This window comes from Nerophis ophidion, linkage group LG01, assembly GCF_033978795.1.
Source record: "Nerophis ophidion isolate RoL-2023_Sa linkage group LG01, RoL_Noph_v1.0, whole genome shotgun sequence".
Taxonomy (NCBI): domain Eukaryota; kingdom Metazoa; phylum Chordata; class Actinopteri; order Syngnathiformes; family Syngnathidae; genus Nerophis; species Nerophis ophidion.
Genome location: NC_084611.1, coordinates 14,196,358 through 14,257,305, shown reverse-complemented (window position 1 = coordinate 14,257,305; position 60,948 = coordinate 14,196,358). Strand labels below are relative to the sequence as shown.

General features: G+C 38.6%; 2 protein-coding genes across 4 annotated transcripts in view; both read right to left on the bottom strand.

Annotated features, from left to right (window-relative positions):
* Positions 1-424: 424 nt before the first annotated feature.
* Positions 425-40,808, bottom strand: ube2l3b (ubiquitin-conjugating enzyme E2L 3b). Its single transcript, XM_061896623.1, has 4 exons — positions 40,738-40,808; positions 22,008-22,103; positions 9,603-9,789; positions 425-1,175 (listed from the first exon to the last, which is right to left on the bottom strand). The coding sequence occupies exons 1-4, from the start codon at positions 40,762-40,764 to the stop codon at positions 1,021-1,023; spliced, it is 465 nt and encodes a 154-aa protein (XP_061752607.1). The 5' UTR covers positions 40,765-40,808; the 3' UTR covers positions 425-1,020.
* A 6,290-nt stretch (positions 40,809-47,098) lies between these two features.
* Positions 47,099-60,948, bottom strand: part of ydjc (YdjC chitooligosaccharide deacetylase homolog) — a 28,376-nt gene continuing 14,526 nt past the window's right edge. For 2 of the 3 annotated variants that reach the window (XM_061896591.1, XM_061896610.1), the window contains exons 5-8: positions 60,188-60,287; positions 50,155-50,332; positions 48,855-49,153; positions 47,099-47,361 (exon numbers count right to left, since the gene is read on the bottom strand). In XM_061896591.1, coding sequence (XP_061752575.1) covers positions 48,859-49,153; positions 50,155-50,332; positions 60,188-60,287 — 573 coding nt within the window. In that variant the 3' untranslated portion in view covers positions 47,099-47,361; positions 48,855-48,858. Of the gene's footprint in view, positions 47,362-48,850; positions 49,154-50,154; positions 50,333-60,187; positions 60,288-60,948 lie in introns of all 3 variants that reach the window. The other variant, XM_061896601.1, reaches the window with a different exon arrangement.

Sequence of the window (60,948 nt, the reverse complement as noted above, 5' to 3'; positions counted from 1 at the left end):
TACAACTTTCTCCGACCATGCTACAGAAAGACGTGTTCCATGCCAGTCCTCCTTTGTTTCATTTTGTCCACCAAACATTTTATACTGTGCGTGAATGAACAAAGGTGAGTTTATCTAAGTATTTTAATGTTTTGCGGCTCCGGACAGATTAATTTTTTGTATTTGTGGTCTAATGTGGCTCTTACAACATTTCGGGTTGCCGACCCCTGCATTATGGTCTCGTGGTCATCACAAGCTGAAGTGCGTGGCGGGAGTGAACTGGCAAGCAGACAGTTTGGCCATCTTTATTCGGATCGGTTACACGCTTCCCTCTCTCTCCGGTCGGAGGTTCCGAGGCCGTCTCCCGGTGAGTCAACGGGCCAGACCGTCCTAACGTGGTCCGTGTTTGTCAAAGAGAGCACTCCCAATTAAACAAGCAGGCAGCTCCTACTTTGTCACTTTTATATATCCAAATGCAAATTAAAAGAGCTCAGGTCTTTCTGAGCAACGTTTGGGTACAACTACTCAAAAGGCATAAAAACAGGGCTCCCCTGCCCTGGAGACTTGGTCTGTGACGAGTACAGAAGAAGGGTTCTATTCACACACGTGTGGTTACAAAGTGGCCGAGGAGCCGTGAGGGAGCGTTCTATGAGTACAGTGCAGGTCTACAAGCAGGAGGGGAACATCTTCAGTCTGCGAAAAAAACAAAAAACAAAGAGCACGATCGCTTCTTTGCCAAGGTGGCAAAGGAAACCAATAATCCACATTAGAAAAAAATGCATTTACTTTATGGAGGGGGAAAGCGAAGAGAAAGGACGACTTCTATCCGACTCTTCATGTGAGCATCTTGTTACCCTAACTTTATTTTCCATTTGGACTGACAGCAGAAAGAAAGTGAGGCTGTGGAGACGGAGGAGGAGGACCACCAGCGCGTGTCAGCCACGGGGATTAGGAGAGCGAGACGGGAGGTGATACAGGAGAGGAGGTAGGAGAGGAAGTAAGGGGGAGAAAGAGACGGAGGGCTAAACGCTCGTCAGGTGATCAGTCCATTGGCCGCTTTTCACCGTGTTTCTTTGTAAACTCTTCAGCATTCTTCAAGAATTTTTTACGGTCCTTTGAGTATTCTTCTGCTAGGTCTGCCCTCAGAGGATGTTCTGGCTGAGGATCATTGACCAGTGCGATGAGGGATTGAATAACTGCAAGACAAAACACACACAGTCATTGACCTTCTGGAAGACCACTTTTCTTTCAATAAAACTACACTCATTTAATTTATTTCAATATATTCTCTACTTCAATATAACTACACTCATTTATTTTATGTCAGTATATCCTCTACTTCTGTATAACTACACATTTATTTTATGTCAACATATTCTCTACTTCAATATAACTACACCAATTTGGGGATTATTAAAGTATTTCTGACGATGTCAATATATTCTCTATTTCAATATAACTACACATTTATTTTGTCAGTATATTCTCTACTTCAATATAACTACACACATTTATTTTATGTTAACATATTTTCTACTGCAATATAAATACACTCCTTTTGTGTCAATATATTCTCTCCTTCAATGTAACTACACCAATTTGTTTTGTCAATATATTCCCTACTTCAATACAATAGATTTTATTTGTAAAAAGCACTTTACATTGAGCAAACAACCTCTAAGTGAGAGTGTATTAAACAATAATAATATTAATAATAATAAAAAGATAAAAATAAAAACTTGAACAGCCTAATAGCGAGAACTAGTATGCATATATCTATAAAGAGGGTTTTATTTTTTTAAAAGAAGGGTTTTTAAGCTTTATCTCTTTATTTTTATTTTTATAAAAGGTTTACACCTCACACTCATTTAATGTCAATATTTATGGCGTCACATTAGTGCCAAAAATCCAAGCGCATAAACGCTGTTATCGCACGCTGATTCTCCAATTCGTACGCGCGCGCGACACTGTTTTGCGCGCGTGTGGTGCCTTTGTGCGCGCGCGCCGTCTTCATTTTGGCACTTTGTGGGCGGTTATTCTTACACGGCCCCTTCTTTCTGATTAGTGAGGCGAAAATAGCTGAGGGCCAATCAGAAGTATAGCAGGGCGGGTCATCGTCAATATATATCAAGATGATACAGCTCTTGTCGACAAACAAATTCTAAAAAGTCCAAATTTGGTGGAGTTGTGGGAAATGCCAATTGAATTTTATCTAAAAGTCTTTGAAGACGGTCATGTCTCATCTGTTTAGAGAACATCACATAGTTAATGAAGTGTCAAGATCAATATCTCTCTTTTCATACAACCAGTCCACAGATGTCAGTAAATGATGGAAATTATACTTTAAAATATGTTTTCTTTACTCACTTGTCTGTTTTAAAAAATATTTTTATTTATTTAATATTTGTATATGTAAATATTGAAAGTATGCCACTAAAGGGTGTCGCGCGCGCGCACGAAGTGGAGAATCAGCGCGAGATTAACAGTTTTTATCCGCTTGGATTTTTGGCACTAATGTGACGCCATAAATATATTCTCTACTTCAATACAATTACACTCATTTATTTTATGGCAATATCTTCTGTACTTCAATATAATTACACTCATTTATTTTATGTCAATATATTCTTTACTTCAATACAACTGCACTCTTAATTTACGTCAATATATTCTCTACTTCAATACAACTACACTCATTTATTTTATGGCAATATCTTCTGTACGGTACTTCAATATAACTACACTCTTTTAATTCATGTCAAAATATTCTCTACTGCAATACAACTGCACTCATTTATTTTACGTCAATATATTCTCTACAATATAACTGCACTCATTTATTTTATGTTAACATAAAATAAATACACTCATTTTATGTCAATACATTCTCTACTTCAATATAATTACACCAATTTGTTTTATGTGAACATATTCTCTACTTCAATATAATAATAGATTTTATTTGTAAAAAGCACTTTACATTGAGCAAACAACCTCAAAGTGCTAGTGTATTAAAAAATAATAAAACAATAAAAAGTAAAATGATAAAAAGACAATAAAAAAATAAAAAATAGAACAGCCTAATAGCTAGAACTAGTATGCATATATGTATAAAAAGCCTTTAAAAAAAAAAAAAAAAAGGTTTACACCTCACTAGTTTTATGTCAATATATTCTCAACTTCAATAAAAATACATTCATTTTATGTCATATGAATACAATATAAATACACATTTTATGTCAATATATTCTCTACTTCAATACAACTACACATTTATTTGATGGCAAAATCTTCTGTAATTTAATATAGTTACACTCGTTTATTTTATGTCAATATATTCTCTACTTCAATAAAACTACACTCATTTATTTTATGTTAACATATTTTCTACTTCAATATAAATAAACTCATTTTATGTCAATACATTCTCTCCAAAATAATTACACCAATTTGTTTTATGTCAATATATTCTCAACTTCAATATCAATCAATCAATCAATATTTACTTATATAGCCCTACATCACTGGTGTCTCAAAGGGCTGCACAAACCACAACACAAACCACTACGACATCCTCGTTAGGCCCACATAAGGGCAAGGAGAATTCACACCCAGTGGGACGTCGGTGACAATGATGACTATGAGAACCTTGGAGAAGACGAAAGCAATGGATGTCGAGCGGGTCTAACATGATACTGTGAAAGTTCAAAATACAAATACACTAATTTTATGTCAATATATTCTCTACTTCAATACAAATACACTTATTTATTTTATGGCAATATCTTCTGTACTTCAATATAATTACACTCGTTTATTTTATGTCAATATATTCTCTACTTCAATACAAATACACTCATTTATTTTACGGCAATATCTTCTGTACTTCAATTTAATTACACTCGTTTATTTTATGTCAATATATTCTCTACTTCAATACAACTACACTCATTTATTTTACGGCAATATCTTCTGTACTTCAATTTAATTACACTCGTTTATTTTATGTCAATATATTCTCTACTTCAATACAACTACACTCATTTATTTTACGGCAATATCTTCTGTACTTCAATATAATTACACTCGTTTATTTTATGTCAATATATTCTCTACTTCAATACAACTGCACTTATTTATTCTGCGTCAATATATTCTCTACTTCAATACAACTACACTTATTTTATGTGAATATATTGTCTACTTAAACATAACTACACATTTTTATTTCAATATATTCTCTAACTCAATATAACTACACTCATTTATTTTCTGTCAATATATTCACTATTTCAGTACAACTACACTCATTTATTTCATGTCAGTATATTCTCTACTTCAATACAACTACACTCATTTATTTTACCAAAGTTGACTTATCTAGCTCTTAATCACAAATGTCTCTAAGGGCTGCACAAGCCACAACGTGTTTTATGTTTGTTATGTAATTTATCCTCTGCTTCAACAGGACTGAAGGTGGAAAAGTGTTCTACAAGTATCATGTATTTGTATGTATTTGACACCAGTGTCTGTATATTTAAGATGCAGATGCATAGGGGGCGCTTACACTCATTTTTTGTAAGCTGAGACCACTTCCATTTTTTTTGCATGAAATTGCGTGCAAATATTCACATGTATTAGCTTCACGTGTGGTCAGGTAATGATAGCACTTTAGCTATCAGTGACAGTAAATTTCAATCACAACAACATCACTAACAATTGGACCGCTCGTGTATGTGCATGCAAAGTAAGTCAGTAATCTATTTATTTATATCTGCACCTTATTGCTTTTTTTTATCCTGCACTACCAAGAGCTAATGCACGGAAATTACGTTCTTATTTGTACTATAAAGTTCAATTTTGAATGACAAGAAAAAGGAAGTCTAAAGTCTCTAAGTCTAAGAACAGGGGTGAGGGACAAGTCTGAAGGCCAGACAAACTCCTCAGACCATTGTAATTGTGACAAATACACATGAGAAATAAATGTTGTGTTAAAGCAATAATGGTTAGTAAGATAAGCTAGCTGGTTGTGTTCTCTGTTGTAGTTTGTCATAAAAATGCAACTTTGAGCACACACACACATACATACATACATACATATATATATATATGTAGGTGTGGGAAAAATCACAAGACTACTTTATCTCTACAGAACTGTTTCATGAGGGGTCCCCTCAATCATCAGGAGATTTTATATATATATATATATATATACATACAAAGTACATATTTTGTATGTATATTTATTTGTATATGTAAGACTAACAATCTGTGAGAACTGTAGTAGCCTGCCAAGTGATCAAATAACTGTCCCAAATTGCTGAGCAGGCATTCTTCATTTAACGTCTGTGCCTTCTAAAATCACACATTGCTCACACACTTTGGTCGCCGTAAACTTGATAGGCGTTGTCTACCTACTCGTATCAATGGCTGACCGTGTTGCCGTACTTTAAAAATCCATCCATCCATCCATTTTCTACCGCTTATTCCCTTTTGGGGTGGCGGGGGGCGCTGGCGCCTATCTCAGCTACAATCGGGCGGAAGGCGGGGTACACCCTGGACAAGTCGCCACCTCACCGCAGGGCCAACACAGATAGACAGACAACATTCACACTCACATTCACACACTAAAGCCAATTTAGTGTTGCCAATCAACCTATCCCCAGGTGCATGTCTTTGGAAGTGGGAGGAAGCCGGAGTACCCGGAGGGAACCCACGCATTCACGGGGAGAACATGCAAACTCCACACAGAAAGATCCCGAGCCTGGATTTGAACCCAGGACTGCAGGACCTTCGTATTGTGAGGCAGACGCACTAACCCCTCTTCCACCGTGAAGCCCTACTTTAAAAATATCCTGATTTATTCCTCTACTTCCGGCCTGGGCAAATTAAGGCCCAGGGGCCACATGCGGCCCGTTAAGCTTTTCAATCTGGCCCGCCGGACATTCCAAAATAATTTATTAGAACTTTAAGGTGGAAACTGCAGCTGCCGTTATGATGTGCAGTGATGTTTTCAAATTACGGGAAGTCTTGAACTATACAAAGTATTTCAATGGTTGGAATCTGCACTTTTCCATGATATACCAGTTATTATGGTTTGATTGATTGATTGAGAAGTTTATTGACATCTTAAAGAATTGAATCCGTTTATTCCATCGATCCATCCATCTTCTTCCGCTTATCCGAGGTCGGGTCGCGGGGGTAGCAGCCTAAGCAGGGAAGCCCAGACTTCCCTCTCCCCAGCCACTTCGTCTAGCTCTTCCCGGGGGATCCCGAGGCGTTCCCAGGCCAGCCGGGAGACATAGTCTTCCCAACGTGTCCTGGGTCTTCCCCATGCAGTCCTCCCGGTTGGACGTGCCCTAAACACCTTCCTCGGGAGGCGTTCGGGTGGCATCCTGACCAGATGCCCGAACCACCTCATCCGGCTCCTCTCGATGTGGAGGAGCAGTGGCTTTACTTTGAGCTCCTCCCGGATGACAGAGCTTCTCACCCTATCTCTAAGGGAGAGCCCCGCCACCCGGCGGAGGAAACTCATTTCGGCCGTTTGTACCCATGATCTTGTCCTTTCGGTCATAACCCAAAGCTCATGACCATAGGTGAGGATGGGAACGTAGATCGACCGGTAAATTGAGAGCTCTGCCTTCCGGCTCAGCTCCTTCTTTACCACAACGGATCGATACAACGTCCGCATTACTGAAAGCGCCGCACCGATCCGCCTGTCGATCTCACGATCCACTCTTCCCCCACTCGTGAACAAGACTCCTAGGTACTTGAACTCCTCCACTTGAGGCAGGGTCTCCTCCCCAACCTGGAGATGGCACTCCACCCTTTTCCGGGAGAGAACCATGGACTCGGATTTGGAGGTGCTGATTCTCATTCCGGCCGCTTCACACTCGGCTGCGAACCGATCCAGTGAGAGCTGAAGATCCCGGCCAGATGAAGCCATCTGGCCATCCGTTTAATGCTTTAAAAAGGCAAATGGATGGCACCAAAAGCCAAAAGGCTTGTTTCCAATGTGGTCCAATCTAAGTCACAGCAGCTCAGACATGGCACCAAGCAGTGTGGGTGGGGAGCGTTTCCACAGAGTTTCCAGAGCGTTTCCAGAGCGGCCAGCCTGAAATGCGGGTGTCAGGGACAGACGCGGAAGGAGATTTTTACAACAAAGTTCTAAAACTGATATATATCAGATACCATATACCAGATTTTAGGTGGTGGTTTTTTACCCTTCGCATTCATATCTCGCTGTGTTTGCTTGATTATAAATAATGACGATCGAGTGGGGGTGGGACGTTCATACGTTGTCAATATTCAGTGTTTTATCATGCATAGCTAATATTGTAAATCCCACATTCTTTATTTTCATTTACATTCTAGGTGTTTCCATCCATCCATTTTCTACCGCTTATTCCCTTTGGGGTCGCTGGTGCCTATCTCAGCTACAATCGGGCAGAAGGCGGCGTACACCCTGGACAAGTCACCACCTCATCGCAGGGCCAACACAGATAGACAGACAACATTCACACTCACGTTCACACACTAGGGCCAATTTAATGTTGCCAATCAACCTATCCCCAGGTGCATGTCTTTGGAAGTGGGAGGAAGCCGGAGTACCCGGAGGGAACCAACGTATTCACGGGGAGGACATGCAAAGTCCACACAAAGATCCCGAGCCCGGAATTGAACCCCAGACTACTAAGGACCTTTGTATTGTGAGGCAGACGCACCTACCCCTCTGCCACCGTGAAGCCCACAATTCTTCCATATGAATTTAAACCATAACCATTCTCTCGTCTCAAAGTAGACCTACAACGAGTATTACATGGTCACTCGGCCAATCTCTAGACACTCAACAATGGCACATTGTTTGCGGGTTGTAGCTATTGGTTTCAACTTCCACCCAAAAGGAAGACACAAGATGACAATACCAAAAGAAATGCAGGGTGGATTCAGACTCCTGACAACAAAATCGGCAATCATCCGACTCTGTCACATTCCATAGTTTTAACATTTTTCCCCGTGGGTAGCAAGTCATAAATAATTTTATTTTGAAAATAACGATTTTGAACATTGATAGTAGCTTTGTAGATTAATTTGAATATTATATCCCACGACAACGGGCAGTCAAAAAAGGTCCTCCCATTTTCCGTATGTGTTATACAGGGCAGCCTCAAAGATTTCTTTATTAAATAAAAATTTGGTATTTTTGTATTTATTTTAGTTCCTTTTCATCTACTAGAATTTCCTATTAGAGGTTTACAAACTAATAATTTAGTAGTTCCGTAAGTAATTATTTGTTTCCATTAGAGATGTCCGATAGTATGACACTGCCAATATTATCGGCCGATAAATGCTTTAAAATGTAATATCGGAAAGTATCGGTTTCAAAAAGCAAAATTTATGACTTTTTAAAACGCTGCTGAACGGAGTGGCACACGGACGTAGAGAGAAGTACAGAGTGCCAATAAATCTTAAATAATATCTACGGCTTTTAACATACACAAGTGAATGCAATGCATACTTGGTCAACAGCCATACAGGTCACACTGAGGTTGGCCGTATAAACAACTTTAACACTGTTACAAATATGCGCCACACTGTGAACCCACACCAAACAAGAATGACAAACACATTTCGGGAGTACACCCGCACCGTAACACAACAGAACAAATACCCAGAACCCCTTGCAGCACTGACTCTTCCGGGAAGCTACAATATACTCCCCCCACTACCCCAACCCCCCCTAACTCCACCCACCTCAACCTCTTCATGCTCTCTCAGGGAGAGCATGTCCCAAATTTAAAGCTGCTGTTTTAAGGCATGGTAAAAAAAAAAATGCACTTTGTGATTTAATAATAAATATGGCAGTGCCATGTTGGCATTTCTTTCCATAACTTGAATTGATTTATTTCGGGAACCTTGTTATATTGTTTAATGCATCCAGCTGGCCATCACAACAAAATAAGGCAGAATAATGTGTTAATTCCAGGACAGTATATATTGGTATCTGTTGATATCGGAATCAGTAATTAAGAGCAAAACAATATCGGACATCTCTAGTTTCCATCTTTTCCCTAATTACTCCAGTTAGTTGATTATATGAAAAGCTTGAACAAGCATCACCATACACAGTTGTAAATTCATCATACTCCATACTCTTACCATTCTTATTGATGTCATTGACAAAAATGATTCCTCTTTCAAACATAGTTTTCCAAAATAAAGGCTTTCCGTCTATTACAATATTAGAGTTCATCCATATTATCTGCTGCAAAATGTCATCTCTTTTTGTTCTGGCACATCAAATTAAAAACACCACCATGAGTGGATTGTTTCCTTTATGAACCCTCCATGTTTCCCAGCAGACTCTCTACATCGGGAAAATGGGAGGGGATCACTTGTAAAAACGGATACAATATTAATAATAATAATCAATGTTTGGACATTTGTCCATCAATCCACAAACCCATCACTCAATTGTGATGCATCTGAGAATCCATCATTTCCCCCCACCTCTAGAACTTAACTCACATGGGTAAATATGAAAATATTCTCAAATTGTCAATTATAACTCAATTGAGTCATTTCTGTCCTCCAGGGGCTAGACGGCGGAATCAAATGCATACCTTGGTCAGTTTTGGTGGCTGGTTTCCAGTTCTCTGCACTGATCACGGGCAAACACACCTGGCCCTTCTCGTCGATGTTGGGGTGATAGATCTTTGTTTTAAATGTGATCTTGGGAGGCTTGAAAGGATACTCGGTGGGGAAAATGATCTCAATCCTGAATGCGCCTTTGTCGTAAGGAGGGTTGTCCTAGTCGCAGAAGGAGAGGATTAGCGGAAGGAAAGTGACGCCACGGGGATGTCAGAGCAGGAATAAAAGAGCTGTGTTTCATTCAGGGTCTGCATACTTCTCCACACCGTTGGTGTCACATGTTCACATCTACAATAATGTTGCAACGTCGACCGTCCAGGACCGTGAGATTACCATCCTGTAGAGCAGGGGTGTCAGACACGCAGCCCGCGGGCCGCAATATTTTGCAGCCCCCACCTAAAAGGGGAACATTATCACCAAACCTATGCAAGCGTCAATATATACCTTGATGTTGTAGAAAAAAGACCATGTATTTTTTTAACCGATTTCCGAACTCTAAATGGGTGAATTTTGGCAAATTAAACGCCTTTCTGTTTATCGGTCTTTTAGCGATGACGTCAGAACGTGACGTCACCGAGGTAACACACCCGCCATTTTCATTTTCACATTACAAACACTGGGTCTCAGCTCTGTTATTTTCCGTTTTTTCGACTATTTTTTGGAACCTTGGAGACATCATGCCTCGTTGGTGTGTTGTCGGAGGGTGTAACAACACTAACAGGGAGGGATTCAAGTTGCACCACTGGCAAGAAATCTGCCGCCAGACCCCCATTGAATTTGCCAGAGTGTCTGCCGGCCATGCTAAGACAGACATGGCACAGAGATGTATGGATAACCTGCAGATGCATTTGCAATGATTAAGTCAACAAAATCACAAAGGAGAGTTTTGTTGATGTTGTTGACTTATGTGCTAATCAGACATATTTGGTCACGGCATGACTGCCAGCTAATCGATGCTAACATGCTATTTACGCTAGCTGTATGTACATTTGAAACTATCCATTTTCTACCGCTTATTCCCTTTTGGGGTCGCTGGCGCCTATCTCAGCTACAATCGGGCGGAAGGCGGGGTACACCCTGGACAAGTCGCCACCTCATCGCAGGGCCAACACAGATAGACAGACAACATTCACACTCACATTCACACACTAGGGCCAATTTAGTGTTGCCAATCAACCTATCCCCAGGTGCATGTCTTTGGAAGTGGGAGGAAGCCGGAGTACCCGGAGGGAACCCACGCATTCACGGGGAGAACATGCAAACTCCACACAGGAAGCTCGCGAGCCTGGATTTGAACCCAGGACTGCAGGAACTTCGTATTGTGAGGCAGACGCACTAACCCCTCTGCCACCGTGAAGCCCCATTTGAAACTAGATACCCACATTTAATGCGAAACAAACACTTACCAATCGACGGATTAAGTTGCTTCAGTGTCTCAAGATGCGAAAGTCCTGATCGTTTGGTCCGCACATTTTACCGGCGATGCTAATAAGGCAGCCATGCTATGGGCCAATTCATTAGGTAAACCCATGCTATGGCCGAATAGCGTCAATAGCTCTTCGCTCAATAGCTTCAATTTCTTCTTCAATTTCGTTTTCGCTATCTGCCTCCATACTCCGACCATCTGTTTCAATACATGCGTAATCTGTTGAATCGCTTAAACCGCTGAAATCCGAGTCTGATTCCGAGCTAATGTCGCTATATCTTGCTGTGGTAACCGCCATGTTGTTTGTATTGACAGCCCTGTATGACGTCACAGGGAAATGGACGAGTGGATATAGCGATGGTGAAAATCAGGCACTTTGAAGCAGTTTTTCGGGATATTCCGGGAGGTGTAAAATTTTGAAAAAAACTTCGAAAAATAAAAGAAGCCACTGGGAACTGATTTTTATTGTTTTTAACCCTTTTCAAATTGTGATAATGTTCCCCTTTAATAGGAAAGTTTAATGTTAGTGCGGCCCGCGAGTTTAATATGAATGGCGTTTGACAGCGTTGTGGTATTTGGGTCCAAAATGGCTCTTTCCACATTCTGGGTTGCCTACCCCTGCGTTAGTGGAAAAGCGGCAAATGAGTGAAAGCGACCGAGATGTTGCCATGGAAGCGAGGGTTTTCTTACATGCCTAACTGCAGTCACACCGCGACACCTGTCCGTCAGTAATAACAGTCCCCGATAACCTCGACCAATTCAAACCGTTATTTTTTTTTTTTTTTATTGTTTAATTTGCATTGCCTCACACGATGAACACTACATATATTTCTATATGACGCAAGATAACACTCCGGGAGCCGTCACTTTTTTTGCGCTCGCTATCACGGTAATTTCCCGGTCATTATCCGCCGACCGCCGTGTTGCTGTAGGGAGGAAAAGCGGAACGACACACATTGCGGAAATAACATTATTCTCCGTGCGTGGGCTAAATACAAATATATTCCACAACCCCAAACATGTCCTTTTCAAAGCCTGCAGTGAAGAGAAAATTTTGTGGTGAGCAAAGACAATTCCAGGAAAAGTAGGGGATGCAATATTTCTTTGTTGAGCACAGGGGCATCCCGACATGTCTTATTTGAACAGAGAAAGTTGCGGTGTACAAAAAATACCATTTGAAACATCATTATACAATTAAACATGCTAAAGAGTATGCAACATTTTTTTTATGAATTTTTTTCTCGCGGCCCAGCCTCACCCAGATTTTTTGCCAGTGGCCACCACGTAAATTGAGTTTGAGACTCCTGCTGTAGAGGATCTACCTAATGACTAGAGATGAGGTTGCAGGTTTGAAAGCCCTCAGTCATGTTACTACAGGAGATCCATTTCACTCATGCAAACATTCATCTAGATCGTTTTGTGCTTTCCTGAAAATGTTCACGTACATGGTCCATCAGGAAATCAGATAGGGGTGATGGAAGGATGGTCAGCGACTGAGAGCTGCGACCTGCCACCATGACCCCGCACTCCCTTACCTCTGTTGCTAGCTATTTCGAGATGTACGTTGTAATATGTGTACCGTATTTCTCGGACTATAAGTCGCATTTTTTTTTCATAGTTTGGCCGGGGGTGCGACATATACTCCGGAGCGATTTATGTGTGAAATTATTAACAGATTACCGTAAAACTTCAAATAATATTATTTATCTCATTCGAGGAAGAGATGAAGAAAATGTCAGCTATCGTCACACACACGTCTACCAATAAGAATTCGGCGGGGGAGGATCATGGCAAAAGTGCATTGTGGGTCATGGAATGCTAACTGCTATATGCAATATGCTACTGCCGCAGCTATTGAAATGGATCATTTCATTGTTGGTGGTAACTCATAAAAACTGAGAAGGGCTGAACAGAAATTGGACCGTAAAGGAAATCATGTACTGCAGATTACAAGCTGGACGTATGCAGCAGAAAACGACATGAGGAAGCGGCGCATGCCTTTGGAGTTGGCAGAGTTGTTTAGAAGAGACATCGAGGAAGAAGATTTCCTCGGATTCATCGATTAGGAGTGACAGATTGTTCGGTAAACGTATAGTATGTTCTATATGGTATAGTTATCTGAATGACTCTTAAGATAATATGTTACGTTAACATAGCAGGCACGTCCTCAGTTGCTTATTTATGCGTCATATAACGTACACTTATTCAGCCTGTTGTTCACTATTCTTTATTTTAAATTGCCTTTCAAATGTCTGTTCTTGGTGTTGGATTTTATCAATTAAATGTCCCCCAAAAATGCGACTTATACTTCAGTGCGACGTATAATATGTTTTTTTCCTTCTTTATTATGCATTTTCGGCCGGTGCGATTTATACTCTGGAGCGATTTATAATCCGAAAAATACGGTATGTGTTTTGCTATGCCACATCAATGTGGAATGCACTCCCAACAGGTGTAAAAGTAAGTGCATCTCTATATTCCTTCAAAACCGCTCTAAAACAACACCTCCAGGCAACTTCAACACTTTACTAATACCCTCCTCCATTCACATCCCATCTCCCCGGATTATAAACAACTCAAATGTACTTCTAATGTATATACTTGTTCTTATGCTATCTGAACTCACTATGTTCTCTGCTGGCTGTACATATCCTACTAAATAAGACCTACACTGTTTCAATGTCCACATTTCTCTGTTGATGCAATTGTTGATGACTGAAGTTTTGATATCAACCAAAGCTCCTCATCCCACCCCCCGGATTGTAAATAATGTAAATAATTCAATGTACATACTATGATGATTAACTTGTGTGATGACTGTATTATGTTGATAGTATATATTTGTACCATGAATTGATTAACGTGGACCCCGACTTAAACAAGTTGAAAAACTTATTCGGGTGTTACCATTTAGTGGTCAATTGTACGGAATATGTACTGTACTGTGCAATCTACTAATAAAAGTATCAATCAATCAATCAATCAATGGAGTTTTTTTTCCCACTCCAGCCTAGGCCCCTTTAGGACCCCAGTCTAGATTGTAATTTTTTACTCATCCTTCCCCAGCATTTTACCTTTTTCCCCATCTTTTACGGGGCGCCTTGTGGCGACCCATTAGTGTTCCTGTTCTGTAACCCTGTACACTGTTTGTTTGTCTAATCTTGAACGGGTTTGTGCTGAAAACAAAGTTTTGTTGTACTTGTGCAATGACAATAAATACCTATCTATCTATCTATCTATTTAGGCTGGGTGGAGGGTTGAGACGCGCACCTGTACAGATCGTGTCCCTCCGATTCACTCCAGAAGTCGACATTAGCGGTAATAACGTTAGGCATGGACCGGTTACCGGTTTTTACGTCGCCGTAGAATGGAAAAACCAGCTGACTTTACATGTTTGATTGGGTTTCATTGTCAAGCATGTGAGCATAAGAGGGACATTCCTATCGGTAGAAAGTGCTGCCACGCAATATTTTGAAAATCAAGACTACATTTTTCTGCTATTGGGTGAATTTCGACACTATTTTTGACTTTAAATGTATAATCCACCAACCGTTCGGACAATGTAGCACACAATCTTTACCGGATCATTTTCTAACATTATTAGCATTAAAAATATCAAATTCTTGAACATGTATGCCAAGAAGTCAGGAATTGTTGGCGATATTGAAAGGGTAAAATAAACCTGATTTTTGGGGGTATTAATAGATAAAATGAACTAAAAATCTCATATACAAAACATACAACATACGGGTGGCAAAAAACACTTCAATAATGAATAAAGTGAAATACGTTTATGGCCAAAAATCACTTCATATTCTCTACTAGTGTTACCTTATCTGAGTTATTGTGCAGAAATATGGGGAAATAACTACAAATGTGCGCTACATTCGTTAACCGTATTACAAAAAAGATCAATTAGACTGATACATAATGTTGGATATAGAGAACATACAAAGCCTTTATTTATTGAGTCCAAAATAATAAAGTTCGATGATTTGGTAAAATTGCAAAGCAAACTATAACCTGCTACCAAAGAATGTACAACAATTCATCTCAACTAAAAAGGAACAATATAACCTTAGAGGAAAATGTAATTTAAAACATTTGTATGCGCGTCCAACACTTGGAACCTTTAGCATATCAGTATGTGGAATTAAATTATGGAATGGATTAAGTAATGAAGTTAAACATTGTACTAGTATAAGAGTTTGTTTATATAAATAGTGCTTACAAAGTACAAAGAAGAAGAATTAAGAGAAATACTTTCAACATTATTGAAAATAAGATATTCTTCATCTCTGTACACGTTAACAATGACTGATTTAATTAAATACATACTACAAAACTATTGTATATACTAATTCACAGATGTCATTGTATTATAAAAAGCTCTGTAAATGATGTATACATTTATAAACGCTCTGAAGTGGGAAAGGGGTAGGATTAAATAAGCTTTGCTTCTTCCTACTCCTTTCCGGACATAATGTAAGTAAAGTGAATGATGTGAAATTCTGTGATGTATCATGCTGTAAGAGTGTTCATGTGCGAAATAAACTAAAGAAAGAAAAAAAAATAAGTTTTCAATTTGGCAACTCTATCCTGTAGCCACACCCCCTCGGGTAATATACTTCCTGTGTTTTGGCCTGTTTATATAAAAAAATATACCTTCTGGCTGGCAACTAATAAATACTCTACAACTACAATAGTGTTGGGATTGTAATCATCCAAATATGACGTTCAACGCATTTTGTTCAGATCCCATTTTTTGATATGTAATAAAAAAAAAACTGGTATTTTGACTGATTGATTGAAACTTTTTAGTAAATTGCACAGTAGTTTACTGTAGTGGGGGCATGGCCTGCGGGCCTGCAGTGAAGCAGGATGTGCCAGGACCGGCTTCGAGATCAGCGACAGGTGCGTGGATGGCCTGGTTATATAATCACCTGTCGCTCTTTTAAAAAGGTAGCAGCCGGGAGGAGAGAGGTGTTGGAATGGGAGTTGGAGCGAGAACCAGAGACAAAGACAATTGCTGAAAAGCCACAAAAAGACTATATTTGGAAAAATAAACATCATTGTGAATCTAAACTGGACTCTCATGTCAATGCTTGGTGGTCTGAAGAACCCACTAGAAAGCAACCTCCACAGGAACATATTCCGTACAATTGACCACCAAATGGTAACACCCGAAGACGTTTTTCAACTACTTTGAGTCGGGGTCTACGACAATGGTAAATGGGTTATACTTGTATAGCGCTTTTCTACCGTCAAGGTCAGGGGCGCTCACACTTTTTCTGCAGGCGAGCTACTTTTCAATTGACCAAGTCGAGGAGATCTACCTCATTCCTATTTATAATTCATATTTATTTATGAAAGAGACATTTTTGTTAACAAGTTAATGGTGTTTAATGATAATACAAGCATGTTTAACACACATAGATTCCTTTCTTTCATGAAGACAAGAATATAAGTTGGTGTATTTGATTCTGATGACTTGCATTGATTGGAATTCGACAGTGGTGCTGATAACGTCCGCATTTTCAAATGGAGGAAAAAAAAAAGTCCTCCTTTCTGTCCAATACCACATGAAAGTGGTTGGATTTGGCATCTCATTTGTCCAACTTGCATACTCGTTTTTAAACACTTTGTTATGAGAGTAGCATATGTGTGTGTGGCCCTTTAATGTCTAGGAGCAGGTGAGTGACGTCAGTGAGAGTGCGGGTGGGCAAGCAAGTGAGAAAGCGGTCGCTGAGGGCGGGGGAGAAATACGTTGGCATCAAACTCCGTAGCTTGCTAGCTTGTGCACGCTAGCTTTCTGAGACTCTTATTTTGTTAGCACAGGCAGGATGAAACAGGTCTTTTATGGTGAAGACAGGAACTGTGCTGTCGGTCTTTGGAGTTTTGACAGTAGGTACCGAGTCTCTAGAAATAAAATGTGTTTCTCTGCGTCCGCCCTGTTAGTGATTTTTTTCTTAAATAAGAGCTTACAGCAGCCAGCGTCATCTCACAAGATCCTCGGGTGCCGAGAATGTCAAACAACTGACGAAAGTGAAGTCTTGGTATGATTGATGATTGCTCATTTTTATGTCTATTTTTTAATGCCTGGCTTGAGATCGACTGACACACCCTCCGAGATCGACCAGTCGATCGCGATCGACGTAATGGGCACCCCTGGTCAAGGTACTCAAAGCGCTTTGACACTATTTCCACATTCACACACTGATGGCGGGAGCTGCCATGCAAGACCCTAACCACGATCCATCAGGAGCAAGGGTGAAGTGTCTTGCTCAAGGACAAAATGGACATTGAGTAGGTTGGTAGAAGCTGGGGATCGAACCAGGAACCCTCAGGTTACTGGCACGGCCACTCTACCAACCGCGCCACGCCGTCCGCGACAAGAAAATGAATTTCCCATGCCTCCATTGTATCCAGCATCCAACTGTATTTACAATCTGCAAAGTCTGTGAAAATACCGTCTAAATGCCACAGTTTCGGACGGCCATTTTGAATATTCCGCTCCGGATGACGTCACGATGGGAGCGCCTCTCCACCCTGACCATATCAGCAGATCAGTCATTCTGTAAATGTGCAACCACTATAAAGGAGATGTGCTGCTTATCATTCACAATCCTCATGTAAAACATTAACACGTGTTTTTTTTGGTATACATTCCAACGCCTCAATAAATAAATACAATTTATCCCAACAATGGAGTCAATGAAGACGCTATCCTGCCCACAAAATCTGCCGACAATACTCTATTTATATATCATAACCTGACTTTATACCAAATATTAGTGATGTTGTTTTTATAAGCGCTGACTCAGACAAACAATTTATACGGTGCATTGATAACAGACAGCAAACTAGCCCTCTGCTGCTGTACTGAGAGCTAGCCCATGTCCTGCTGCTGCATCACGTCAAGGTTATTCCATCCATCCATTTTCTACTGCTTGTCCCTTTGTAGTCGCCGGGGGTGCTGGAGCCTATCTCAGCTGCATTTGAGCGGAAGGCATTATACACCATGGACAAGTCGCCACCTCATCACAGGGCCGACACAGATTGACAACATTCACATTCACACACTAGGGCCAATTTAGTGTTGCCAATCAACCTATCCCCAGGTGCATGTTTTTGTAAGTGGGAGGAAGACGGAGTACCCGGAGGGAACCCACGCAGTCACGGGAAGAACATGCAAACTCCACACAGAAAGATCCCGAGCCCGGGATTGAACTCAGGACTAGTCAGGACCTTTGTATTGTGAGGCACATGCACTAACCCCTGTACCACAGTGCTGCATCAAGGTTATTCTAGACCAGACATGGCCACATGCGGCCCGTTGTGCTTTTCAATCTGGCCCACCGGACATTCCCAAATATTTTTTTTTAGATCTTTAAGATGGAAAGTGTAGCTACCATTATGATGTGCAGTGATGTTTTCTAATAACCGTAAGTCTTCAACTATATAAAGCATTTCAATGGTTGGAATCTGCGCTTATGGATGATATACTAGCTACTAGGGGTGTAACGGTACGTGTATTTGTATTGAACTGTTTCGGTACGGGGGTTTCGGTTCGGTACGAGGGTGTATCGAACGAGTTTGTAGTCTAAAGTCTTAACAAGCTGCTCTGCTTTCTGCCTCTGTCTGAGCAGTGAGCACCCAGCATTGTCCCGCCCACACAGCCATCTGATTGGTTACATACAAAGCCAATCAGCAGTGCATATTCAGAGCGATGTAACAGCCAATCAGCAGTGCGTATTCAGAAAGCATGGAGTTAGTGCTTCGGCGTCGAGATGAGCAGATATGTGTCTAGCAGGTGAGCAACTGACATCGTACACTCCCCAAAATATAAAAAACACTTCCCAGTCACAACTATTACAAACATCACTATGAGCCCCTTGACCTTCTAGAAACTTAAACTGCAGCTCAGCTCGCTCATAGTTGAGGTGAGGGCTAATTAGCTTTTAGCGTTACGTTAGCTCATTTTGTTGTGTGTGTGTGCGCCTGTGTATAATAATAGTCAACTACAGACTTCCCAAATGCTGTAATAAATTAAGCATGATGAGTTGACTTCAAACTGTTTAATGTTGAACTTTTTATATGTAGAAGAAAGGTATTGTCATTTTATTTAATCAAAGCAACAACTCGAGGCAGTTTAATGTGGATTAACGTGGGCAGAATTATTATAATGTTCCCAATGTTAAAAGAATAAAGCCATTGTTTACAAATTTGGTAAATAAATAACCCCCAAAATTTATATTTTGTTGTTTTCTTACTGTACCGAAAATGAACCGAACCTTGACTTCTAAACCGAGGTACGTACCGAACCGAAATTTTTGTGTACCGTTACACCCCTACCAGTTACTATGGTAATCTAATTATTTACTTTGGTAATCTACGTAACAGCAGCTCAGACGAGGTACCAAGCAGTGGGCGGGAAGCGTTTCCACAAACGCGGAAGGAGTTTTTCACAACAAAGTTCTAAAGATTAGTGATATATCAGATTGTAGGTGAGATTTTTTTGTACCCTTTGTTCATTTTTTAGTGTTTGTTGAATTTTTGTTCTGTTTTACTTGATTGTAAAATATGTCAATTGAAAGGGGCTGTGACATTCATATTTGGTCAATATTCAGTGTTTTATCAATCGTAGAAAAATTTTAAATTCCAGTACGTTTTTAAGGCGGTCTGTCATAACGTTTTTAGCATTCAATCAGACATTATTGTGAAGTTTTGTATTAGTGTCCCTAAAAATAGATAAACCGTCCCCCAGACACATTTTTTTCTCTAACCAGATGCCCGAACCACCTCATCTGGCTCCTCTCGATGAGGAGGAGCAGCGGCTTTACGTTGAGCTCCTCCCGGATGGCAGAGCTTCTCACCCTATCTCTAAGGGAGAGCCCCGCCACCCGGCGGAGGAAACTCATTTCAACAGGAGGATATAAAAATCCCATCAGTCTTCATCCCAGTGAAAGCAGACATTGTACAGTAGGAGATTGTTTTATTATGTTTGTATGTCTTGTTTAGAACTTAGCAATACTGCTGCACACCCTATGGTCGAGAAAAAACGCTTCGATAACAGGAACCGGCTCTCAAAAAGGGATTTGAATCCATGGAATCAGTTGTTTTCTTATCGAAGCATCAGAAAAACATGTTTTCGAACATCCTCCCTAATACTTAGTGTTTAGCACAGAGCTTCTAAAGACAGGGGTCACCAACCTTTTTGAAACCAAGAGCTACTTCTTGGGTACTGATTAATGCAAAGGGCTACCAGTTTGATACACAATTAAATGAATTGCCAGAAATAGCCAATTTGCTTATCCATCCATCCATTTTCTACCGCTTATTCCCTTTTGGGGTCGCGGGGGGCGCTGGCGCCTATCTCAGCTACAATCGGGCGGAAAGTGGCGTACACCCTGGACAAGTCGCCACCTCATCGCAGGGCCAACACAGATAGTCAGACAACATTAACACTCACATTCACACACTCAATTTACCTTTAATAAATAAATCTATATAAATATATAAATATATATAAATGGGTATTTCCGTCTGTCATTCTAAGTAACATTTTTTTTCCTTTTACAGAAGTTATTTGTAGAGAATAAATGATGAAAAAAACACTTAATTGACGGTTTAAAAGAGGAGAAAACAGGAAAAAAAATTTAAATTATCTTCAATTTTGACTCTTTAAAATTCAGAATTCAGCCGAAAAAAAGAATAGAAGAACTAGCTCATTCGAATCTTTTGGAAAAAATTTTTAAAATAATTTATGGAACATCATTAGTCATTTTTCCTGATTAAGATTAATTTTAGAATTTTGATGACATGTTTTAAATAGGTTAAAATCCAATCTGCAATTTGTTAGAATATATACCAAATTGGACCAAGCTATATTTCTAACAAAGACAAATCATTATTTCTTCTAGATTTTCCAGAACAAAAATGTTAAAAGAAATTCAAAAGACTTTGAAATAAGATTTAAATTTGATTCTAAAGATTTTCTAGATTTGCCAGAATATTTTTTTTTAATTTTAATCATAATAAGTTTGAAGAAATATTTCACAAATATTCTTTATCGAAAAAAACAGAAGCTAAAATGAAGAATTAAATTAAAATGTATTTATTATTCTTTACAATAAAAAAAATTTATTTACTTGAACATTGATTTAAATTGTCAGGAAAGAGGAGGAAGGAATTTATAAGGTTAAAAGGTATATGTGTTTAAAAATCCTAAAATCATTTTTAAGGGTATATTTTTTTCTCAAAAATTGTCCTCCTGAAAGTTATAAGAAGCAAAGTAAAAAAAATAAATGAATTTATTTGAACAAAGGAAGACCAAGTCTTTAAAACATTTTCTTGGATTTTCAAATTCTATTTGAGTTTTGTCTCTCTTAGAATTAAAAATGTTGAGCAAAACGAGACCAGCTTGCTAGTAAATGAATACAATTTTAATAATAGAGGCAGCTCACTGGTAAGTGCTTTCTATTTGAGCTATTTTTAGAACAGGCCAGCGGGCGACTCATCTGGTCCTTGCGGGCACCACGTTGGTGACCCCTGTTCTAAAGCTTTTAGATCCTCCTCATATTCAGGATCAAAAGTACAAGTTTATGGATCATCAGTTTTCGCAAAGTAATCGTCTTTCATGAAGTTTGCATGACTAGTATTGAAGGTATAATAGGGAAGGCATCTGTGGTCTCTATTGCTACGTCACGTGACGGGCTTGCTCATTATTTACCAAAATGGCCGGGATATCTCCGTGAGATTGATACTATCGTGATCATATGGGGTTGGCAAGAATGATGTTGGGTTGTGTAACCCTACGAACGAAGGGCATTCAATGGAGGAGGACTTATAAATTTGAAGAACAATCAAAGGTGAGGACAGCAGCTGCCAAATGCACACTGCGAAGGATGCAGACCCTGAATCTAGACACAGCCTAAGGACGGTTGCTTACAGGAACAATGAGACCTTGCCATGACAATAGGTTGGAGTCATCAACTTGAATGTTTCTGAAGTTTTTCATTCCAGATTTGCGAATCTCATCAAGTTCCTGCAAAACAAAGAATGTTGTGAGTGCGCGCACGCATAGAAGAAGTCAAAGGTACATTGTGGACAAGCTACTAAGTCAGCCCCCCAACATTTGTCTGGTCACCTTCCACAACAGGTTAGAGGTCAGAGTTCATGTATCAGGACTAGAAGTAAGGGTTTCTCCAGATTGGTGGTGGGGAGCGTGGTCAATGTGACATCATCATAAATTAGCATAACAGGCACTGGTGCATATACTTACTTAAAAAAAAGGAAAAACAAATGTAAACCAAATCAGTTTTTTTTTTTGCCCTGGAGTGACACAAATAGTACTTTTTTGCCAGTGGAAACGCTCCAAAGTGCTTCAAATCGGATCTTTTTGTGTACGTACGACTTACACGCAGTGTCGGCCTAAAAAAATAATTTTTTAAGATTTGTTTTTAAAATGTTAGTCACAAAAATCACAGTCATTTTAACAAAAGGGACGGAATGGCTCGGTTGGTAGGGTGGCCGTGCCAGCAACTTGAGGGTACCAGGTTCGATCCCCGTCACTAGTCACTGCCGTTGTGTCCTTGGGCAAGACATTTTACCCACTTGCTCCTAGTGTCAGCCACACTGGTTTAAAATTGTTTTTAACTTAGATATTGAGTTTCACAATGTAAAGCGATCTGAGTCACTAGAGAAAAGCGCTATATAAATATAATTCACTTCACTTCAAAAGCAACCCAAACTTCAACCCAATCCAAGCTTTACAATACTGGAAAAAAGCAATAGAAATTGCATTTTTTTTTAAATGGACAAACAATAATTATCAATGATAGTTCTTTGATGTCTTTAATCCTTTTAAAACAATAATTATGACTTATTTTACACTCAGAATAAATACAAATATAAATTAGGATGTGAATGGCATTCTTTGAGCACCCCGACAGATGAGTGGATTCAATTTAGGACCTTAGAGGTGTACCGTGATAGACGCACTGGCCTACTTGTGCCATCACATCCATATACTGTATGACTGCCATTTCTTTGACTCTGTGGATTACTTCCAGTCTATTTCAAGTTCTTCCCATTATTGCTAATGTACAAATTGGAGGCTCCCGTTAATTAGTGATGAGGGGAGAAGTCATTTAATATTTAGATGACGAAGAATCGCCAAACATGCTACACTACACACCAATGCTGGGGAAATCATACATTTTTACATGCATCGCATTTCAGACATGGACTGCTATAGAATCGATGAGTAAACGTCAATAATCGATGTATTTATTGTAAGTAAAGTAATGCCTTGCATCATGTTGCAGTTTTGCACCCATTCATTTAATAAATGTGACAGGAATAATTTTACTCTTTGTTAATACAAATGCACTTTTGAAAAGTTGTCTTGTGAAAAGTACTCAGTGAAATGTAAAACTGCATGAATATGCAGAAATTTAAGATGCATCAATAATGCATTTTTAATCGAAATGTAGCTCCTGGACCGCAATCGAATGGTACACACTGTTGGAGGATATGCTATCCGCAAGATGGGAGCTCTTGAATGTAAACAAAGGTAGACGGATCGATATATATATATATTTTTTTTCTTTACTGGCCAAAAGTTTGGACACCTTCTCATTTCAATGCGTTTTCTTTTTTTTCATGACTGTTTAAATTTAAGATTGTCACTTCATGGGTGATATGACACCTATGAAATTAAAACCCTTTCAGGTGACTACCTCTTGAAGCTCATCCAGAGAATGCCAAGAATGTGCAAAACAGTAATCAGAGCAAAGGGTGGCTATTTTGAAGAAAGTAGAATATATTTTCAGTTATTTCACCTTTTTTTTTGCACATAACTTCACATGTTCATTTTATAGTTTTGATGCCTTCAGTGACAATCTACAATGTAAATAGTCATGACAATAAGAAAACCCATTGAATGAGAAGGTGTGTCCTGTGTTGTTATCAATATTAACGATAGGTCAATTATAAGTATATGGTCGACACTAGTGTGTAGTTCAGGGGTGCCCACACTTTTTCTGCAGGCGAGCTACTTTTCAATTGACCAACTCGAGGGGATCTACCTCATTTATATATATCATTTATATTTATTTATTTATGAAAGAGACATTTTTGTAAACAAGTTAAATGTGTTTAATGATAATACAAGCATGTGTAACACATAGATGTCTTTCTTTCACAAAGACAAGTATATAATTTGGTGTATTACCTGATTCTGATGACTTGCATTGATTGGAATCAGACAGTAATGATGATAACGCCCACATTTTCAAATGGAGGAGAAAAAAAGTTGTCCTTTTTGTACAATACCACATGAAAGTGGTTGGTTTTTGGCATCTAATTCATCCAGCTTCCATACACTTTACAAGAAAAAAATTGGCGGCAAATTCCGTAGCTTGCTTGATTGACATTCACGGCACCCGAGGGTCTTGTGAGATGACGCTGGCTGCTGCCAGTTCATTATTATGAAAAAATGACGGAGAGGAAGGCGAGAAACACTTTTTATTTCAACAGACTTTCGCGCCGTCCCTTCCGTCAAAACTCTGAAGGCTGACTGCACATTTCCTATCTTCACAATAAAAGCCCTGCTTCATGCTGCCTGCGCTAACAAAATAAGAGTCTCGGAAAGCTGGCTTGCACAAGTGATGTGCACGCCAGCTTTCTGAGGGATCGATTGTGCACGCCAGTTTTCCGAGACTCTGTATTTAGTTAGCGCAGGCAGCATGAAGCAGCGCTTTTATTGTGAAGATAGGAAATGTGCAGTCGGCCTTTAGAGTTTTGCCGGAAGGTACGGCGCAAGAGTCTGTTGAAATAAAAAGTGTTTCTCGCCTTCCTCTCGGTCATATTTTAATAATAATGATCTTGCAGCAGCCAGCGTCATCTCACAAGACCCTCCGGTACCGTGAATGTCATTTAAGTGACGTCTTGGTGAAGATTGATGATCACTAATTTTTAGGTCTATTTTTTTTAAAAGCCAGGCTGGAGATCGACTGACACACCCCCCGCGGTCGACTGGTAGCTCGCGATCGACGTAATGGGCACCCCTGGTGTAGTTAAATAAACATTTTTTTGTCATCCAGAAATATATTTTCTTTTTTTTGTTGACGAATTTAGGGATCAGGTGCCTGGGGACAGGAGGACTTTAAAGCGCACCGATGATACAAAGCCTAGTTTTGTGTTTTGGGTATCTGTCCCAAAAGTGTAAAGTCAAAGCCTGGAAGTATGGTGGAGATATTTATGAAACTATCTTGCCTCCCTTCGCACTTCCTCCAAACGAGCCGAATGGAATTTGAGTAGTTGGCGACCTGTTTGTCACCAGTAACCCATATATGGTAGAAATGTACCCAAGGTGCCTTGCGCGGGTCCGCCATTGTTGTCAGTACGCTCCTTTCTTGTATCTATCCTCTTGTTGTGGGGCAGACTGGCTCATGCATGCACATGCATCCTGCACTGTTGCCATTTCTAATGCAAAGTAGCGTATACTTTTCTAATGTATATCTGTCAGTTGCCTCCATATTAAAGATAACTACAGCTGTGGAAAAGGGTGTGGCTTGGAGGAACTTTGGCATCTTTTTGTGGGTGCCCTTAAAATGAGACGGTCAGATACTAAATACTATTGTTTTAGTCTGATTACGATTGTGATTTTATAATTGAATTATTTAGTGATCTTCAAAATGTGAAGTATCAGCATTGGTATGACCGATACTGCCACAGTAACTACTGGTACTCTGTACGCACATTTGTAGTATCGCCACAAAACAATGTTAAGTATGAAAACACAAGAATAGGTGATTATTATATTTTATCCAAAGTCTAGATGGAACCATGTCACAACAGGAAGTAAGCACGTATTAAAAAGTAGATTGATAATAGTTTATCATTTAATAAAATCATACAACAGGAAATTACACAATATATTACCTCATACATCACCAGCAAAATTAGGATCAGCTTTAACACGTTTTGAAATAATTCTATTATCATTTACAAACCAAATATATTGATATGCATCATTATTCCCACACAAACACGTGTGTATATATATATATATATACATATATATATATATATATATATATATATATATATATATATATATATATATATATATCACAAAAAACATCCAAAATGTGCCATTTATATTTCATGACCTGCATATTATCAAGTATTAGTCATATAGCTATTATAAGCGCTAACGCAGAGGAACTACTTTTAGCGGTGCCGTGATCACAGAGAGCTAACTAGCTTATAAAAATAATAATAGATTGTATTTGTAAAAAGCCCTTTACATTGAGCAAACAACCTCAAAGTGCTACAGCGTATTAAAAAATTTGAATTAAAAGATAATAAAAATGCAAGTAGAACAGCCTAATAGCTAGAACTAGTATGCATATATCTAAAAAGAGGCTTTTTTCAAAAGAAGGGTTTTTAAGCATTTTTAAAAGCATCCACAGTCTGTTGTACCCTCAGGTGGTCAGGGAGAGCGTTCCACAAATTGGGAGCGGCGGAGCAGAAAGCCTGTTCTCCCTTTGTTTGTAGCTTTGTCCTCGGAGGTTGAAGGTTAGCCTGTCCGCTTAGGCTGCTATGTTGACATATTAAATTGCTGCATCGCCTCTTGAGTTGGTGAAAATTAATTCTAGGTTCCAAATCATGCCTCTCACCTGGATAGTAGAAGGTTGTGGTCATTAACCTACAAGTTGGTCAACTTTAAAACGGAGATGGCGAGAAACATACAAAAAGACGCTCGTTTACAGCATGAGGATTGTAATGAATTGTTGATGTAAAGGGAAAGATATTAAGATACCAGCAGTCTTTATCTCAGCGAGAGCAGACATCGTACAGTAAGTGATTGTTTTGTATTGTTGTCGCTCATGAAGTTTGCCATGATTAGTACTGTTGTTGTTGAAGAGAAAAAGTGAATAGTGTGATGTGGGCAAAATATCTAAATATTACATGTTATTAATGTTACTACGGGACATATATACTTACGGACTGTATACACAACATCGGAAGTTTTTTTCAGAGCATTTTATAGGCAAAATAAGATTGGGAATTACAGACAAAATTCCCCAAAAGTGCAGATCCCCTTTAACTAGATGTAACAATAATAAACGTAATGTTTTCACAACATACTAAAGGTAAACATTAATACGATTCCAGCATCAATCTTTGGACCTGCAATATTTGCGGGTAATAAACGGAACTGAGAGTATAGTTGCATTGGCGTTTTCATGATAGAAAACTGTGATGTGTGTGGAAAGAGCAATTTGACATATTCCGAGAAACTTTCTACACTTTTTTGCTGTGTCAGCTGTTAGTTTCGATGCTAACAAGTGATTATCAAGTAGAATAATAATTCTGATTGCGTTACATCAGTGTTTTTCAACCTTTTTTGAGCCAAGGCCTGAGGCACACAGAAGGCGAGCAGAAAAAAAAAAAAATCAAAGTCATTCTCGCAATCATTGGATATTAATTGAAACCATAAAAAAGCATGAATCGCTATAGCTCTTGTCTCAAAGTAGGTGTAATTTCACGACCTGTCACATAACGCCCTGACTTATCTAGAGTTTTTTTGCTGTTTTCCTGTGTATAATGTTTTACTTCTTGTTTTGCGCTCCTATTTTGGTGGTTTTTCCTGTTTTGTTGGTATTTTCCTGTAGCAGTTCCATGTCTTCCTTTGAGCGCTATTCCTCACAACGGCTTTGTTTTAGCAATCAAAAGACTATTTCAGTTGTTTTCATCCTTCTTTGTGTGGACATTGTTGATTGTCATGTCATGTACGGACGTACTTTGTGGACGCCGTCTGCTCCATGCGCCTTAAGTCTTTGCTGTCGTCCAGCATTCTGTTTTTGTTTACTATGTAGCCAGCTCAGTTTTAGTTTCGTTTTGCATTGCCATCACTAAGCTTCAATTCCTTTTTGAAGCAGCACTCGCCTTTTGTTAATTTTTGGTTTAAGCATTAGATACATTTTTACCTCCACGCTGCCTCCCGCTGTTAGACGGTCTGCATATTGTGATCACGACAAACCATTAGCTACCTCCTGCAACCTACTGATACGTAAGAGTAAAACATGGTTACTCTGCCGATCTCTAGACAGCACAGACAACCAACAATGGCACATTATTATAATTACTGGTTTGCAAAAAATATTTTTAACCGATTTAAGTGAAATTACATAATCTCCCACGGCACACCAAACTGTAACTCATGATATCCTATGGGTACAAGTATTGCTGCTGTTAGGAAATGTTCTACGTATGTAACACCTTCAATTCGCAGACAGGTCGTACAAACATCGGTGTTGTGTCATCTGGATTATTGTTCAGTTATTTGGGCTTCTGCACCCAAGGTTGAGTTTACAAAATGACAAACGGCTCAAAATAGGGCAGCTAGACTTACTCTTGATTGTTCTTATAGTTCGAGTGTGGACTGTATGCATTCTTGTCTTGGATGGCTGGAGGTTATTCATAGATTATCCAGCAGTTTATTGTTATTTATTTAAAACATTATGCACAACAAGTACCTTACAGCTATTTTTAAGCTGATTGGTTATAATGCTGATGTTCAACACTACAGCACCAGAACTTCAACTGAAGGTCTACTTGCATTACCACGACCAAGAACTCATTCAATGAAAAGCAATGTTGTATACAGAGGCATTTTATTGTGTGAATGCTCAAAACCAACCAAACTTCCTCTATTTATTATTCAAATTCTTCTCCTCCTCCAGATTTTGGCGCGCTCTACCTTCCACATTTTCCATCCGATTCGAACTGTTTCAACTTTAAACTGCACAGCCTATTCGGGAATCGCGGGCTTTCCCTCGACAAATTCCAAAAACTCCCAGATTTCCAGGTTTATCGGGCCATTTTTCAAACTTCCACCATTTTCAAATTTTTCAACCTGTTCGAAACATTCCGCCTTAAACACATTCCACCATTCTGGAAATTCAAACGATCATTTTTCCAAGTTCAAAAAATTTCAGTATTTTCCAGAATTCTTGCTTTTCTAAAGCCCTATTTCCAACCTTTTTTCCCAGAAACCACTCCTTCCATATTTTTCAACACATTTCAACCGTTCCGCCGTCCAAACATTCCTCTATCTGAACTGGAAAAACTCACGGTTTTCCTGAAATTTAACCACTTCTCAATTCAACATGTGGTTCTAGAGTTGTTGTTTTTTTTGTTGTTCAATGTAAAGTACTTTTACAAATACAATCTATTATTAATTAATATTATTATTATTACCATAGTACTTCAGCATTTCTCGAGCTACTTGAAAAAGTTCCACACCAACCATTTCAACTCAATTTTTTTTTTTTAACCATTTTCACAAAAATTCCCGCCTTACCATGAATTGATTCGCGTTGAACAAGTTGAAAAACTTATTCGGGTGTTACCATTTAGTGGTCAATTGTACGGAAGGTGCACCGAATTTTTCGGAGTATAAGTCGCACCGGCCGAAAATGCATAATAAAGAAGGGAAAAATCATATATAAGTCGCACTGGAGTATAAGTCACATTTTTGGGGGAAATGTATTTGATAAAACCCAACATTTATTTGATAAAACCCAACACCAAGAATAGACATTTGAAAGGCAATTTAAAATAAATAAATAATAGTGAACCACAGGCTGAATAAGTGTACGTTATATGACTCATAAATAACCAACTGAGAACGTACCTGGTATATTATTTTAACTGGATATTATGGTAAGAGTCATTCAAATAACTATAACATATAGAACATGCGTTTACCTATACGTTTACCAAACAATCTGTCACTCCTAATTGCTAAATCCCATGAAATCTTATACGTCTAATCTCTTACGTGAATGAGCTAAATAATATTATTTTATATTTTACGGTAATGTGGTAATAATTTCACACATAAGACGATTCTGAGTATAAGTCGCACCCCTGGCCAAACTATGAAAAAACTGCGACTTATAGTCCAAAAAATACGGTACAGTACTGTGCAATCTACTAATAAAAGTTTCAATCAATCAATCAAACCCGAAACTCCCAATTTTGGGGGAAATTCCATTCTTCAATGGGACATTTTTCATCTGATTCAAACTGTTCCAACTTCCAAAATATTCAGCCTGTTCAGGAAGTGTGCTCTACTTCCAACAATTCTAAAAATAATTCCAGGATTTTAGTTCAACTTCAGCATTGGAGCATTTACACGCAATCCCTATAGGAATTGCCTCATCTAGTTATGGAATACTCTTCATTTAAACATTGGGACAATTCCTGGTAAAAAAAAAAACAACCATTAAAGAAACATGTGAGGTCACTTTTTAGACTTAAGAGTAAATCTTTCATGTTATCAGTTTGAGAATTTTTTTTCCCCTATTTCCCTTTTTCCTTTCTTTTATTGTAACTGGATCTGCGTATGTTCTGTAACTGGACCCGTGTACTGTTATTTTTTTTAATTATTATGGGAATCCCCTTTCCTTTTATTGTAACTGGATCTGCGTATGTTCTGTAACTGGACCCGTGTACTGTTATTTTTTTTAAATTATTTTGAGAATCCCCCTTCCTTTTATTGTAACTGGATCTGCGTATGTTCTATAACTGTATCTGTGTACTGTCATTTCATTTTATTGTTTGGAGAATTTTATTTTTATTTTTCCTTTATTTTTTTTGTAACTGGATTTGTGTATGTTCTGAAACGGGACCCGTGTACTGTTATTATTTTTTTTTATTATGAGAATTTTCTTTTTTTCCCCTTCATTTTTATTTGTAACTGGATTTGTGTATGGTCTGTAACGACACCCATGTAATGTTTTTTTTATTACTATAATTATTTTTATGAGATTTTTTTTCCCTTTATTTTATTTGTAACTGGATTTGTGTAAGTTCTGTAACAAACCCGTGTACGGTTATTGTTTTTTATCATTTTGAGAATTTTCTTCTTTTTTTCCTTTCTTTTTTTAACTGGATCTGCGTATGTTCTGTAACTGCATCGGTGTACCGTTATTTAATTTTAATATTTTGAAATTTTTCCTTTTCCTTTATTTTATTTGTAACTGGATTTGTGTATGTTTTGTAACAGGACCCGTGTACTGTTATTTTTGCGAATTTTCTTCTTCTTTTTTTTCACCTTTATTTTATTTGTAACTGGATTTGTGTATATTCTGTAACTGGACCCGTGTACTATTTTTTTATTTTGAGAAAAAAAAAAAATCTCCTTTCTTTTATTGTAACTGTATCTGTGTATGTTCTGAAACTATTCTGTGTACTATTATTTTATTTTATTATTTTGAGAATGTTCTTTTTCCTTTCTTTTATTTGTAACTGGATTTGTGTATGTTCTGTAACTGGACCCGTGTACTATTTTTTTATTTTGAGAAAAAAAAAAAATCTCCTTTCTTTTATTGTAACTGTATCTGTGTATGTTCTGAAACTATTCTGTGTACTATTATTTTATTTTATTATTTTGAGAATGTTCTTTTTCCTTTCTTTTATTTTAACTGGATCTGCGTATGTTCTGTAACTGTATCTGTGTACTATTATTTTATTTTATTATTTTGAGAATTGTATTTTTATTTTTCCTTTATTTTATTTGTAACTGGTTCTGTGTATTATTATTTTACTTTGAACTTTTGAAAGGGACAACAAGAAAACTAGCCTGGCGTATGTGTGTCTGTTGATGGGGAGCCTCAATAAACAATAAACAAACAACATTGCGTTACACACACGATGATCGTGTTGAAATACCGGAAGTGACGACACACGCGCACATTCGCATCATTGCTTGGGGAAACATAACAGGAAGAGACAGAACGGCTAATTTGACTGCTCCCAAGCACGACACTGGCATCGTAATCCCAAATAAAAGGTACACAAGACGTGTGTTGCCATGCTGGAATGTTTAAAATGAAGGCGGACATGAGGGTGATGTCAGGCCACATTGTCCATCGAGCTAGTTTAGTTAGCAGTTAGCCGATTAGCACTTTGTGCCCTGGAAACTTGCAATCTTACATTAACAACATTCGAATACAATCAATGATCGGGTTGAAGAATCTGGGAATTTTGGAAGTTTGAAAAAAATGGCTAATTCATTTTGAATGGGGGAAATGCAAGAAAAAAAAAAGGAATTATGGGAATTTTTTTTAGAATTTTTGAAGTATAGCAGACTGAATATTTTGAAGTAGGAACAGTTTGAGTCAGATAAAAAAAATGTGAAAATTGTGGGACTTTGAAGAATGTCCCATTGAGTTCAATGGGAATTTCAGAGAAAATTGGGAAATTTGGGAACAGCGGGATTTTTTTTGTAATTGGTAAAAAACTTGAATGGTCTGAATGAGTTGAAATGGTTGGTGTTGGAATAGTTCAAATCGGTGTAGAAATGTTGAAGTAGTAACAGGTTGAATTGAGAAAGGGTTTTAAGGAATTCCTGGAGTTTTCGGGAAAACCGGGAATGTCTCCAGTTCAAAAAACAACTTTGTTTTTTGTCCTGATTAAGAGGAATGTTTTGACGGAGGACCGGTTGAAATGCGTTAAAAAATGTGAAAGGAGTAGTCGCCAGAAAAAAGGGTGAAAATAGGGCTGTAGAAAAGCAAAAATTCTGGAAAATCCTGGATTTTTTTTTAACTTGGAAAAAGGGAAGTTTGAATTTCCAGAATGGTGGAATGTGTTGAGGGTGGAACGGTTTCAATCGGTTAAAAAAAAGTGGAAATGGTGGAAGCCTGAATGGTCTGAATGAGTTGAAATTAGGGCTGGGCGATATATGGAATATACTGGATATATCGCGGGTTTGTCTCTGTGCGATATAGAAAAAGACTATATTGTGATATTTGAGTATAAGTCCTCAGACTCCTCACGCAGTTGCTTTTAGGTGCTGGCATCACTCTCGTATCTGCTTCTCACAGGGACATAAAACAAGCGCACCTTCTTACATACGTCACATACTGTCGCAACGTCGTACGCCCTCGCGGAGCAGACAGGTAGCGACATGGTCAAGTTAGCTGTGATGTTAGCGGTGTGGTAACAAAAGGAGGAAGAATTAATTCCCAAGAAAAACAGCACGGGCTCCATCGTCTGGCGGTGGTTTGGCTTCAAGCGGGAAGATGTTGAACAATTATGCTGCAAAAGCGTTGCTACAAAAAGTAGCAGCACTGCTAACGTGTAGCACCATTTGAAAAGTCAACCGCTAGAGAATGAAGACTGTTTGAAATTGCGCATGTAAACATCAAATGCCGAAGCAACAATTTCCAGATCAACATCGTATGACAAAAATAGTCAACAACAGAAGGAGACAACGTCCGCAGGAACCTACCACATAGCGAAGGACGTACGCTATTTGATTTCCTTTTATGCAGCTCATTGTTATTTGACAGTCATTGAAATATCTTGTGTGACATCATGCACAAAAGTGCACTTTATATGTTTTAAACTGTTGTAGTGGCGTTCTGTACAAAAAGTGCCCTTTAATTTAGTGTTGTTTTGATGTGTCATCTTAGTGACATCATGCACAAAAGTGCACTAATAGCTTGTTTTAAAATGTCTCTGACAATCTTGCACTTTCTGTTTTGGAAATGACATGAATGTTTGTGCCACTGTTTAACAACTGTTTAATAAATACAGTTTTGGACCATTGACTTATTTCCCTCGCTGCATGAAAGTTTAAAATGAGCATATATTAATGCAGTATGAAGAAGAATGTTTTAATGTAGACACATAGAATCATCATACTGCTGTGATTATATGCATCAAGTGTTCATTCAAGTCTGAGGCAAAATATCAAGATATATATCGTGTATAGTGATATGGCCTAAAAATATTGACATATTATTTAAAGTATATATCGCCCAGCCCTAGTTGAAATGGTTCAAATCGGTGGAGAAATGTTGAAGTAGTAACATGTTGGATTGAGAAATGGTATTACGGAATTCCTGGAAAACCGGGAATTTCTCAATTAAGAGGAACGTTTTCATGGTGAAACGGGTGAAAAATATGGAAAGAGCCGTCGCCAGAAAAACGGGTGGAAATATGACTTTGGAAAAGCAGGAATTCTGGAAAATCCATTTTGGTCTCCAAAACCAATCAATCCATCCTTCCATTTTTTTCTACCACTTGTCCCTGTTGTGTGAATACTATAATAATAAGTATGAATTTTGGTGTAGAAAACCATATGTGAGAATGCTATAATATTTTGGTTAATTTTGGTGTACAAAACCCATCCATCCATTCCTACCGCTTATCCCTTTCGGGGTCGCTGGAGCCTATCTCGGCTGCGTTTTGGGCAGAAGGCAGCGTACACCCTGGACAAGTCGCCACCTCATCGCAGGGCCAACACAGGTAGACAGACAACATTCACACTCACATTCAAACCCATCCATCCATTTATTTTCTATCACTTGTCCTTGTTGTGTGAATACTATAATAATAAGTGAAGTGAAGTGAATTATATTTATATAGCGCTTTTCTCGAGTGACTCAAAGCGCTTTGCATAGTGAAACCCAATATCTAAGTTACATATAAAACAGTGTGGGTGGCACTGGGAGCAGGTGGGTAAAGTGTCTTGCCCAAGGACACAACGGCAGTGACTAGGATGGCGGAAGCGGGAATCGAACCTGCAACCCTCAAGTTGCTGACACGGCCACTCTACCAACCGAGCTATACCAACATTCACACTCATATTCAAACCCATCCATCCATTTATTTTCTACCACTTGTCCTTGTTGTGTGAATACTATAACAATAAGTATGAATTTTGGTGTAGAAAACCATATGTGAGAATGCTATAATAATTTGTTTAATTTTGGTGTGCAAAAAACCCATCCATCCGTTTCTACCGCTTATCCCTTTCGGGGTCGCTGGAGCCTATCTCAGCTGCGTTTTGGGCAGAAGGCATTATACACCCTGGACAAGTCGCCACCTCATCGCAGGGCCAACACAGGTAGACAGACAACATTCACACTCACATTCAAACCCATCCATTCATTTATTTTCTATCACTTGTCCCTTTAGTGTGAATACTGTAATACTATATTAATAAATAGATGAATTTTGGGTGTACAAAACCCATCCATCCATCCATTTTCTAACAATTGTCCCTTTTGTGTGAATACTATAATACAGTGGTTCTTAATCCTGTTGGAGGTACCGAACCCAACGGTTTCATATGCGCATTCACCGAACCCTTTTATAGTGAAAAAAAAAATGTTTAGTTTTTTTCAAATTCAAGACAAAGTTATGTTTGTTTTTTACTGGTGCACAAAATGAACCGTGCATGAACATCACCTTGTTTAAAGAACAACACAAACAGTGCATGAACTCACAACAAATGACACACTTGCAAATTAGATGGAAAATTAAAGGGAAAATTGTTTGGAGTGGTATCCATACTACGCCGATAGGGAGAAGTTTTTATTTACACGATGACTTGGGTGTCCCTTGACCTCAGCGGCGGAGGCTCCGCCGAACCCCTGAGGCCGACTCAGCGAACCCCTAAGGTTCGATCGAACCCAGGTTAACAACCACTGCTATAATACGTTTATTAATAAGTAAACGAATTTTGGTGTCCATTCATTTTTTCTACCACTTGTTCCTGTTGTGTGAATACTATAATAATAAGTATGAACTTTATGTGCACAACCATATGTCTGAATGCTATAATATTACGTTTATTAAAGGCCTACTGAAACCCACTACTACCGACCACGCAGTCTGATAGTTTATATATCAATGATGAAATATTAACATTGCAACACATGCCGATACGGCCTTTTTAGTTTACTAAATTACAATTTTAAATTTCCCGCGGAGTTTCCTGTTGAAAACGTTGCGGAATGATGACGCGTGTTTGTGACTTTATTGGTTGGAGGGGACATTTTAGCCCAGCACCACACACAGCTAAAAGTCGTCTCTTTTCATCGCATAATTACACAGTATTTTGGACATCTGTGTTGCTGAATCATTTGCAATTTGTTCAATTAATAATGGGGAAGTCAAAGTAGAAAGGTGGAGGTGGGAAGCTTTTAGCCTTTAGCCACACAAACACACAGTGTTTCCTTGTTTAAAATTCCCGGAGGTGAAGCTTTACTATGGATCAGAGCGGTCAAGCGAACATGGATCCCGACCACTTGTCAACCGGCAGTTTTTGGTGAGACAATTGTGGAAATAAGTCCCCTCTTACCGGAGATCAGCGGAGCTTCTGTCGTGCTGCAGCTGCGTGGCTTCCCTCAGAAACTGGCGTCAACACACCCGTGGACACACCCCTCCGACTATCACGTACTATTTAACTCACTAAAACACTAGCAACACAATAGAAAGATAAGGGATTTCCCAGAATTATCCTAGTAAATGTGTCTAAAAACATCTGAATCGATCCCAATGTAATTGCCTTTTTTTTTTAAACTTTTTTCTTTTTTCTAGTCCATCACTCTAAATTTCCTCATCCACGAATCTTTCATCCTCGCTCAAATTAATGGGGAAATTGTCGCTTTCTCGGTCCGAATAGCTCTTGCTGCTGCTGGCTATGATTGTAAACAATGTGAGGAGCCCTCACACCAGTGACGTCACACGCACATCGTCTGCTGCGTCCGGTAAAGGCAAGGCGACCAAAAGTTGCAAACTTTATCGTCGATATTCTCTACTAAATCCTTTCAGCAAAAATATGGCAATATCGCAAAATGATCAAGTATGACACATAGAATGGACCTGCTAGAAAATCTCATTTCAGTTCATTTAAACGGGAATAGCAGGTCCATTCTATGTGTCATACTTGATCATTTCGCGATATTGCCATATTTTTGCTGAAAGGATTTAGTAGAGAACATCAACGATAAAGTATGCAACTTTTGGTCGCTAATAGAAAAGCCCTGCCTGTACCGGAAGTATGTGCGCGTGATGTCACGAGTTTCAGGGCTCCACACATATTCAAATTGTTTTTAATGGTAACCACCAACAGTAAGAGCAATTCAGACCGAGAAAGCAACAATTTCTCCATTAATTTGAGCGAGGATGAAAGATTTGTGAATTAGGATGTTGATAGTGACGGACTAGAAGAAAAAAAAAATAATAATAAAATAAAGCGACGGCTGCGGCAATGTGAGCGTTTCAGATGTAGTGAGACACATTTACTAGGATAATTCTGGAAGATCCCTTATCTGCTTATTGTTTTAATAGTGTTTTAGTGAGATTTTAAAGATTGTAAAGACATACTTCGAGGTCGGACGGCTGCGGTGAACACAAAGTGTCTCCGAGAGAAGCCGAGGAGCCAAGCTCACAGCTGCCTTTTAAACAGCTGCTGCAGGACGACGAATAATCCAATGATTTCTCCGGTAAGATATATATCACAATTTCCCCATCCAAAAACATGCTGGTTGACGTAAAGAAAACATGTGCGCTTGACCGCTCTGTGTTAAAGCTTCACAACAAACAAACACCGGCTGTGTCTCGGTGCTAAAGACAGCTGCAATCCACCGCTTTCCACTAACAGCATTGTTCTTTATATTCTCCATTATAAAATGAACAAATTGCAAAAGATTCAGCAACACAAATTTCCAAAAATACTGTGTAATTACGCCATGAACAGAGACGACTTTTAGCCGTGTTTGGTGCAGCGCTAATATTTCCTTACAGTCCGTGACGTCACGCATACGCGTCATCATTCCGCGACGTTTTCAACAATTTAGTAAACTAAAAAGGCCGTATTGGCATGTGTTGCAATGTTAATATTTCATCATTGATATATAAACTATCAGACTGCGTGGGCGGTTGTAGTGGGTTTCAGTAGGCCTTTAATAAATAGATTAATTTTGGTGGACAAATCCCATCCATTTTCTACCACTTGTCCCTGTTGTGTGAACACTAGGGTTGTGAACGATAAACAGATGCGACCGAGTATTCGTTTCAACAAGTGAGCGATTAGGCTGCATCGGTAGCAGACTCCTCAATCGATGCGAATAATCCATGAATTCCTAGCTGAATCGGTTATCGCGAGACTTTGCATGGCTTGGTTAGATTACAATATGGGCCAGCGTCTCTAAAACAACGCAAGAGCTACTCGCCAAACGCGGTAGCTGCCTAGCTGGTATTAGCACGAGTGATAAACAAGGGACAACACGGAAAATGAAGGAGGAGAACGAAAGCGCCAGTCTGACCGAAGGAGATAATGGACCGAGAAAGATTTAACGCATCGGGGAGACAGAAATCCAAAGTGTGGAAAGTTTTGGGGTTTTATACGAAGGAAGGGAAGCTCGACAGAAGCCATGCTATTTGCAAATTAGTAGAGAACATCGACGATAAATTATGCAACTTTTGGTCGCTAATAGAAAAGCCCAGCCTGTACCGGAAGTATGTGCCCGTGATGTCACGAGTTTAAGGGCTCCACACATATTCACATTGTTTTTAATGGTAACCACCAGCAGTAAGAGAAATTCGGACCGAGAAAGCGACAATTTCCCCATTAATTTGAGCGAGGATGAAAGATTTGTGAATTAGGATATTTATATTGAAGGACTAGAAGAAAAAAATAAAATAAGCGACGGCTCCGGCAGTGTGAGCGTTTCAGATGTAATTAGACACATTTACTAGGATAATTCTGGAAGATCCCTTATCTGCTTATTGTTTTAATAGCGTTTTAGTGAGATTTTAAAGATTGTAAAGACATACTTAAGAGGTCGGGTGGCTGCGGTGAACACGAAGTGTCTCCGAGAGAAGCCGAGCTCACAGCTGCCTTTTAAACAGCTGCTGCAGGACGACGAATAATCCAATGATTTCTCCGGTAAGATATATATCACAATTTCCCCATCCAAAAACATGCTGGTTGACGTAAAGAAAACATGTGCGCTTGGCCGCTCCGTGTTAAAGCTTCACAACAAACAAGGGAAGGGCACTAAACTTCCCGGAAAAATCGGGAGGGTTGGCAAGTATGAGTAGTAGCGGTGAATGTGGTGTTAGCTCTAATGTTAATTTGATATTGCCTCAAGGGCCAAATTAAATTAAACGGCGGGCCACATCTGGCCCGCGGGCCAGAGTTTGACACCCACGATCTACATCAGGGGTCGGGAACCTTTTTGGCTGAGAGAGCCATGAAAGCCAAATACTTTAAAATGTATTTCCGTAAGAGCCTTATAATAGTTTTTAACACTGAATACAACTAAATGTGTGCATTTTTAAGTAAGACCAACATGTTTAGAGTATAATAAGTCTCTTATATTCTGAAGCTAACCAATAATAAATAAAATACTTCTTACCTTTAACGTGACTTCTTGAACAAGTGCGGTAGGAAACGGATGGATGGATTAAAATGCATGAGAATGTTTTATATTTTGAACGTTATTTTTAGCACTGTGATTACCAGCGGGATTATTCACAATTATCGTGTTAAACAATGTCAGCTAAGATTGATCTGAGAGCCAAATGATAAATGATAAATGGGTTGTACTTGTATAGCGCTTTTCTACCTTCAAGGTACTCAAAGTGCTTTGACACTACTTCCACATTTACCCATTCACACACTGATGGAGGGAGCTGCCATGCAAGGCGCTACCCAGCACTCATCAGGAGCAAGGGTGAAGTGTCCTGCTCAGGACACAACGGACGTGACGAGGTTGGTACTAGGTGGGATTTGAACCAGGGACCCTCGGGTTGCGCACGGCCACTCTCCCACTGCGCCACTCCGTCCCGATGTAATCATCAAAAGAGCCACATCTGGCTTTCCACTTCCTTCTCCCCTTTTGTATATGCGGGCGGTATAGCTCGGTTGGTACAGCAGCCGTGCCAGCAACTTGAGTGTTGCAGGTTCGATCCCCGCTTCCGCCATCCTAGTCACTGCCGTTGTGTCCTTGGGCAAGATACTTTACCCACCTGCTCCCAGTGCCACCCACACTGGTTTAAATGTAAAAATTAGATATTGGGTTTCACTATGTAAAGTGCTTTGAGTCATTAGAGAAAAAGCGCTATATAAATATAATTCACTTCACTTCTACCCCCGATCTAGATGCATATCGAATCGTTTATCAGAGAGAGACGTGCAACCCTAGTGAACACTTAAGGAGCGGAATAACAATTCGGATCGCGTTACGTTCCACGCACGACGATCGCGTTGAAAAGACCGGAAGTGATGACGCACGCGCAGATTGGCATCATGGCCGGGGAAAACGAAACCGGAAGAGACACAACGGCTAATGTGACCGCTCCAAGCACGACACCGGCGCCGTAAGGCCGAATAAAACAAAAAAGGGACACATGCTGGAATGTTTAGAATGAAGGCGGACATGAGGCTGATGTCGGGCTACATTGTCCGTCGAGCTAGCTTTAGTTAGCACTTAGCCGATTAGCAGCTGGAACCTCGCCGCCTTACGTTAGCAACGTTCGGACGCGATGACGTCATCAAACCCCTCCGAACCCGCGCCGAAAAGGCCGTTAAGGGCGGAATAAAGCCGGCGTTCGCGCCGGGAAAGTGTCGGCGGGTGCCGGCCTAGCTCGCCGGCTGCCAAACACAGCGTCTTCTTGACCTCCCCCCCCTTTTTTTTGGGTAAAGACTAAAATTGACAGTTTCGAGCGGACGTCGCGTCCCGTGACCACCCACGCCGCGCGGGGGGTGCCGGCCGCCTTCTCGGGCGTCGACGCCGCCTGCGACTCCAGCCCGCGGCCAGGAGCGCATTACAGGTGACAAAAGTGGGAAGATTTACCTTGCCCAGCCTCCTGCTCGCCGCCATCTTGAAATTTCTCTAAGACTTCCCACAATGCTCCGCGCGGGAATATGGGAAGGGGGAGGGGGGAGGAGGAAGGAGGGAGGAGGAGGAGGGGGGGGTTAAGCGGAACACACTGGAAGTTGAAAACATTACGCCAAAAATAATATAAATAAAATAACGGATACTTATTAAAAATACTAATTATTACGATACATGCCTGTTAAAACTGATAGTACACCGAGCATTATAAAAAAAAAATACTTCTTGAAATATAATTAAATGTTATATTTATCAATCAATCAATCAATGTTTACTTATCCATCCATCCATCCATTTTTTACCGCTTATTCCCTTTCGGGGTCGCGGGCGCCTATCTCAGCTACAATCGGGCGGAAGGCGGGGTACACCCTGGACAAGTCGCCACCTCATCGCAGGGCCAACACAGATAGACAGACAACATTCACACTCACATTCACACACTAGGGCCAATTTAGTGTTGCCAATCAACCTATCCCCAGGTGCATGTCTTTGGAGGTGGGAGGAAGCCGGAGTACCCGGAGGGAACCCACGCATTCACGGGGAGAACATGCAAACTCCACACAGAAAGATCCCGAGCCTGGATTTGAACCCAGGACTGCAGGACTTTCGAATTGTGAGGCAGACGCACTAACCCCTCTGCCACCGTGAAGCCCCAATGTTTACTTATATAGCCCTAAATCACTAGTGTCTCAAAGGGCTGCACAAACCACAACACAAACCACTACGACATGTGGGTCTACCGAGGATGTCGTAGTGGTTTGTGTTGTGGTTTGTGCAGCCCTTTGAGACACTAGTGATTTAGGGCTATATAAGTAAACATTGATTGTTTGATTGATTGATTGATTGATATCCTCGGTAGGCTCACATAAGGACAAGGAAAACTCCCACCAGTGGGACGTCGGTGACAATGATGACTATGAGAAACCTTGGAGAGGACGAAAGCAATGGATGTCGAGCGGGTCTAACATGATACTGTGAAAGTTCAATCCATAATGGATCCAACACAGCCGCGAGAGTCCAGTCCAAAGCGGATCCAACACAGAAGCGAGAGTCTCGTCCACAGCGGAGCCAGCAGGAAACCATCCCAAGCGGAGGCATATCAGCGGCGCAGGGATGTCCCCAGCCGATACACAGGCAAGCGGTCCATCCTGGGTCCCGACTCTGGACAGTCAGTACATCATCCATGGCCACCGGATAGGACCGGACCCCCTCCACAAGGGAGACGTTAGTTTGTTAGGTGTTTATTATTTCTTCGGTCATAAACCGTTTTATCCATCCATCCATCTTCTTCCGCTTATCCGAGGTCGGGTCACGGGGGGCAGCAGCCTAAGCAGGGAAGCCCAGACTTCCCTCTCCCCAGCCACTTCGTCCAGCTCTTCCCGGGGGATCCCGAGGCGTTCCCAGGCCAGCTGGGAGACATAGTCTTCCCAACGTGTCCTGGGTCTTCCCCGTGGCCTCCTACCGGTTGGACGTGCCCTAAACACCTCCCTAGGGAGGCGTTCGGGTGGCATCCTGACCTGATGCCAGAACCACCTCATCTGGCTCCTCTCGCGGCCTTACTTTGAGTTCCTCCCGGATGACAGAGCTTCTCACCCTATCTCTAAGGGAGAGCCCCGCCACCCGGTGGAGGAAACTCATTTTGGCTGCTTGTACCCATGATCTTGTCCTTTCGGTCATGACCCAAAGCTCATGACCATAGGTGAGGATTGGAACGTAGATCGACCGGTAAATTGAGAGCTGTGCCTTCCGGCTCAGCTCCTTCTTCACCACAACGGATTGATACAGCATTACTGAAGACACCGCACCGATTCGCCTGTCGATCTCACGATCCACTCTTACCTCACTCGTGAACAAGACTCTGAGGTACTTGAACTCTTCCACTTGGGGCAAGATCTCCTTCCCAACCCGGAGATGGCACTCCACCCTTTTCCGGGCGAGAACCACGGACTCGGACTTGGAGGTGCTGATTCCCACCCTAGTCGCTTCCAAACACGTATTGGTATGTCAGACTTAGCCTTTTCTGGCTTTAACTACTATCTTACTGACACAACAATCATCTGGGGGCGTGGCTTAATGATATCAAACAATCATCTGAACGCGTGTCTTAATGATATCAAACAATCATCTGGACGTTTCAGATACGACTCCAGGTTTTATTACTTGTGTACAAAATGTAGCTGATTAGATTGTAGCCAAAGTTCCATCCAGAAATCTTTACTCCCAGAGTCCCCAAAAAAGTCTGAAGGCTCTAAATTGGGTTCTGGTACTCTGGAATGTTTTACCAGCTACATTAAAAAATCCTACCTTGGTAGAAACGTTAAAGTCCCACCTTAAAACTCAGTTATATACTCTAGCTGTCAAGCATCGACTTGGACTATGGGATATTTTGTTTTTCCAACACAAAGGATGATTGGCACAAGCCAGGCGTGAATGAAGGTACATTTTTATTTATTTTCTAACAAGACTAAAAAAAAAGGCAAACAAGGAGGTACGAAAACTAGGCTACAAAATACAAACACGAAACAAAAACACTTGCAAGGTGGCATGACAAAACAAAACTTGCCATGAGGCATAAATACACAACTTACGTGGCCTGGACAAAAACGAACAGCATAGCAAGGCATGAAGCAGATGAATACTGGATGTGTAGGAATGTCGGTAGGTAAAGTTGCCAGACAGAATACTTCGCAACTGTGGCTTAAATACAAGCAGTAATAATTAACCAGCAGGTGTGTGAACTGAGGACCTGAGCGTGACATGGAGACAATGCGGAAACTAATGAGTTACTATAGAAACAGAAACAAACCAGGAAGTGCAAAACAGGAAACAAGTGTCCAAAAAAAAAACTTAACATGAACAAAACAAAACATGATCCAAAGGCGTGACACTAGCTTTTAAACAGACTCAGTTTTAGATCAGTCAGTTGACCTGCTTCATATATATATATATATATACATACATGTAAATATACATACACATACATATAAATATACATATACATACATGTATATATATACATACATGTAAATATACATATATATATACACATATACATGCATACATACATACATACATACACACACATATATACACATGTAAATATACATAGACATACATATATATATATATACATACATACATACATATATATATATATATATATACACATACATGCATACATACACACACACATATATATATATACATACATACATACATATACATATATATATATATATATATATATATATATATATATATATATATATATATACATACATATACATGCATACATACACACACACACACACACATATACATATATATATATATATACATACACACATATGTATATGTGTGTATTAGGGTTGTTCCAATACCAGTAATTTGGTACCAGTACCAAAATGTATATCGATACTTTTCGATACTATTCATAATAAAATAAAAAACAAAAAATGTCAATATTGGCTTTATTTTAACAGAAAATCTTACAACACAATGAACATTTGTTTCCTATTACACTTAAAAACAATTTTAAAAGGTTAAAATATAAATTAAAGGGCATCAAACACACCATGTTTTTCTTGTTGCACTCAAAAAAACAATTTACAATTTCCCATATTACATATAGTCCGCCATAATCAAGGATTAGATTTAAATAGAATAAAAAGCTTTATTGACATTATATCAAATGCTTCATGATTTATGGTTGCCACTCCTGGCCTGTGCTTTAAGAAAAATACAATTATTATTAAGTACTAAAAACAAAACTATGGATAAATATACATAGTTAAGCCATGTAGCAGGTAAAACACACTTTTTTTAATGATAAAACACAAATTGTAGCAATTTCTTACAAAATATAGTCATTTTACTTGCATTAGTTGACGCTAATTGGGCATTTTCACTCCGCTAATATTTGGCATCAAGCCCAGCAGCTGTGTGCCTATCTACATGTTATGTATATCTACATGTTACGTATGTACATGTTACGTATGTTAACTTATGAGAGTAGTTGTGATAATGTCGTTGTGTTGGCTGAGTGACGTCAGCGAGTGAGTGGGCGAGTAAAGAGAGGTAGCCAGTGCACTGCGCAGTAGAGTGATGAACGGGTCCGGTTGTGTCCTGCACAACTAACAATAAAGCAACCGGAATGTCACAAATCCACGTCCTCGAATTCAGACCGGAAAGCGGAGCTGAGCAGACCCATTGTAAAGTGAAGAGTGTTAACCCCCGACGAAAACATCGACCCTGAAGGGAACATCTGCCCTTGTGCTCCTCCATGACAGTCTGCACCGGAGCCAAACAGCAGGACAGGTGTATGAACTACGTTATTTCCTGTCACTCTTTATAACTCCGTGTGCAGATCTGAATGTTCATTATTGAAATGTTGACCTAAGTTTGAAGCAAAGGTGCTAATAATAATTGAAGTTATTGGAAAAACTCCATGTGGTACATACAGCAATAAATCAATAAAAAAATTAAAACACATTCATGTTCATTATTGTATGATTTATTTATAGGATGCATGACTTTAGGGCCACCATGTAAATGATATATATATTTTTTCCACAGTTGTAATGTTCCACGCAAAAGAACACGTACTAATAACGAAATACATGTGTTTGATTTTAAAATATTACGTTCATACCTAGTTAAAAAATAAAGATGCTTTTATGATTATGATGATTATTTCTCTCTGGCACTCATCGAGGGTGGACGCTCTCCTTTCCTCTCCCTTATCTCTCCTGCTTGCTTCTTTGTTTTGTCTTGTCTTAACTTTCTTGTTGCCTCTTTTTGCACTGCTCTCCAAATCGAAAACATTGGAACTATTTAACTGGCCTGAACAAAATTGACAAGATCTTGGGTTTGGGGGAACCTGCTGTCGTGACGAAGCGGTTGTTGCTGGACACACGACGGACTCTTGGGAGAAGAAGGAGGGCGACCCTTTTTCTGTCGAGGACGTGAAGATATCCACCTATTCGGAATTATGACAACAGGACATCTGCTGATTGGAGTAAGCGTTGCTCTGGTTTGTCGACAAATTGGAAGTTGCTGGCAGTCTTCAAAGTACCCCAAAGCTGCCACAAATGATTGGAGGATGCGGGAAGAACTGTGGATTACATCGGACTGTCTACCCCGCAGTTTTGAGGACCAGTCATAGATAATTAAGAGTGAAAAGCAAATTTTATTTTCACCCGCATAAAAATCATTCTAACTTGGATTGTTTCCCTGGCTTCGAGACTCTCCCGAAGGACACTGCAGCGAAGACACAACAAACTCCCCTCTTGTCTCCCATGGACACACACCTGTTGTTGACTTTGGACTAGCACCTGCAATACACCAAGGCTGCGGAACATAGACACAATACGGACTTACACACACACACACACACACACACACACACATACATACACAAAAATATACGCCACACATATAATAATAATAATAATAATAATGGATTAGATTTATATCGCGCTTTTCTAATGTTATATACTCAAAGCGCTCACAGAGAAGTGAGAACCCATCATTCATTCACACCTGGTGGTGGTAAGCTACATCAGTAGCCACAGCTGCCCTGGGGTAGACTGACGGAAGCGTGGCTGCCAATTTGCGCCTACGGCCCCTCCGACCACCACCAATCATTCATTCATCATTCATTCACCAGTGTGAGCGGCACCGGGGGCAAGGGTGAAGTGTCCTGCCCAAGGACACAACAACGGCAGCGATTTGGATGTCAATAGGTGGGAAGCGAACCTGCAACCCTCAGGTTTCTGGCACAGCCCCTCTACCCACTACGCCATGCCGCCCCCATACACACCCCATCCCCCCAAACCCGACAACCTTGACGCAAATCCCATAGGGGTGATGAATGGATGGTCAGCGCCTGAGCACTGCGGCCTACCGCCATGACCTTGAACTACCTTCCCTCTGTTGCTAGATATCTCGAGATGTATGTTGTAATATATATATGTGCTTTGCTATGGAGGTTTTTTCCCACTCCAGACTGGGCCCCCTTAGGAGCCCAGTCTGGATTATATATTTTTTTACTCATCCTTCCCCAGCGTTTTACCTTTTTCCCATCTTTTACGGGGCGCCTTATGGCGACCCATCAGGGTTCTTGTTCTGTAACCTTGTACACTGTTTGTTTGTCTAATCTTGAACAGGTTTGTGCTGAAAACAAAGTTTTGTTGTACTTGTGCAATGAGAATAAAGAACTATCCTATCCTAAAAAAAAAAAATAACATGAAAAACTACATCAGGCATATTGACTTGATGGCTGATTTAGGAGTTATTACGTCTAAAAAGAAGAACTGAATTCATGGAGGGCCGACATGTTTATTAATCCTATTCCTCCCACAATGGGGAAATGATGCAGCTTTTACTGTACATACAGTAAGAAGTCAGAGTCATTTAGATCTTCATTTTGGTCATTTGAAGCATTTCTCTCCAAATATGAACGCAGCATGGGACAGTCCTGATCTTCTGCTTCCCGGAAGCAAATGTTACTCGATGATGATTTTAGCACAAAAGGTGTGCACGCCTACGGCTGCACGCTCTTTGGTTCTATGCAGACGTTTGCTGAAATGAAAAGAGTTGATTTTGTTCCTGATGAAAGAGGTGAGAGAGGCCAAGAAGAAACTTCCTGGCCTTAATTCTAGGAAGTATGTATGGAGAAAACCACCTGCCCAATATGCATGTTACAGCAAATGAGAATCATGAGGTCCAAGGAACTGCCCAAGGATATCCTTATTACTGTAGGTGTGTAAGATGATATAATTACTACGGTGTGTATAAAGGATGATATAAATATCACTGTGCGTAAGATGATATAAAAATTACTGTGTGTAAGATCATATAAAAATTACTGTAAGTGTGTCCGAAAAATGATATAAATATTACTGTAAGTGTGTATGAAAGATTATATAAATATTATTGTAAGTGTGTAAGAAGATATAAATATTACTGTGTGTATGAAAGATGATATAAATATCACTCTAAGTGTGTAAGATGATATCCTTATTACTGTAAGTGTGTATGAAAGATTATATAAATATTACAGTAAGTGTGTAAGATGATATCCTACTGTAAGTGTGTATGAAAGATTATATAAATATTACTGTAAGTGTGTAAGATGATATCCTTATTACTGTAAGTGTGTATGAAAGATGATATAAATATTACAGTAAGTGTGTAAGATGATATAATTACTACTGTGTGTATGAAAGATTATATAAATATTACTGTGTGTAAGATGAAATAAATATTTCTGTAAGTTTGTGATATAAATATTACTGTAAGTGTGTATGAGAGATGATACAAATATTACTATATTTAAGATTATATGAATATTACTGTAAGTGTGTATGAAAGATGATATTATTATTACTGCAAGCGTGTAAGATAATATAAATACTACTGTCTGTATGAAAGATGATATAAATATTACTGTAAGTGTGTATGAAAGAGGCCCTGCGATGAGGTGGCGACTTTTCCAGGGTGAACCCTGCCTTCCGCCCGATTGTAGCTCAGATAGGCGCCAGCGCCCCCCGTGACCCCGAAAGGGAATAAGCGGTAGAAAATGGATGGATGGATGGATGGATGGTGTATGAAAGATTATATAAATATTACTGTAAGTGTGTAAGAAGATATAAATATTACTGTGTGTATGAAATATGATATAAATATTACTCTAAGTGTGTAAGATGATATCATTATTACTGTAAGTGTGTATGAAAGATTATATAAATATTACTGTAAGTGTGTAAGATGATATCATTATTACTGTAAGTGTGTATGAAAGATTATATAAATATTACTCTAAGTGTATAAGATGATATCATTATTACTGTAAGTGTGTAAGATGATATAATTATTACTGTGTGTATGAAAGATGATATAAATATTCCTGTAAGTTTGTAAGGTGATATACTGTAAATATTACTGTAAGTGTGTATGAAAGATGATATTATTATTACTGCAAGCGTGTAAGATAATATAAATACTACTGTCTGTATGAAAGATGATATAAATATGACTGTGTGTATGAAAGATGATATAAATATTAGACTTACGGTATCAAAGATCCTTAAAAGTGCAGATGTGCACACGCTGGTGCAGGAAGAAGGCCATCAGAGAAGGATCCAGGAGGACGTTGAGTTCGTGCCGCCGCTCCTCCGACTGGGAGAAGTCATCGGGTCCTTGGCCACAGCCGCCCTCTTGGGGCTGACTGGGGTATCCCGGGTGCACCATCAGTTCGGCCGTGACCACCTGCCGGGCACAGGTGGAGGTCACATGACCCAGCGCCCGCTGCAGGTTGCACACGGACATGTGCTGTCCCATTGTGCTCAGGCCCAGGTAGACTTCGGGCCACCTGTGGACGTCCAACAGATTGTCAGACAGAAGCCATCATTTTCATCATCTCATTCATCAAAACCTCATTAATAATTATCTCATTCATCACAACCTCATTAATAATTATCTCATTCATCATAGCCTCATTAATAATTCTCATTAATCATCATACCCTCTTTAATAATTATCAATCATCAAAACACCATCAACAATCATCATCTCATTCATCATGACATCATTAATTATTTCATTCACCACAACCTCAATAATCATCATCATATATACACATATACACACACACATATATATATATATATATATATACATACACACACATATACTTTATATATATACACACACACACATATATATATATATATATATATATATATATATATATACATACATATACACACACACACACACACACACACACACACACACACACACACACACACACACAGGGCATAGCTCGGTTGGTAGAGTGGCCGTGTCAGCAACTTGAGGGTTGCAGGTTCGATTCCCGCTTGTGCCATCCTAGTTACTGCTGTTGTGTCCTTGGGCAAGACACTTTACCCACCAGCTCCCAGTGCCACCCACACTGGTTTAAATGTAACTTAGACATTGGGTGTCACTATGTAAAGCGCTTTGAGTCACTTGAGAAAAGCGCTATATAAATATAATTCACTTCACATATACTTTTTATATATACACATATATACACACACATATATATATATAAATATATACACATATACATATATACATACACACACACACACATATATATATATACATATATACACATATACACATATATATATATATATATACATATATATACACTATATATATATATATATATATATATATATATATATATATATATATATATATATATATATATATATACACATATATGACTAATCTGAATCATCAATATATAACGTTGATTATTATTTGGGCCATAATGGTCCAGCCCTAAGGAGCTCAGGGTCCCTTGAAAGAATAGCCTCCCACCTGATGCCAAAGCGCTTGAAGACGGGGATGGAGTCCAGGGCGTCCTTCTCCACCTGGGCGTAGAAGCTGTGAAGGTGTGCTGGCAGCCAGGTGCAGCTCTGTAGAGCAGGCTCCACTGGAACGCGGGTGTAGACGATCCTGTACTCGGCCAGGACCTGGGCAAACACCTCACGCACCTCTGCACACACATACCTCCATGAATAAGGCTGTCATCAAAGACTAAGGAGCTGCTGGTAGATCTGAGGAGAAGGAAGGCACCAGTGACCCCTGTTTCCGTCCGTGGTGTCCATGCGGACATTGTTACAGACCATTACTACCGAGGAGTCTACACTGATAATGAACAAGACTGGTCTAAGAAGACGGAGACAAAACTGGACTGGTCTAAGACGACATATACAAAACTGAAGTAGTCTAAGAAGACGGATACAAAACTGGATTGGTCTAAAACCACAAATACAAAACTGGACTGGTCTAAGAACATGAAGACAAAACTGGGCTGGTTTAAGAAAACGGATACAAAACAGGACCGGTCTAAGAAGACGGATACAAAACTGGACCGGTCTAAAAAGACGGAGACATAACTTGACTGGTCAAGGAACAGGGAGACAAAACTGGACTGGTCTAAGAACAGGGACACAAAACTTGCCTGGTCTAAGAAGACAGAGACAAAACTGGACTAGTTTAAGAAGACGGAGACAAAACTAGACTGGTCTAAGAAGACATACAAAACTACACTGGTCTAAGAACATGAAGACAAAATTTTTGACAAGAACAAGAAACTGGCTCACCTGCACTTGCTTTCTGTGCACTTAAGATGTGACTTTAAGGTTTTACTACTTACGTATAAAATACTACATGGTCTAGCTCCAGCCTATCTTACAGATTGTATTGTACCATATGTCCCGGCAAGAAATCTGCGTTCAAAAGGACTCCAGCTTATTAGTTATTCCCAGAGCCCAAAAAAAGTCTGCTATAGAGTGTTTTCGGTTCGAGCTCCAGTACTCTGGAATGCCCTCCCGGTAAAAGTTCGAGATGCCACCTCAGTAGAAACACTTAAGTCTCACCTTAAAACTCATTTGTATACTCTAGCCTTTAAATAGACTCCCTTTTTGGACCAGTTGATCTGCCGTTTCTTTTCTTTTTCTCCTATGTCCCACTCTCCCTTGTGGAGGGGGTCCAGTCCGATGTCCATGGATGAAGTTCTGGCTGTCCAGAGTCGGGACCCAGGATGGACCACTCGTCTGGAGTCGGGACCCAGGATGGACCGCTCGCCTGTGTATCGGCTGGGGACATCTCTGCGCTGCTGATCCGCCTCCGCTTGGGATGGTTTTCTCCTGGCTCCGCTGTGGACGGGACTCTCGCTGCTGTGTTGGATCCGCTTTGGACTGGAATCTCGCGGCTGTGTTGGATCCACTATGGACTGAACTTTTCACAGTATCATGTTAGACACGCTCGACATCCATTGCTTTCAGTCCCCTGGGGCGGTGGGGGGGGGGGGGGGGGGGGGGGGAGTTTGCCCACATATGTGGTCCTCTCCAAGGTTCTCATAGTCCTCATTGTCACCGACGTCCCACTGGGTCATCATTGTCACCGACGTCCTACTGGGTGTGAGTTTTCCTTGCCCTTATGTGGGCCTACCGAGGATGTCGTAGTGGTTTGTGTTGTGGTTTGTGCAGCCCTTTGATACACTAGTGATTTAGGGCTATATAAATGAACATTGATTGATTGATTGATGATTGATAGGCTGGTCTAAGAAGACGGATACATACCTGGACTGGTCTAAGAAGACGGAGACAAAACTTGACTGGTCTAAGAACATGGATACAAAACTAGGCTGGTCTAAGAACACGGCTACAAAACTGGACTGGTCTAAGAAGACGCAGACAAAACTTGACTGGTCTAAGAAGACGGATACAAACTGGACTGATCTAAGAACTCTTTAAAGTCTACAACCCTTCACTAAAATATGGATTGGAACCAATTCTTCATATTTACATTGTTTCTTATGGAGAAATGTGCTTTCCTATACAAACTTTTCCATTGACAAACCTTGTTCAAAAGTTCGTAAACTGTATTATTTATATTTACATTGTTTCTTATGGAGAAATGTGCTTCTCTATACAAACTTTTCCATTGACAAACCCTGTTCAAAAACTTTGTACACTGTATTATTTATATTCACAAGGTTTCTTATGGAGAAATGTGCTTCCCTATACAAACTTTTCCATGAACAAACCCTGTTCAAGAAGTTTGTAAACTGTATTGTTTTTGTTTAGATGATTTCTGATGGAGAAATGTGCTCCTCCATACAAACTTTTCCATTGACAAAGACTGTTCAAGAAGTTTGCAAACTGTATTATTTATGTTTACATTGTTTCTTATGGAGAAATGTGCTTCCCTATACAAACTTTTCCATTGACAAACCCTGTTCAAGAAGTTTGTAAACTGTATCATTTATATTTATATTGTTTCTCATGGAGAAATGTGCTTCCCTATACAAACTTTTCCATTGACAAACCCTGTTCAAAAAGTTTGTACACTGTATTATTTATATTCACATGGTTTCTTATGGAGAAATGTGCTTCCCTATAAAAACTTTTCCATGAACAAACCCTGTTCAAGAAGTTTGTAAAGTGTATTATTTTTGTTTACATGATTTCTGATGGAGAAATGTGTTCCTCCATACAAACTTTTCCATTGACAAAGACTGTTCAAGAAGTTTGCGAACTGTATTATTTATGTTTACATTGTTTCTTACGGAGAAATGTGCTTCCCTATACAAACTTTTCCATTGACAAACCCTGTTCAAGAAGTTTGTAAACTGTATCATTTATATTTATATTGTTTCTCATGGAGAAATGTGCTTCCCTATACAAACTTTTCCATTGACAAACCCTGTTCAAAAAGTTTGTACACTGTATTATTTATATTCACATGGTTTCTTATGGAGAAATGTGCTTCCCTACACAAACTTTTCCATTGACAAACCCTGTTCAAAAAGTTTGTACACTATTATTTATATTCACTTGGTTTCTTATGGAGAAATGTGCTTCCCTATACAAACTTTTCCATGAACAAACCCTGTTCAAGAAGTTTGTAAACTGTATTATTTTTGTTTACATGATTTCTGATGGAGAAAGGTGCTCCTCCATACAAACTTTTCCATTGACAAAGACTGTTCAAGAAGTTTGCAAACTGTATTATTTATGTTTACATTGTTTCTTATGGAGAAATGTGCTTCCCTATACAAACTTTTCCATTGACAAACCCTGTTCAAGAAGTTTGTAAACTGTATCATTTATATTTATATTGTTTCTCATGGAGAAATGTGCTTCCCTATACAAACTTTTCCATTGACAAACCCTGTTCAAAAAGTTTGTACACTGTATTATTTATATTCACATGGTTTCTTATGGAGAAATGTGCTTCCCTATAAAAACTTTTCCATGAACAAACCCTGTTCAAGAAGTTTGTAAAGTGTATTATTTTTGTTTACATGATTTCTGATGGAGAAATGTGCTCCTCCATACAAACTTTTCCATTGACAAAGACTGTTCAAGAAGTTTGCGAACTGTATTATTTATGTTTACATTGTTTCTTACGGAGAAATGTGCTTCCCTATACAAACTTTTCCATTGACAAACCCTGTTCAAGAAGTTTGTAAACTGTATCATTTATATTTATATTGTTTCTCATGGAGAAATGTGCTTCCCTATACAAACTTTTCCATTGACAAACCCTGTTCAAAAAGTTTGTACACTGTATTATTTATATTCACATGGTTTCTTATGGAGAAATGTGCTTCCCTATACAAACTTTTCCATTGACAAACCCTGTTCAAAAAGTTTGTACACTATTATTTATATTCACTTGGTTTCTTATTGAGAAATGTGCTTCCCTATACAAACTTTTCCATGAACAAACCCTGTTCAAGAAGTTTGTAAACTGTATTATTTTTGTTTACATGATTTCAGATGGAGAAAGGTGCTCCTCCATACAAACTTTTCCATAGACAAAGACTGTTCAAGAAGTTTGCGAACTGTATTATTTATGTTTACATTGTTTCTTACGGAGAAATGTGCTTCCCTATACAAACTTTTCCATTGACAAACCCTGTTCAAGAAGTTTGTAAACTGTAATATTCATATTCATATTGTTACTTATGAAGAAATGTGCTTCCCTATACAAACTTTTCCATTGAGAAACCCTGTTCAAGATGATTGTAAACTGCATAATTTATGTTTACATTGTTTCATATGGAGAAATGTGCTTCCCTATACAAACTTTTCCACAGACAAACCCTGTTCAAGACGTTTGTAAACTGTATTATTTATATTTACATTGTTTCTTATGGAGAAATGTGCTTTCCTGTACAAACTTTTCCATTGACAAACCCTGTTCAAGAAGTTTGTAAATTGTATTATTTATGTTTACATTGTTTCTTATGGAGAAATGTGCTTTCCTGTACAAACTTTTCCATTGACAAACCCTGTTCAAGAAGTTTGCGAACTGTATTATTTATGTTTACATTGTTTCTTACGGAGAAATGTGCTTCCCTATACAAACTTTTCCATTGACAAACCCTGTTCAAGAAGTTTGTAAACTGTATCATTTATATTTATATTGTTTCTCATGGAGAAATGTGCTTCCCTATACAAACTTTTCCATTGACAAACCTTGTTCAAAAGTTCGTAAACTGTATTATTTATATTTACATTGTTTCTTATGGAGAAATGTGCTTCTCTATACAAACTTTTCCATTGACAAACCCTGTTCAAAAACTTTGTACACTGTATTATTTATATTCACAAGGTTTCTTATGGAGAAATGTGCTTCCCTATAAAAACTTTTCCATGAACAAACCCTGTTCAAGAAGTTTGTAAAGTGTATTATTTTTGTTTACATGATTTCTGATGGAGAAATGTGCTCCTCCATACAAACTTTTCCATTGACAAAGACTGTTCAAGAAGTTTGCGAACTGTATTATTTATGTTTACATTGTTTCTTACGGAGAAATGTGCTTCCCTATACAAACTTTTCCATTGACAAACCCTGTTCAAGAAGTTTGCAAACTGTATTATTTATGTTTACATTGTTTCTTACGGAGAAATGTGCTTCTCTATACAAACTTTTCCATTGACAAACCCTGTTCAAGAAGTTTGTAAACTGTATCATTTATATTTATATTGTTTCTCATGGAGAAATGTGCTTCCCTATACAAACTTTTCCATTGACAAACCCTGTTCAAAAAGTTTGTACACTGTATTATTTATATTCACATGGTTTCTTATGGAGAAATGTGCTTCCCTATACAAACTTTTCCATTGACAAACCCTGTTCAAAAAGTTTGTACACTATTATTTATATTCACTTGGTTTCTTATTGAGAAATGTGCTTCCCTATACAAACTTTTCCATGAACAAACCCTGTTCAAGAAGTTTGTAAACTGTATTATTTTTGTTTACATGATTTCTGATGGAGAAAGGTGCTCCTCCATACAAACTTTTCCATTGACAAAGACTGTTCAAGAAGTTTGCGAACTGTATTATTTATGTTTACATTGTTTCTTACGGAGAAATGTGCTTCCCTATACAAACTTTTCCATTGACAAACCCTGTTCAAGAAGTTTGTAAACTGTAATATTCATATTCATATTGTTACTTATGAAGAAATGTGCTTCCCTATACAAACTTTTCCATTGAGAAACCCTGTTCAAGATGATTGTAAATTGTATTATTTATGTTTACATTGTTTCTTATGGAGAAATGTGCTTTCCTGTACAAACTTTTCCATTGACAAACCCTGTTCAAGAAGTTTGTAAACTGTAATATTCATATTCATATTGTTACTTATGAAGAAATGTGCTTCCCTATACAAACTTTTCCATTGACAAACCCTGTTCAAGAAGTTTGCGAACTGTATTATTTATGTTTACATTGTTTCTTACGGAGAAATGTGCTTCCCTATACAAACTTTTCCATTGACAAACCCTGTTCAAGAAGTTTGTAAACTGTAATATTCATATTCATATTGTTACTTATGAAGAAATGTGCTTCCCTATACAAACTTTTCCATTGACAAACCCTGTTCAAGAAGTTTGTAAATTGTATTATTTATGTTTACATTGTTTCTTATGGAGAAATGTGCTTTCCTGTACAAACTTTTCCATTGACAAACCCTGTTCAAGAAGTTTGCGAACTGTATTATTTATGTTTACATTGTTTCTTACGGAGAAATGTGCTTCCCTATACAAACTTTTCCATTGACAAACCCTGTTCAAGAAGTTTGTAAACTGTATCATTTATATTTATATTGTTTCTCATGGAGAAATGTGCTTCCCTATACAAACTTTTCCATTGACAAACCTTGTTCAAAAGTTCGTAAACTGTATTATTTATATTTACATTGTTTCTTATGGAGAAATGTGCTTCTCTATACAAACTTTTCCATTGACAAACCCTGTTCAAAAACTTTGTACACTGTATTATTTATATTCACAAGGTTTCTTATGGAGAAATGTGCTTCCCTATAAAAACTTTTCCATGAACAAACCCTGTTCAAGAAGTTTGTAAAGTGTATTATTTTTGTTTACATGATTTCTGATGGAGAAATGTGCTCCTCCATACAAACTTTTCCATTGACAAAGACTGTTCAAGAAGTTTGCGAACTGTATTATTTATGTTTACATTGTTTCTTACGGAGAAATGTGCTTCCCTATACAAACTTTTCCATTGACAAACCCTGTTCAAGAAGTTTGCAAACTGTATTATTTATGTTTACATTGTTTCTTACGGAGAAATGTGCTTCTCTATACAAACTTTTCCATTGACAAACCCTGTTCAAGAAGTTTGTAAACTGTATCATTTATATTTATATTGTTTCTCATGGAGAAATGTGCTTCCCTATACAAACTTTTCCATTGACAAACCCTGTTCAAAAAGTTTGTACACTGTATTATTTATATTCACATGGTTTCTTATGGAGAAATGTGCTTCCCTATACAAACTTTTCCATTGACAAACCCTGTTCAAAAAGTTTGTACACTATTATTTATATTCACTTGGTTTCTTATTGAGAAATGTGCTTCCCTATACAAACTTTTCCATGAACAAACCCTGTTCAAGAAGTTTGTAAACTGTATTATTTTTGTTTACATGATTTCTGATGGAGAAAGGTGCTCCTCCATACAAACTTTTCCATTGACAAAGACTGTTCAAGAAGTTTGCGAACTGTATTATTTATGTTTACATTGTTTCTTACGGAGAAATGTGCTTCCCTATACAAACTTTTCCATTGACAAACCCTGTTCAAGAAGTTTGTAAACTGTAATATTCATATTCATATTGTTACTTATGAAGAAATGTGCTTCCCTATACAAACTTTTCCATTGAGAAACCCTGTTCAAGATGATTGTAAATTGTATTATTTATGTTTACATTGTTTCTTATGGAGAAATGTGCTTTCCTGTACAAACTTTTCCATTGACAAACCCTGTTCAAGAAGTTTGTAAACTGTAATATTCATATTCATATTGTTACTTATGAAGAAATGTGCTTCCCTATACAAACTTTTCCATTGACAAACCCTGTTCAAGAAGTTTGCGAACTGTATTATTTATGTTTACATTGTTTCTTACGGAGAAATGTGCTTCCCTATACAAACTTTTCCATTGACAAACCCTGTTCAAGAAGTTTGTAAACTGTAATATTCATATTCATATTGTTACTTATGAAGAAATGTGCTTCCCTATACAAACTTTTCCATTGACAAACCCTGTTCAAGAAGTTTGTAAATTGTATTATTTATGTTTACATTGTTTCTTATGGAGAAATGTGCTTTCCTGTACAAACTTTTCCATTGACAAACCCTGTTCAAGAAGTTTGCGAACTGTATTATTTATGTTTACATTGTTTCTTACGGAGAAATGTGCTTCCCTATACAAACTTTTCCATTGACAAACCCTGTTCAAGAAGTTTGTAAACTGTATCATTTATATTTATATTGTTTCTCATGGAGAAATGTGCTTCCCTATACAAACTTTTCCATTGACAAACCTTGTTCAAAAGTTCGTAAACTGTATTATTTATATTTACATTGTTTCTTATGGAGAAATGTGCTTCTCTATACAAACTTTTCCATTGACAAACCCTGTTCAAAAACTTTGTACACTGTATTATTTATATTCACAAGGTTTCTTATGGAGAAATGTGCTTCCCTATAAAAACTTTTCCATGAACAAACCCTGTTCAAGAAGTTTGTAAAGTGTATTATTTTTGTTTACATGATTTCTGATGGAGAAATGTGCTCCTCCATACAAACTTTTCCATTGACAAAGACTGTTCAAGAAGTTTGCGAACTGTATTATTTATGTTTACATTGTTTCTTACGGAGAAATGTGCTTCCCTATACAAACTTTTCCATTGACAAACCCTGTTCAAGAAGTTTGCAAACTGTATTATTTATGTTTACATTGTTTCTTACGGAGAAATGTGCTTCTCTATACAAACTTTTCCATTGACAAACCCTGTTCAAGAAGTTTGTAAACTGTATCATTTATATTTATATTGTTTCTCATGGAGAAATGTGCTTCCCTATACAAACTTTTCCATTGACAAACCCTGTTCAAAAAGTTTGTACACTGTATTATTTATATTCACATGGTTTCTTATGGAGAAATGTGCTTCCCTATACAAACTTTTCCATTGACAAACCCTGTTCAAAAAGTTTGTACACTATTATTTATATTCACTTGGTTTCTTATTGAGAAATGTGCTTCCCTATACAAACTTTTCCATGAACAAACCCTGTTCAAGAAGTTTGTAAACTGTATTATTTTTGTTTACATGATTTCTGATGGAGAAAGGTGCTCCTCCATACAAACTTTTCCATTGACAAAGACTGTTCAAGAAGTTTGCGAACTGTATTATTTATGTTTACATTGTTTCTTACGGAGAAATGTGCTTCCCTATACAAACTTTTCCATTGACAAACCCTGTTCAAGAAGTTTGTAAACTGTAATATTCATATTCATATTGTTACTTATGAAGAAATGTGCTTCCCTATACAAACTTTTCCATTGAGAAACCCTGTTCAAGATGATTGTAAACTGCATAATTTATGTTTACATTGTTTCATATGGAGAAATGTGCTTCCCTATACAAAATTTTCCACAGACAAACCCTGTTCAAGACGTTTGTAAACTGTATTATTTATATTTACATTGTTTCTTATGGAGAAATGTGCTTTCCTGTACAAACTTTTCCATTGACAAACCCTGTTCAAGAAGTTTGTAAATTGTATTATTTATGTTTACATTGTTTCTTATGGAGAAATGTGCTTTCCTGTACAAACTTTTCCATTGACAAACCCTGTTCAAGAAGTTTGCAAACTGTATTATTTATGTTTACATTGTTTCTTACGGAGAAATGTGCTTCTCTATACAAACGTTTCCATTGACAAACCCTGTTCAAGATGTTTGTAAACTGTACTATTTACATTTACAGTACATTGTTTCTTATGGAGAAATGTGCTTCCATATACTAACTTTTCCATGGACAAACCCCGTTCAAGAGGTTCGTAAACTGTATCATTTATATTTACATTGTTTCTTCCATCCTGTTTCTTATGGAGGAATGTACTTCCCTATACAAACTTTTCCAATAACAAACACTGTTAAATAAATATTTACGTGTCACTTTGTTCAAATACTTGTGTGCTGACCACGGCTCTTACAGCCCTGAGTACATGAGACTGTACGTATGTGTGAGCGTGTGTGTGTGTGTGTGTACAAATATGTGTACAGTACATACAGAATGTGTGTATGTGTGTACAGTACATATGTGTATACATTTGTGTGTACAGTACATAAGTGTGTACAGTACATGCCCTTTGAGACACTAGTGATTTAGGGCTATATAAGTAAACATTGATTGATTGATGTATGAACAGTAAATGTGTGTACAAGAGTGTACAGTAAGTGTGTGTCGAGTACATGTGTGTAGAGTAAATGTGTGTTTGTACATGTGTGTAATACCTGGCAGTACATGTACATGCTGATGTCCATCCATGTGATGAGGCAGGTGACCTGTCAGTTCTTTGAACAGCCTCACCTGCGCTCGCAACTCCTGCTTTACCTGCGCGCACGCACATGCATGTGCACACGCACACACACACACACGCACACACACACACACACACACACACACACACACACACACACACACACGTGTGTCACATGTGCAGAGAGAGACTTAGCCTACATTTGATGACCTTGAAGAGTCATTGCCAGGAACATTAGTTCACTATATGGTTATAATATAATAATTGATATAATAATTAATATAAATATCAATATGATGGGAACTATGAACATACATATCAATATGATAACATGATGGTAAACAAACAAATATGAATATGATGGTAAATATGATTATAATGATGAATATGATGGAAAATATAAATATGAAGATGATGGTAAATATAAACATGAATAGGAATATGATGGTAAATAATAATATGATGATAAATATATAAATGATGATGAAATTGATATGATACATATCATTATGAATATGAATATGATGGTTAATACAAATACGATGATAAATATGAGAATGATAAACGTAAATATGATGGAAAATATAAATATGAATGTGGTGATAAATATGAACATGAGGGTGAATTAAAATATGTTGGCAGATGATAAATATAAATATGATGATAGATAACTATGACACAAATTATTATGATGATAGGTATGGTGATAAATATGAATATTATGATAAATATTAA

Bases quoted from the DNA above. Each gene is read 5' to 3' on its own strand.
- ube2l3b (XM_061896623.1), bottom strand. From the start codon at position 40,764: ATGGCGGCGAGCAGGAGGCTGGGCAAG. The intron at 22,104-40,737 runs GTAAATCTTCCC...TTTGTTTTGCAG, and splicing joins CGAGCAGGAGGCTGGGCAAG to GAACTTGATGAGATTCGCAA. The intron at 9,790-22,007 runs GTAAGCAACCGT...TTCTGCGACTAG, and splicing joins GGCAAGGTCTCATTGTTCCT to GACAACCCTCCTTACGACAA.